This window comes from Hyperoodon ampullatus (genome assembly GCF_949752795.1).
Source record: "Hyperoodon ampullatus genome assembly, chromosome: 6".
Lineage (NCBI taxonomy): Eukaryota > Metazoa > Chordata > Mammalia > Artiodactyla > Ziphiidae > Hyperoodon > Hyperoodon ampullatus.
In genome coordinates this window covers 46,527,943-46,600,031 of record NC_136919.1, presented here as the reverse complement: position 1 = coordinate 46,600,031, position 72,089 = coordinate 46,527,943, and the positions used below count along the sequence as shown (strand labels likewise).

The 72,089-nt window shown below is 40.7% G+C and overlaps 3 protein-coding genes across 5 annotated transcripts in view; 1 reads left to right on the top strand and 2 right to left on the bottom strand.

The window, feature by feature from the left end:
• The window catches only part of APTX (aprataxin), a gene marked incomplete at its 5' end in the record, with an annotated part of 11,030 nt that extends 8,684 nt beyond the window's left edge, over nucleotides 1–2,346 (bottom strand). Inside the window, 3 exons of one of the 3 annotated variants that reach the window (XM_079705744.1) lie at nucleotides 326–628; nucleotides 862–908; nucleotides 2,210–2,346. In XM_079705744.1, coding sequence (XP_079561870.1) covers nucleotides 326–628; nucleotides 862–908; nucleotides 2,210–2,342 — 483 coding nt within the window. The remainder of the gene's footprint in view (nucleotides 1–325; nucleotides 629–861; nucleotides 909–2,209) is intronic. The other 2 variants (XM_079705746.1, XM_079705745.1) reach the window with 2 other exon arrangements.
• A 30,691-nt stretch (nucleotides 2,347–33,037) lies between these two features.
• On the top strand, nucleotides 33,038–44,106 carry DNAJA1 (DnaJ heat shock protein family (Hsp40) member A1). Its single transcript, XM_079707146.1, has 9 exons — nucleotides 33,038–33,133; nucleotides 34,233–34,374; nucleotides 34,527–34,704; nucleotides 36,878–36,982; nucleotides 38,019–38,246; nucleotides 40,920–41,034; nucleotides 42,340–42,455; nucleotides 42,758–42,858; nucleotides 43,601–44,106. Exons 2-9 carry the CDS (start codon nucleotides 34,243–34,245, stop codon nucleotides 43,817–43,819), a joined length of 1,194 nt encoding a protein of 397 aa, XP_079563272.1. The 5' UTR covers nucleotides 33,038–33,133; nucleotides 34,233–34,242; the 3' UTR covers nucleotides 43,820–44,106.
• A 5,199-nt stretch (nucleotides 44,107–49,305) lies between these two features.
• On the bottom strand, nucleotides 49,306–69,714 carry SMU1 (SMU1 DNA replication regulator and spliceosomal factor; the record flags this gene model as incomplete). Its single annotated transcript, XM_079706137.1, has 12 exons — nucleotides 49,306–49,818; nucleotides 51,328–51,480; nucleotides 53,156–53,323; nucleotides 55,652–55,778; nucleotides 56,583–56,710; nucleotides 57,333–57,449; nucleotides 58,806–58,925; nucleotides 60,555–60,683; nucleotides 63,759–63,869; nucleotides 64,901–65,053; nucleotides 66,409–66,619; nucleotides 69,689–69,714. 12 exons carry the CDS (start codon nucleotides 69,712–69,714, stop codon nucleotides 49,720–49,722), a joined length of 1,542 nt encoding a protein of 513 aa, XP_079562263.1. The 3' UTR covers nucleotides 49,306–49,719.
• Nucleotides 69,715–72,089: the final 2,375 nt, after the last annotated feature.

Below are 72,089 nucleotides of genomic sequence, written 5' to 3'. Positions count from 1 at the left end.
CACTTTGACATCAGGATGTGAATCGCATGATCTATGAAGAATGTTCCAATCTTAACCTTCTATAGATATACACTGACCCATTTTAGCAGCTCAGTGTTAAGCACACTGCCACTATCACCCTACCTTCAAGGGGCTTACCTCAGGAATTCAAGAGAAAAGTACATAAAGGGAATTCACCCAACTGACTGGTGACACAAACAAGTGACTCTTTCATCATGGTTAATAACCCCTTAGGCATGTCTGGGCTTTACTGCGTACAAAACAATTAAGTGGTCATTACACCTCATTTAATCTCCACATCATCTATCAAGCACACTACCCTCACCTTTTTGGTGGATGCATCTTTCTCCTTCTTTGGGGGCACAGAGCACTGGCTAGGATTGCTCCCAGGTTCTAATCTTGTACTGGGCTCAGCTTCCTGGGCAGCATCCCTTTCTACAGAATCACTGTTGCCTGACCTCTTTCTCTTCCTGTGTGTTTCCAAGCCAGGGTTCTTTGTCTCTTCCTCAAACTCTATGATATATGGATAAAGTTCATTCACCAGGTGGAGGACCTGGCCAGGCTGCAGCTTCACCTCTTGGTCTTTCCCAATTATGAGTGAGTCAATGCTGGTGGGATTGACCCCTACCTATGGAATAATCAGAAAATAATTATAATAATAGCAATAACACCATTAGCAATATAGCTACTCCTACGTTCACCACTATGTGCCAGGCACTGTGCTTAATATTCACTTCTGTTACTCTGCCACTTCCACACGTGAAAGAGAAGCCTTTATTGGCTGGCACAGACATTCTAAAGTCAACAGTGTAAGAAAATCATCAAGTATAACATGGAAATCCAAGTTATAAATAGACATACCTGCTTTACCTTGACATATCCTTTGTTACACTCTGCTTTCAACTGTACTGAAAGAGATTGAAAAAAGTTAAACCCAAATGCCATGAAGAACCAGGCACTTGCTCCTGTTCTCCCTACAAGACAATGAAGCCTCACTCCAGGAGGCAATGTGACAAGGGTTTCCTCAAAGGCCTAAGAGCAAAATCATCCATTATTCAGTTGGCTAGGGCTCCAGGTCCTTCCATAAAATGCCCAACAGTGTGCATACTCCTTTAGCTACTGCTAATATCTTTATAAGGCAGCTTCACTGAATCCCCACAAGTCTCCCTATTCCAGAGCCCTTAGCCCACTCAGGATCACAGACTCTGCAGTCAGGAAAGGGGACCCATTTCTCTCACAAGCTCTTATATCTCAGGATTAAATCAAGACTTCCACTATTGTATGAAACCAACAGATGCCTTCAACAGAGAAAAAGGTAAAAGATACGTTCCTGGAAAATTGAAGTTCAGCTGGCCTTGGGTAGGAGTAGAAAGAATAGTCTAGAAAAAGGACTGCAGGGACAGAACAGTCTGAGCATGTGTGGGAAGAAGTAACACTAAATACTTGTGTTCAGATACATGAACAAAAAGCTTCTGGACAGGGTGACATACACATCCCTACAGCTGCTGCTGTGACAAGGCAGACAGACAGCAAGAAGTAGTGTCTGTTTCTGTATGTTTGGCTTAGCCAGCTCAAGCATGGCTTTCTTCTTTTTCCCATTTAGATTAACTCTTGTGGGAAAAACCATAATCAGTGCTCCAAGCCTTAGGAAGCCCTACTATGGCAAACACACTGCAGGGGGAGGCCTGGTAGCAGTGAGCACGTCTGGAGTTTACAGGTAAAAAATGAGGTACATGGTAAACATTTTTCCTAAGGACTTTCATTTCATTAAATCCCACTAAAGACATTTCAAGAGCTAGATGTCATAGTCTTTTAAAGATACCACCCTCTGTGTGTGGCAAAATGTAAAGGATGAAACCAACCCATCACTTCTCAGACATGGTTCCAACCTGGAAATCCCAGAATTCAATTGTCTCACTGCCCAAAGAGGAATCTCCCTGGGCAAAGCAGAGTGCAGAACTCAGTTCCACCACCCCAGAGTACAGGACAGAACCTGCCTGCTCCCAACACTGAATATTAACCACTTTCAGAGGGTGCAGTCAGGAGTGCATGGGGCCCTAGCACTGGTCAGAAGAGCTCAGTTCCTGAGTTTTGTTTATGGCACACAAAAGGTTTTCCATCAGTAGCATCCAGGAAATGTACATCTTCGATTATATCACTATCTGAGGGAACCAAACATGGTAATCTCCACAATCCTATGACCAGTTACCTTGCTGTCGAGAACATTTCTTGTCAGTGATCTTGGTCTCGGGGCTGCGCCCAACCATGACTGCTTCCAAATGTGGAAGTTTGATTCGCTGGTGCCGATTGTCCTGTCTCACCAACCAGCACACCCGCATCATTACTCTGAGAGACAAAACACAAGAGAATCGCTGGAAAAACTAGCACAGGTCCTCCAGGGCCACACCCCAGCACCACCACACATGCCATTTACCAGCTGTTCATCTTGAGGCAAGTGACTTCACCTCCCTAGTCTCAATTTCCTCACCTGTAAAATGTGATAATGACAGGACTCATGAAGGTGTTGTGAGGATTAAATAAAACAATATGGGTAGGGCTTTCCTGGTGGCGCAGTGGTTGAGAGTCCGCCTGCCGATGCAGGGGACACGGGTTTGTGCCCCGGTCCGGGAAGATCCCACATGCTGCAGAACGGCTGGGCCCGTGAGCCATGGCCGTTGAGCCTGCGCGTCCAGAGCCTGTGCTCCGCAGCGGGAGAGGCCACAACAGTGAGAGGCCCGCGTGCCGCAAAAAAAAAAAAAAAAAAAAACAATATGGGTAAAGTATTCACTTCTCTGCCTCAGTCATGCTACGTAATCAAATATTTGTTATGTTTATTGATATACTCTATGTGCTGGACATTAAGCTACCTGCTGAGGATCAAAGAATGATGAAACATTGTCCCTAGCCTTCAGGGGCCTGGAGTGCGATGGGGCAGACTCATATACCAATTATTACAACATAATGTAATATCTACTATAAGAAGGGAGTAGCCAAATATGGCCTTAGCCCAGGGAAAGGAAAGACTAACTCTTGTAGGGAGCCTCAAAAAAGGCAGGGATATTCACGCTCAGTTTTAAAGGGTGAGAAGCTTGCCTGGCAGAGAACTAAGGACATAAGAACAGAGGATGTTCTCCATAGGCATCAAGGTTTCCATTCCTTAACTGTCAAAACATACTGATGTTAGGACAACACATTTCACTGCCATCTGCCAGAAGATAGTCATAATAAATATACAAACCTACAATTTCTAAAGTGTGAATGCAGCACCTTTGTGCAATACACAACCTGCACAACACTATTGGAGGGTCTGATATTCTCTTGTAAAACAACTTTTATGGTCATGTAGGATATCAGTAGAAGAGAAAGAGAAGAAATTCGGGAGAGGGATGAGGCCTGAACAAAGAGGATGGAGAGGAAAAAGAGCCAGGAGAAATTGCGAAGGTAGACTTATTGCTGACTGCATTTGGGGAATGACAAGGGAGTGAATGGAGACACCAACCAAGATTTCTAATTTGGAAATACTCATTACCCAAAATGAGGAATACACTGGAGACATAATTTAGGGATAAATGATAAGTGAAGAAGGGATGATTTCAGATTGAAACACAATTAGATTACGTTGCCTGCGGAAGATCCTTGAGTCACACTAGGATATACGGGTATGAAGCTCAAGGAGGGGAAGGGACTGTGTGTGTGTGTGTGTGTGTGTGTGTGCGCGCACGCACGTGTGTGTATTTTTTGAGACTATAAAGTGCTTTATTTGGAGTCTTGGGAATTGCAATTCAGGAGACACAGTTTCGAGTAAAACTGAAAGTGTTTCAGGGAAGAGAAAGAATCAGGGGTTTATAAAGGTAAATGCCACAAGGTTGTTAAAGTTGTAAGAATTATGACCAGCTCTGACACAAAAAGGAAGCATTTGTCCTTAACTGAATGTATATATAATGAGAGGCATCAACGTGTCACAGAAGTTAGGGTAAAAAGAGAGGATGAGATCACCTAGAGGCAGAACAGGGAACTGTGGGAGGGACAGACTAGATCTTTGGGACACCTCCCTAGACTCCAGAAGCCTACTAATGCTCAAGCCTCTAATACCCTCTCTTTGCAAAACACCCCTTGCAGGCAAGGCAACACTCAATCAGCCACTCTGCACAAGCTTTGTATCCAAAGGAGAGAGAAAAGAAACCAGATTTTTCAAAATCAGAGTTTCACTACCATCTGCAAAGACAGAATAACGCAAAGCAGAGTGAGCAAATGAGTGCTGAAGACGTGCAGTCACAGAAATAGGATCAGTCAGGAAAGGCTTTGGAAACTGCCCAGTAGAAAAAGCCAAGAGCCAAGAGGACCGATAAGAAAGAAAAGGAGTGGGAGTGGACATTCCACTTCAAAAAGCACAAGTGACGGTACAGATTTCAGCAATGACAAGCCATGGGTGAGGGGTGAGAAGCAGACCTTAGTTGGCCAACCCAGAGGAGCTGCCCCAGAGAGTCACCTAAAGAAAGCAAAGGTGCTGAAAGAACACTAGGCCAAAAAGTTGAGATTTAACAATCCATAGGAGACAACTGCCAGGGTCTGAGCTGCAGAGTGAGGTGAAATGATGCTGTGTATAGGCAGGCTGGAGTGGAGAAATCTAGAGTCAGAGATGAGTCATTTAATAAATTAAATGTGGGCCAGAGTTAGGTCTAAAAGGCAACTCCTTTGTGAGGGAGCTGATGCAAGAGCATGAAGAGTCAGCTGTAAATCTAAAATCCTAAACCCAGAGCCTCAAATGATGATGGTGCTACAGGCAAGTCCCACTTCTAAATGTTATGTGTTCAGAGGGGCATGTTTGCTCTTGCTGGAAACTGATGAATGAGCAGCTAATGGACTGAGAAATGAAGTATGTCTTCATTAAGCATTGGGAAATAAGTCCTCTGGTGACTGACTACTCACAGTAATAATAAAAGAAGCCTGAAGAGAGAACAGTTGGATAGCAGGGACAGGAGGGAATCCAGTGGACAGCTGAGAGCATGGCTGACTTTTGCAGAATAGGACCTACCCCTCCTGCCCCACACAAACATACATTCACATGCTTCATTCTCTCTAAAGTTCTGAAGTTATAATGTTTCTATTTACTACACCTTGAGAAACTGAAGCAGTGACTACAGGATGCTTATTTAACTAAACTTAAGCAATATCTTCGCCCATTTCAGCCTCCAATTCCAACTTCTAGGAATGAAGCATTTTAGAATATGGGGAGCACATAAGGATGGATATTCCTGAATCTTCAATATAACTCATCCAGTAAAACTCCATAAACTGCAAGCTCTATGACAGCAGAAGTCAAGGCCATTTTTCCTTCCACTATACCCCTAGCACTTAATACCTAGCATACAGCAAGAATATAATAAATATTTGCAAGTGAATGACCAGATAATAATCCTATCCAGGTTCTCCTCCCTTCCTTCTCTCTCCCCTCCTCTAGCTCCTCTTATGTGGGATGCTTTGCTACTCTCTCTGAGCAACCCCATCTCCACATCTATGTGGGTAAATCCTAATTCTCTATTTTTCAGCCCACTTTTCACTCCAGAGTTGTAGGGACTGGTCAGAAAGAAATTCTGATTATTTCTTAAGGGACCCAGGTGATCTGATGGGCCGCACAAGGCCAGAAATCTGGTAACCTGGAACACGCTGTCCAGAAGAATGTTCTGCAATGATAGAAGTGTTCTAAACACTAACGTAGCCACCACGCGACAATCAAGCAACTGAAATGTAGCTGGTGCAACAGAGGAACTAAATTTCTCACTTAGCTTTTTTTAAATTTACCTTAAAGTTACGATAGCTACACGTGGCTGAGGGCTACCATAATGTCCAGCACAGCCCTGATCAATCCCAAATCCCTCAGGCTTGAAGTTGAGACTCTCATACTTCAACCCCACAGAGGTTACTTATTTCACCTCCCACTTCTTTTCATAAAATTAGTCCCATTTACCCATCCTCTCTCTCCTCCCTTCCCCTCACATACATCCTTCAGGTATAACGTACTGCATCAGGTCTCCCAAGTAAGTCATTATGAATATGCTCTCCTGGTACTGAATTGTACTCTTCCCTTCCTCCTAAAAAAAAAAAAAAATTCTTCTCAGCCTCCGAGTCCCACCTCCTCCCTGAGGCCTTCACAGAGCCTTCTCTCCTCTACATCTCTTCTTCTCTTCTCTACATCTTGTTATTGGGTGTGGTCGGATTTACCTTCTCTGAAAATGAAATATGGATGTAATCCCACTGGCCAAATGAGATTATAATCTCCTTGTAAACAGACTGCATCCATTCAGGAAACTCGGAGGAAGGGTCTCTGGAGGTCACTGGCCTAGGCTAGGTCTGGTCTTGTACTTCGGGATCCGCTGGTCTTCAGTATACTTTTATCAAGTGCATACCATGTGCTAGGTACTTGCTAAATGTCTTACTTACATCATCTCATTTAATCTTCACAACTCTCATTCTAAGGAAAATTTAAGTCTTAGAGAAGAAAAGTAACACGTTCAAGTCACACAGCCAATGTGTGCCAGAGATAGGATTTGAATTATTCCAGAGAACGGGTTATTTTGTTGCTGTTGTTGTCTTGTTTTGGGTTTTGTTTTGTTTTGTTTTTTGGCCACGCTGCATGGCTTGCAGGATCTCACTACCCCGACCAGGGATTGAACCCAGGCCACGGCAGTGAAAGGCCAGAACCCTAATCACTAGACCACTAGGGAACTCCTGAAAATGGGTTCGTAATCACTACATCATATACTTTTTGTCTTCAGTCATTTGATCATTCAGTCAAAATTACTGCATGCCTACCACGTGCCTTATGCCACCCTGGTGCTGGGAATAAAGAGGTAACACATCTCACTTGTATGGCATGATGCAGGTATTATACATCATACCTGCCTTCAAAAGGCTCAGTCTTGTGGAGGAGAGAGACTCAAAAACAATTGTAACATATGTGGAAAGTATAATGATTGGTCTATGCAAAGGGTGTTGTGGGAGCACAAAGCTGGAGTATCCAACCTAGACTTGGAAAAAGGAGGTGTCAAGGAAGGTTTCCGATAAGAGGTGGGCCTAAAATGAGACCTATACATTAACTGGGTTAATTAGGTGAAAGTGGGCAGCCTAATTAGGTGAGGAGCAGGAAGTAGAGAAAGGAATCAGCGAGAAGATTCCAGTCAAAGGGAACAGCAAGGGCAGTGCACAAAGAAACAGCACAGTGCACATGAAGAAGCAGTTCAGGGCTGCTGCAACCTAAAGTATGAGGCAAAAAAAGAGGATGGAGATGCAGGCTGGTCCAGATGAAGCAGAGCCCTGGGCGACCAGTTGCAAAGCTCAAACGTTAGAAGCTCTAATGGATTTTGCAATTTAGTAAACAATAAATATTTGCTGAATAAATGAGAGAAAAGATTGGATGAATGGACGGATCCCCTTAAATATTATTAGCAGGACTTGGACTCAGTCAGATGTGTTTTCAAAGATCATTTGGGGGAGGAGTGTAGGTAGTGTGGAGAATAGATAACGTCGGATATAGGACTAGAGGGGGGGATACCAGTTAGAAGGCCATCTAATTTCAGATCAAAGAAGATAAGGTCCAAAGTAAGACAATAATAGAGATAGGAAAAAGAGCAGAGATTTGAGAAATATTTAGGGGGCAAAATCAACAAGATTTAGTGATGGATGTGCTAAGAGTAAGTTCAGAGAAGACAGAATTTGAACAGTCTGTGGGACTCGCAGGCAGAGCTGTCCAGCAGGGTAGTCAGAGGTGAGCACGAAACTCAGAGGAGATCTAAGCTGACACTTCGATTTGGGAGCATGCAGGAGGGAGTTAAAACCAAGCTAGTTGATGTGCTCACCTAGACAGTGTGTACAGAATGAAAAGAACAATGGGCCAAAGTCACAAGCCTTGTAAACACCCAACATTTTAGGAGAGGAGGAAGAAGACTATCCACAGGAGAAATGACTGGTAAGAGAGGTACATGGAAAAACAGCTAGAATGTAAGCTCTTTAAAGGAAGGAGGCACTCTGACTTGTTCATCTCTATATCACAGTACATGTTTGTTGAATAAATCAGCTGAGTGTATTGTCCTGAGAAGCAAAGGAGTAGGGAGTGAAAGGTATCATCAAGTTTCAAAAGCAGCAAAGGAATCCAGTAATGACTGAAGAATGTCTATCTGGTTTGATAATCAATCACTAGTGACTACAGGATAAAATTTCAGGGGAATGACAGATCTGAAAACTAGACTGCAGAAAGGAACGGGAGGTGAGGAGTTGGAGACAGAATTTAGAATACTCTTTTAAAAGTTTGGATGAGAGGGGAAGAGAGTTACTGGATGAGAGCCAAAGGAAGATGGATCACTAGGAACTTTTTCTTTCTTTCTGGCTTGGGAGTGGGGTGGGGGGGACACACACATGGATATGAGAAACCTGATCTTGTTTATACGTAACTGGGACATAGACAAGGGCACAAAAGACAAATGAAAACAAGGTCTCATAGGTGAAAATATAAAAGAAAGGTCAGAAGCAAAAATAAAGGAAATTGCTTTGATCAGGAGACAGCTCATCCTCTGATACTGAAGGAAAGGTAAAGATAGGTGTAATCTAGATGACTGTATGAAGGGAAGGCAGGGGCAGAAATTTGAGGGAGAGCACATCTGATGACCTCAATTTTCTCCCTAAAATAGTAGACAACAACAGAGTAAGGTGTTTGGGAGCTTGATAAACAGTTGAGGAAAATCAACATAAAATAGTGGATAACATCCAAGCCTCTAAAATCCAACTGCTCAAGTTCAAATCTTGCCTCCACCGCCTAAGGACTGTGCGACTTGTGGCCAGTTATTTAAGCTAAGTCTTTATTTCTTCAGCTGTAAAACGACATTAATTACTGCTCTACACCACAGCGTTGTCACAAGGGCTAAATTAAGAAGTAAAAAGTTCAGTACCTGGCAAAAAACAAGCATTCAACACTACTATCACTCTTGTTAATAGTGAAGGTAGGATGAAAGCAAGAGCTAAGGAAATGTAAAACGATCATCCGAGAGCACTGACTGTGCAACTAAGGTGAAAGGGCACAAATCTGTTGTGTCTTCCCACGTGAAGAGTCCTGTCTCAAGTGTTCTAATGACGCCCAATATAAATCAAATTCTCAAAAGGCTCCAAACCTGGACCACATTAATTCCACATGGAAATTATATCCTTGCTTTGTTGAACCGCTATCACTGGTCTGCATGAGAAAAGGCTTGCTTCTTCTGGCCTTCCTGTAAGGCCTGTTGAGGACGCTGTGAAGGGCCCTCAAGTTCCTCTCATGGAGGTTTCTGGAGAAAACAATGTCCCTCCTGACAGGCTGCGCCGCCTCCTTGGGTTAGACAATGCCCATTCTCTAATCTTTCCTCTGCTTGTGTTCCGACCAAGCTAGGTACAGGTGTCAGGGGCACAGGTGAACGAACGCGAAGTGGGACGGAGGCCAACGAGAGCGCCGCCAAAACACGGCAGGCGGGAAATGGAAAGCCCAGAGCCCTAGAGCCCGAGGATGCTGCAACACCTGCAGGGAAAGAAGCCGTGAGAGCGTTATTCAGGGCACATCACCTCAGAGGCAATAGCGGACCCGGCCTGAGGCTCACTGCCACGGCTCCCAACCCGGCAGGCAGAAGAGGCAGGCCGATAAGCGCCTTACCTAGAAACGGCGGAGGCTGACAAGCTCACGTTACTCCTCCACTTCCGGCGCTGTGGGATGACGTCGCGAGACAGACTGGAGAGCAACCAGTGATTACCTGCTGACAGGGTCTCGCCCGATGCCCGGATCGGGAAGTGCCCGCCCCACTTGGACCCGTATTGGGCCACGGTCCAAGTTTGGATCTTGGCAGTTATCCCAAAGAGGACGAGCTTTCTCAGCATCACTCTATGCGAGAGCTGCTACCCCGTCACCACCTCTTAGTTTCTGAAATGGGAGAGACTTCAGGCTGCTCTCCTCTCGGTGGCCGTTTCTAGGCAGTCGTCCAGCCTCTGACATTCCCTTCATAAGGAAAAGCTCACTACTTTTAAGGCCACCTTTTGCGCTGTAGACAGTAGCTGCTTGTGGCCGCCCCCTTTCAAAGCTACAATCTGCTTTCTCCTATTCTGGGGGAGAAAGGACTGGAGGGGAGAAACCTTAGCGGAGAAACCTGCTAAGATTTTTTAATGCTGTCTTCACTAAATGAACTGGCTGAGGGGCAGTCAGGGAGGAGAGAAGCAGGATGTTGGAATGAGATGTGTTTACCGATTTTTACGGCAATTCCAAGATGTTCCCTAAGAGTCATATATTGCGACTATTCGAACGCATTCTGGCAGATGGAAAAACTCCTCTCTCATTTGGAATATCGTTTCCTTCCAAAGGAAAGCAGAGACTCAATGGTATGATGGCGATATCAGAGCTATAAAAACAGAGTGGGAGGATCTTCCAGGAAACACGTAAGGGGACTTGCAGTTGTTAGCAGAGAAGATGCAGGTTTATATTAGGGTCACACCAGTAAGTGGAGGAGCACAGGAAGCTTCTCAGCGCCCACACAGGCCTCATGGCAGTGGAATGTGGTTCACATTGCTCGAGGTAAAGAGAGGCTATTCTGGTGACCTGACCAGTTATTTCCTCAGAATTAAGCTTCTCTTAGCCTCTACTTCAACCTACCTGCCTATGTTGTGTCTTGCATTCAAAACTGGATTGGATTATTCTAATTGGATTATTCAACATATACTGTGCAAAAATGCCCAGCCTATTATGTCTAGCCCTTTCTCTATAGCATACTACCGGCCCAAGAAGCAGGGTCACATGGCATAATGCACGGCTTCAGGGCATGGCAGGCACAAAATTTTCAAGGACTCCAAAACCAAAGATTTATCACAAACACATATATAGAGATTAATAGAGAATAAGCCTGTGGTATTATCTAATGCAGTAGCCCTCAAAGTATAATCCTTGAATCAGTAGCAGTAGCCTCAAAACACTTTGAACTTGTTAGAAATGCAAATTCTCAGTCCTCACCCCAGGCTTACTGATTCAGAAACTCTGGGGGGCGAGGCCCAGCAATATGTTTAACAAGCCCACCAGGTTATCCTAATATTGTACATGCTTAGATTTGAAATTCACTGATGGAAGGCAAAGGCTTCAAACCACACACTGTGATAAATGTGTTTTGTTAGTATACTCAGAGTTTTGGGGATTTTTTGTTCGGTTTGGTTTGTTCTTTTTTTCAAATAAAATTTTTTTTCAATTTTTAATTGTGGCAAAATACAAATAACATAAAACTTACCCTCTTAAGTGTTTTTAAGTGTACAGTTCAGTAGTGTTAAGAATATTCACACTGTAGTGAAACCTATCTCCAGAACTTTTTTTTTTTTTTTTTGATTGCGTTGGGTCTTCGTTGCTGCACGCGGGCTTTCTCTAGTTGCCGTGAGTGGGGGCTACTCTTCGTTGCAGTGCACGGGCTTCTTATTGCGGTGCCTTCCCTTTTTGTGGAGCACGGGCTCTAGGCACGCGGGCTCAGCAGTTGTGGCGCACGGGCTTAGTTGCTCCGCGGCATGTGGGATCTTCCCGGACCAGGGCTCGAACCCGTGTCCCCTGCACTGGCAGGCGGATCCTTAACCACTGCACCACCAGGGAAGCCTCCCAGAACTTTTTAAGCTTGAAAACCAAAACTCAAACAACTCCCCATTTCCTCCGCCCCCAACCCCTGGCAGCCACCATTCTACTTTAAGTTACAATGAGTTTGACCACTCCAGATACCTCATGTAAGTGAAATCATACAGTATTTGTCTTTTTGTGACTGGCGTATTTCACTTAGCATAATGTCCTCAAGGTTAATTCACTTGTAAGTGTCAAAACCTCTTTCCTTTTCAAGGTTAAAAAACATTCCATTGCACGTATACACCACACTATTCATCTGCTTCCACCTTTTGGCTATTATGAATAAGGCTGCTGTGAACATCGTTGTACAAGTATCTCTTTGAGATCCTGCCTTCAATTATTTTGTATATATACCCAAAATTGGGATTGCTGATTCATAATTCTGTTTTTAATATTTTAAGGGACCACCTACTGTTTTCCATAGCGGCTGCACCATTTTACATTCCCACCAGCAGTGCACAAGGGTTCCAATTTCTCTACATTCTTGCCAACACTTGTTATTTTCTGATTTGGGTTTTTTTTATTTTAATAGCAGTCATCCTAATGGGTGTAAGGTAAGGTGATATCTCATTGTGGCTTTGATGTGCATTTCTCTAACGATTAGTGAAGTTGAGCATCTTTCCATATGTTTTTTGGCCATTTGTATATCTTCTTTAGAGAAATATCTATTCAAGTCCTTTGCCCATTTTTTTTTTTTTTTTTTTTTTTTGCGGTATGCGGGCCCTGTTGTGGCCTCTCCCGTTGCGGAGCACAGGCTCCGGACGCGCAGGCTCAGCGGCCATGGCTCACGGGCCCAGCTGCTCCGCGGCATGTGGGATCTTCCCGGACCGGGGCACGAACCCATGTCCCCTGCATCGGCAGGCGGACTCTCAACCACTGCGCCACCAGGGAAGCCCTTTTGCCCATTTTTTAATCATGTTATTTTATTGTTGTTGCATTGTAGAAGTTCTTTTAATCTTCTGGATATTAACCCCTTATCAGATATATGACTTGCAAATATTTTTTCCCATTTCATAGGTTGCCTTTTCACCCTGTCAACTGTGCCCTGCACAGAAGTTTTTTATTTTATTTTTATTTTTTTATTTTTTGGGGGGGGGCTGCGTTGGGTCTTTGTTGTTGCGCGCGGGCTTTCTCTAGTTGCGGTGAGCGGGAGCTACTCTTCGTTGTGGTGCGCAGGCTTCTCACTGCAGTGGCTTCTCTTGCTGTGCAGCACGGGCTCTAGACGGCAAGCTCAGTAGTTCTGGTGCACAGGCTTAGTTGCTCTGCGGCATGTGGGATCTTCCCGGACCAGGGCTCAAACCCGTGTCCCCTGACTTGGCAGGCAGATTCTTAACCACTGCACCACCAGGGAAGCCCCAGAAGTTTTTAATTTTGATGTAGTCCAATTTATCTATTTTTACTCTTGCTGCCTATGCTTTTGGTACCATATCCAAGAAATCATTGGATGCTTTTCCCCTATGTGTTACAGTTTTAGGTCTCACATTTAGATCTTTGATCCATTTTGATTTTTTTTTTTTATGGTATAAAGTAAGCATCCAACATCATCCTTTTGCATGTGGATATCCAGTTTTCCCAACACAATTTGTTGAAAACACTGTCTTGCCTCCATTGAATGGTCTTGGAATACTTGCTGAAAATCATTTGACTACATATGCAAGGGTTTATTTCTGGGCTTTCTATTCTGTTCCATTGGCCCAGTACCACCCTGTTTTGATTACTGTAGCTTTGTAATAACTTTTTAAATCAGGAGGTGTGAGACCTCCAACTTTGTTGGGGTTTTTTTTCCTTTTTCCAAGATTGTTTTGGCTATTTTGCTCAGGGGGAGTAATTTTTTTAATTACAGCAGTTAGAAATTAGAAAATCTTGCATGAAAATCAGGATTCTTGGTCTCCTGGGAAAAAAATCAAGAAATCCAGCAAATTCTGGCAACAAATAGTTGGAATTGGAGTGGCTGCCAAGTGCTCTCTAGTTGCCATTGTCTCCACCCACTCATTTATGTAACCTGTCCCGTCCCTTAAAGACCCTTCTTTCTTTGATACTTTGAGACTCCTGGTCTAAGGGAAAGGCAGTTGGAACCAGAGGACCAACCTGGGGAGGCTGCAGTGGTCTGCTTCAGAGATTTTCTCAAAAGGAAAAATACAGAGTTCTGAGAGAAAATATAGCTAGGAAATTTTGTTTGTTTGTTTGTTTGTTGCAGGAGAGAGGGTAGAGTGGGAGGGGGTGGGGAGGGGTGTCAGGAAAGACCTATCTAAGGAAAGGACAATTAAACTGAGTCCAGAAAGATGAAAATGAAACAGACAAAACTTGGTAGAAGAATATTCTAGGTCTATAATCTAGACTGAGGAAAGGGCATGTACAAAAGCCCTACAGTAGGGCTTTTAGCATATTCTTTCAGGCATGACAGAAATTCAATGGAGCTCAAGAGTAGATTGTAAGAGGAAAACGGTGATATATGAGTGAGGGTCAGATAGTAAACCATTCAGGAACTGTATGTAAGCTCATCCTATAGTCAATGAAAAAACCCTAAAGAGTTAGCCAGGGAGCAACATTATTTGATTCTCATTTTATGAAGATTACTGTGGCTGCTGTGAAGAAGAACGGATTGGAGGGGAGGATGAGAACAGAAAGGCTGAGAGCAGTTAGGAGTTTACTGATGTAGCACAAAGGATGTTGGCAGCCTGGACAAGAATACAGAAGTGGACTGATTTAAGAGCTATTTTGGAGGCAGTAGCAACTGGATAAGACAAGACATATTCTTCTCTGTAGGCCAACCTAGGTCAGATGGCAAATAATAAAAGTCACTTAGTGGGGATAGGACCAAAACCTAGTGAGCTATACATGTAGTTGCATCTTTCACATATCCAAAAACTTCTCACTGCAAGTACCTACGACTCTGCCTGAAGGCTTCCTCTGGCCCCAAGAGCCTTCTCTGACTGCATACAGGCCAGAAGGGATGGGATTTACCCTCCTGGGAGTAGTGAAAATGATGTAAAGAAGTGAATGGGTAAACTTGTTTCCACACCCCTGGGGTGAAACAACTTTGAAGCATAAACTACTCTGTCTCCCAGAGGCTCTCCAGCCCCAGTTGTCTAGAGGGGTAACCTGTGCATTAACCCACCGGTACTGCTTCCCTCCCATCCCTGTCTCACTTCTCCACTCCCCTACTGATGCTTCCTGCTATCATCTCCTAAACAAACTAACTGCACTCAAATCCTTGCCTTGTGTATGCTTCTGGGGGAATACAACCTACACACTCCTGCTGAATATTTTATTTATTTATTTGTTTGTTTGTTTGTTTTTGGCCGCATTGGGTCTTCATTGCTGCGTGCGGGCTTTTCTCTAGTTGCAGCGAGCAGGGGCTACTCTTTGTTGTGGTGCGTGGGCTTCTCATTGCGGTGGCTTCTCTTGTTGCAGAGCACAGGCTCTAGGCGCGCGGGCTTCAGTAGTTGTGGCACACGGGCTCAGTAGTTGTGGCTCACAGGCTCTAGAGTGCAGGCTCAGTAGTTGTGGTGCACGGGCTTAGTTGCTCCGTGGCATGAGGAATCTTCCCAGACCAGGGCTCGAACCCGTGTCCCCTGCATTGGCAGGTGGATTCTTAACCACTGTGCCACCAGGGAAGTCCCTGAATATTTTCTAATGATATTTTATTTCTCTTTTTTTGGTAAGTTAGTAACTCCTACTGCTTCCCAACTTTTTGATGTCACAACGCAAAGATAAAATTATATATGCAGATCATACTGGGGTCACCTTAAGGTCTATGAGGAACTTGGTGAAAAAAAATCATTATATTTTCTTTATAATTATATGTGATAAAAATTTAAAATAGACCATTTGAGAAAATAACATTGATTCTGGCTAAATATCCAAATAAAATATTTTAAAATTTTTCATGAGAAACTTGACCGTGTTTCTGTGAATATTACCTTTTTGACATTAGGTTTCATGGTGAAATAGCTATGTCATTTCTGATTAAGTTTTTAATGATAATCTTTTTAAATTCTTAGAGTCACACCCATAATTGACGCACCAGTAGAGAAGTTGTTCTATACATCAGAGTAAACATGCTAATGTATCAATAAACTATACCCTGCAATTAACTTTAAAATTTTCCACCTATAATTTACACTTTGTTTTCAACTCCTACTTTCAATACTAGTTAACCTCTCCCACTATGTGTTGATTTCATAGCTTAACTCTCTCAAGAATCTAACTTTGCAAGAGTTTAGGGGATCATCACTGTAATCCCAAGGACTAACATTCATACTATTGATGGTTCCTGTTAGAACTTTCATTTCAATTCACCAATTCTTATTTGTGTAAATTGCAGATGTTGTGGTGGTCTCTTCTGAAATTTCTTATAAACATACTAATTCTAACTTATCCTGCTTACCTTCTACCATCTCTTCATTGCCAGCCTTGTACGAGCAATGCTAAACTTCTTACCCTTCCACCCCCTCCTCCTCAGTACTCTAGAGAGATAGATGAGCTATCCCTGCTAAGCCCTGGCACAGCTGTAATACTCTATTGCATTCCTTGATGTTCATGCTATTTCCTCTGGAATGTTCTTCCTTATTTTCTCCCTAATTCACTCCAGCCCCCTCCAATCCATTTACATGCAACTAGAGAAAATATTTCAAAATACAAATCTGACTAAACTCAGTAACTTTTAGTCTTACTTTTGAACGAGATGTTATCTATCTCTCATAATCCTATCTACCACTTTTTCCTTGCCTATCCACATACCCAACACAGGGAGTTTCTTTCAATTTTTTGAACCCGTTCAGTCAAGGTTCTCTGGTTGGAAGCTGGAAAAGTACTCTAGCTAACTTAAAGACTGATGCGGCTGCCCTTGGTACCATTCCCAAACCATATGAATCTTGTACTATCCAGGCCCTCAACCTCACAATTACACAGAGTTAACAGTAACTCCAGAACAGGAGGGCCTGGGCTCCTGGCATTGTCAAGATCAGTTCTTCCCTCTGGTCAAGTAGGAGGGACGTGGATTTAGGAGCCCACATGGACACTTGCATCCCATTAGAGGCCAAGATTCTCCAGGGTCTTGGCCTCTAGCCAGATGAAATCAGAGAAGCTCTAGCTTTCCATTGCTTGGTACATTTTTTCATTCATTCAACAAGTATTTTTGAGTAGCTTCTACATGTCAGGCATTGTTTTAGGTGCCAGGGCCTATACCACAGTGAAGAAAACAAAGCTCCTGCTTTCAAGGAGCTTACAATCTAGTGGGGAGAAGCAGACCATAAAAAAGAAATATATGGATAGGGACTTCCCTGGTAGCGCAGTAGTTAAGAATCCGTGTGCCAATGCAGGGGACATGGTTCAATCCCTGGTCCAGGAAGATCCCACATGCGCAGAGTAACTAAGCCCATGTGGCACAACTACTGAGCCTGCCCTCTAGAATCCATAAGCCACAACTACTGAGTCCATGTGCCACAACTACTGAAGCCCACGCACCTAGAGCCTGTGTTCCACAACAAGAGAAGCCACCGCAATGAGAAGCCCACGCACCGCAACGAAGAGTAGCCCCTGCTCGCCGCAACTAGAGAAAGCCCACGTGTAGCAACGAAGACCCAACGCTGTCAAAAATTAATAAATTAAATAAATTTTTTAAAAAAAGAAAAAATATATGGGTCATGTGGGGATAAATGTTATAAAGAAAAAGCAGGATAGAAAGTGATGAGGATATTTTGTTTATTGTGGAAGGCTTTTTTTTTGAGTACAGACCTAAAAGAACAAAGGAAGCCATGTAGATATCTAGGCGGGAAGGGAAGCCATCAAAGGATTTTAATCAGAGGAGTGACTTTTTGAGCCCCGCCACCTCCAACCACCACAGAGTGACATATTTTTTAAAGGGTACATATTTTTTAAAGAGTCATTCTAATTATTTTATGGCACCAGGATCTTAAAGAGAGGGAATGGTTTACAACCTGCAGTTTCTTCAAACCTTAATGTCTATATCCATTCAACAATCGCTTGGAGTGCGTCCTCTGTATTTGGCAGTGAGCTAGGTGTTGAGGACAGAGAAGGCAACAAGCCAGACCCAGCCCCTCCCTATAAGGAACTTTCAGTGCTGGGAGCTCAGTTCCAGCACATACCCAGCTTTCAAAGACTCACTTTTGAGCTCTTCTACTCTCCTGAACTTGTCCGTGTCCTTCAGATACTGACCTACCTGCGATTTCTCCCATTTGTCTTTCTCACTATACTTCAGACTGGATGCCCAGTGGCATTTTCCTGACCGTGGTTTGGCTCCTCTTGACAACAAATTTGTATGTCTATACTTTTACACTATTCAGACAACCCTGGGACCCTCCTACTTTGTCACTCTTTTCACTAGCAAAGATCCAGCTCTGCATATCAAAATAACACAGTTTAATTAAATTTACTCTTTCTTTCTTCACCATACTTTCAATGAGAGTAAAACATCTATTTAACATAGAATAATATTGGCCTAAATTATATGGCCTGTAACAGAAGTTTTTAACCACTCTCCAAAGGACTTTCGATACAGAAGAGACCTCACTTCCCACATATGTGACTTCTCCCTGATGTCTCAGAGATAGGGGATATGGCATACGTGATTAAGGAGAAAAAAGGACAAAAAAATTTGTTAGAAAATATAGATTTAGTCTTTCTCTCTATGGCAGTCTATTACTTTTCTAGACCCTATTGATTCTCCCCTCTCAGAATTCTTGCCCTTGTATAGTCCCCTCCCACACTGACTCTGGTCTTGGCCAAGGAACTGGCTTTGGCCAAAGGGACATTAAGAAGTAGGATGTGAGGGCTTCCCTGGTGGCGCAGTGGTTGAGAGTCCGCCTGCCAATGCAGGGGACACGGGTTCGTGCCCCGGTCTGGGAAGATCCCACATGCCGCGGAGCGGCTGGGCCCGTGAGCCATGGCCACTGAGCCTGCACGTCCGGAGCCTGTGCTCCACAATGGGAGAGGCCACAACAGTGAGAGGCCCACGTACTGCAAAAAAAAAAAAAAAAAAAAAGAAGAAGTAGGATGTGAGCAGAGCCTTGATAAGTGCTTGCACATTGTGGCCTATCTTTTCGGGGTGCTTCTCTTCAGAACCCAGCTGCCAGGCTGTGAGAAGCCCAACTTAGCCACATGAAGAGATCCTATGAAGGAGTACTGGGGTCCTGGTCAACAGCCCCAGATAAGCTCCCAGCCAACAGACAGTATGTGAGTGATCCAGCTTGGATGGACCCTCCAGCCCTAGTTGAGCAATCTCAGTAGTCACCACACAGAACAAACATGAGCTATCTCTGATAAACCTTGCTCTAATTGCAGAATTTTGAGCAAATAAATTACTGTTGTTATTTTAAGCCACCAATGTGGGGGGCATTTTGTCATACAGCATGAGATAACAAGACACTCTTTTTAAAAAAAAAAAAAAAGAGGTGCTGTTTCTACTGTATGTTGGAATTCTTAAGACTAAAATGCCTGAACCCTGGGTCAAGGTTCAACTTCCCTAATAAGAGAGATGCTGGTGTACAATTATACTGGTGTAATTGTTAGTTTAACGTCTGCGGCCCCATTCATCTGTAAGCTCCATGAGGGTTATGTCTATCATGGTCAACATTGTTTCAATGACCTAGAAAAGACCCTACCACATAGTAGGCACTCAATCAATATTTTAGTAAGTCAATATTATGTTGATTTACTAGCTATATTAGTTCTTCTGTTTGAATAGGACAGTAATACTTGTTATTTTATTATTATTATGAGCAAACATTATTATATAATGTTTACTACATGTAGACACTATTCTAAGCAATTTACATGTGTCATCAAATTTAGTCCTCACAATAACCCTATGAGCTTGGTTCCATTATTATCCTTTTTTACAGATGAGGAAACTGAGGCACAGAAAGAATAAGTAACTTGTTTGTCACGGGGCCAGGATTCAAACCCAGGGAGTCAGCTTCCAGAGTCTATATTCTTTGCCACTGCACTGCCCCTCCCAGTTTCCTGTCCTAGCCCTGGCAGTGTCATTGCTGTTGAAGCAAGAACAAGGAAAGGTTTCACACCAGAAGATGAAGAGTTCCCTCATCATGACGAAGACACCCCTGTGATTATGCAGGTGGAAAGCTGCACAGAGGGACCGCGTTCCTGCTCTAAAACACCTTTACAACGTCAATGACAACAAGAAGATGACAGACAGGAATGAGAGATGGTGACACACACCAGGAAGAAAAACCCTTATACCAGGGCCTAACTCAAGCCTCTAACTCTGCCAGGTAAAGTGACTGAACTCCAACTCGTGAGCTCAGCTCAACCCCAGTCACCCTACAGGACTATAAGGAGCCCTGAGTCAGGAGCTGCTAGCTCAGCGCTGAGTCTCTTTTAATGCCAGTGCCCCTGTGACTTGTTACTGGGTCTTCCTTATGCTCAACACACAGACCAATGACAAAGGCCCAATGTGGCACCATCACCAACTCTGCCTCTGCTCTGAAGAACAGCCTGGATGTGGGAGTCTGGATCTAAGCCAGTAGCACTGTGAAGGTCACTAGCAAACTGACCTCCCAGTTTGATGAGTACTTTCTTGATCCAAAACTACCACTACCACCACCAGCAAGTGTGTACACCCACACACAAATGGCCCAGCCTCACTCCCCTATTTGGAGAAGACATGATAAGTTTAATATTAAAACTGAAATGGCAATTTACCCCAACAGTAGAAGAAATATTTCATAACTGCATCACTTGATAGCTAAAAAGGGGTGCAGAGTTGGGGAGCAGGACGTTAGGTCTTGGTAATCAGAGGGGCCTTTTAGAGGGAGCCTTTGAACTATGTCTTCTCCATTTGACATTCACTCAACAAATACTTTTTGACACCTGCTATATGCCAATAACTGTACTAGGTGTGAGAAATAAAATGTTGTGAAGCCATGATCACTGAGAGTGCTCCACCTCAGAAACAGTGCTTTAACCCATGAATCCCTTTTTGGTGTGCTGCCATCAGGCTGTAAGAGGCATCCTTGTGAACTAGACACCCTGTCAGGGATGCTGTCAAGGACACTGCTCCTCATATAACATAATGTTCTCTTCATGAGCATCCCTGGGAGACAGTCCAATCTGATCTCAATTCTGGGAACAGTTTTACTTCTCCAGAGTAACAGGTTTGTTTTTTACCTAAGGACACCATGAATTGTAGGACCAATGAGGCTGTCAGCTTAGAGACAAATTCATGGCCCAGCTGTAGCAAAGGTGAAGGTCATTCCTATCGCATTTTTAGCTTTGTCCCTGGCTCTATTTTGTCTCTAGCCATGTTTTTATTTCTTCATTCTCTGCACTTTTAATTTATGGCATCGTGTGTGTGTGTGTGTGTGTGTGTGTGTGTGTGTGATTTTTTTGTTTCAGAGATTTTTCTTGTATCCTTGGAAATGTCTATGAACACTTTCTAAAAGAAGACATTGGCATCAATGTTTATAATACATTATATACATTTACATAAATGCTATGATAGAAGTGTATCTACAGGGTGATGTTAGCACACAAGAGGGCTTATAAATCAGTCAAAAGCATTAGAGGAGACCTTGCATAGGGGTCATTGCTTGAGCTGAATTCTTATTTTGTATTGTTCTTTGTTTTGTTGAGGATCTTGTAGAGTTTATTCACAATGCAACAATTGTTAAACAAAGTTAAGTTGCTACCTAGTGCAAGACGATAATAAAAATCTGGCAGAGTAAATTTTTTGCATCATATCATGGGTTCATGGGACACCACAGAAATTTTTTACAATAGATTGAGGCTACTTCCACAAGAGTTTCATTTCATCAATCTTTTCTGACAAAAAGATCATGAGCAAAAATAATTCATATTTACATCAGAATTTACATGCAGAGAAAGAAATTAAGGTGGAATATCAAATTTAAGTTAGAAGATATTTGATAGCAAAGTGAGGTGAAGAATTAAAATAGTTATTTAGAAGACATATATACACAAAATGTTATCAACTGGATTATTCAAATAAATGAGGACAAACAGGATTTGGGAGTTTAAATTATCAAGATCAATAGTCTCCATGTGGAAGGGATATTAAAAATCATTTAGTTCAGTTGCATACCTGTGCAGCAGTGTTATTCCTTAATTCTTTATTCCATCTTACAGGTAGGCCCCCCAGCCTTGGATGGTCCATGGATTGTGCGGTTGCCTGTATGAGAACAGAGTGAGAGAAAGAATAGCTGCTGACACATTGTTTTATGTGTGCTGGGTCAGCAGGTTATTTTTAAATACACTCAATTTGAGCTCTTTTTTCCCCTCTTTTCTTAAAAAAGAGTTCTAGCAATATAAAAACTCATATTGACCAACTGTATATAGAGGACCTGAAGAAATAGGTCAAGATCTCATGGATGAAGCATTTCACAATTTACAAAAAGACAGCAATAAACATGTTTACTGCACATCTTTTCATTTTCAATGGCATGAAAAATTATAACCATCTTTCTTCAGGTTAAAAAGAAAGAACGAAAAAGTAAACTAGCTATACTCCATGACCTCTTTCAACAATCTATAAGGCCCGGCGCTTTAAAGAGGATACTGTTCTGCCTTGCATTGGGGAAAATTGTTGACTTTTAACTTAGAATGACTAAAGAAAATGCATTGCTATTTTCCCCCCTCTTCCTTTCTATCAGAATTTTTTTTAAGACTTAAAAGCAAAATTATCTGAAAATTGCTCACTGCTGAGCAGAAAGGCTACTCTGAACTCAGCAATTAGTCACTGACATTTCCTGCAGGAGGGCAGCCCAAGCAGGCAGAAAAACCACTATAGTGCTAAGCTGGATGTTCCATGAGGGCAGGAACCATCTCTGCTTCTTCACAACTATCTACCTGGTGCCTGGCTTAAAGTCTGGCACGATGCATATTCATTCATTCACTGATTCCATAAACTTGTACTGAGTACCTACTCTGTACCAGGCAGTGTTCTATATGCCTGGGATACATCATAAAACAAAACAGACAAAGATCTCTATCTAAATGAAACTTTACTTCTATTGGGAAGAGGGTATAGCGGGAAGAGACAATAGGTAAGTAATTTGTTGTGTCATAAGTGTGAAGTTATATAAAAAAGTTACGAGGGATTGGGAGTGCTAAAGAGGAAGAGCAGATTGTGATTTTGAATAGGGTAGACACTGTAGGCTTCATTGAGAAGGTGATATTTAAACAAAGCCTCGAGGCGGGTGAGATGCTCAATACACACTTGTTGATTAATGAATGAGACCAAAGTTAAGGAAGCAGAAAAGTACAAACGATGTTCAGGAGGTGGTGAGAAAATGAGTTGAGAAGGTAGGCTGTTGGAGATGAAACTGGGAAGGAGATGGGAGGCTCACTAAGAAGGGTGCAGAGCTAAAGGGTAGGAATTTACAAAATTTAGAGTTTACAAAGAACTTTCACTTATAATCCTATTTAATTCTCACATTCCCAGTAAAGTTAGTTTTGTCTCTACTTTACCAATAAAGAAACTATACTCAGAGAAGCTTGGTAATTTTCCCAAGATCACACAGAGATACAAATTAAGAGTAAAATTTTATGTAAATTTTTTAAATTATACACCCTGTAGAACAACCAATAGGTTGTGAGTGCTCAACAAAAAAATTAAAGAATAGTAAACTAACAGCCTATTTTGAATGTGTATCAACAGAAAATATGCAGCTGCAAATCTATTTCTTTCATAAATGCCTCTCTTTTTACTTGTATAAACTTTTGCAAACTTTTGCTTTCAGATTCAATCCATTTCTCTTACAAACACAATACTTTGTGACTTGATTTTCATGAATAAAAATATTATTTCTCAGTTATACAAGAAATACACGAATACTTTCTTTAAAAGGTTAAAGTCCCCACCCAGTGGCCACCCTCCACCCTGGTCCTCAACATCAGAGATAAGTAAGTACTATCAGTTCTGATTGTATCCTCCTGCTCTTTTTCTATGAATACTTGTATATCCAAGTGTTGCCTGAATATCCACACTCGGTTGTTAATATGTTTAAAATTGAACTCATTATTTTCCCCTCAAAGCTAACCTGGTCCTCTGATTTCCTGTGTCAGTGAATAGTATTACCCCATCAGAAACTTTACATTCCATATTTTATCCACCCACTCACCTATCTCATCTAATCATCAATCAATCCCTGTAGGTATACCTCTTTAATATCTTGCATTATCACTCTTCTCCAATCCTACTCCCACAGCTTTAATATTGGCCCTCTTTGCCTACTGCTTCTACTGCAAGGCCAGATTCATGGCTGTGTGATGTGCAGTCACACAGGGTCTCATGCTTAGAAGAGCCCCATGCTAGGTTTAAGGCTCTGCTGTCACTGTCTTGAATTTCTCAATAATCTTTTTTTTGGCTGTGCTGCACGGCTTCCGGGATCTTAGTTCCCCAACCAGGGACTGAACCCGGGCCGTGGCAGTGAGAGCACCAAGACCTAATCACTGGACTGCCAGGGGATTCCCATCTCAAAAATTTTTGACAAGGGACCCTATGTTTTCATTTTGCACCGAGTCTTACAAATTATATAGCCAGTCCTGTACTACTGTAATAGCATCCTAACTGGTATCCATTTTCCCAGTATGGTTGCAACCCACCCTCCACAATTCTGTAGGGAATTAAAAAGAAGACATTCCATTGGAATTGGATCAAGCAATACAGGGCACAGACGTCTCCCCTTTTCGAGGCTAAGAAGTCTAAAGTACAACTTTAAATTGAAAAGATGAATTATAGAAGAATGAAAGTTCCATATAACCAAGGATCTAACCACATTATCTATAGACACTTTTGTATTACAAGTACTTAGGGAAGATGGCCAAAGTAAATACAAGTCTCTGTGAAGCCAGAATGGTAAAGCCCACAGGCTTTGCATTCAGAAAGACTGGGTTCAAATTCCAATTTGACCACTTAATGTGTGACTTTTGGGAAGTTACTCAAATTCACTAATTTTTATTTCATATTGATAAAACAGAGAAAATTATCTGTCAGGACTTTAGTGAGACTCACAAAATAACAGGGAACCAGTTAAGTTCAACAAACACTACTCTGTGCCAGACCATGCCTTCATGCTGACGATATCAAGATGAATATGACTTCCTTCTGAAGCGTACAGGATGGAAAAAGGTGGCGGGGGTGGGGGGAGAGTAACTTCACAATATGGAGAAATCTGGCAAATGCTACCTCAGCCAGGTGATCAAGGTCAACATCAACAGTGATGAGTCATGTTCACAGTATGTACCTTGGATACATGATGAAACTAGCAATTTACCTCTGTGGTCTTTCTCCCCAAAACCCATAAACCCAGCCTATCCATGAAAAACACATGAGACAAACTCATATTGAAGGACAGTCTACAAAACACCTGGCCAGTACTCCTTAAAACCGTCAAGGTTATCCAAAATAAAGAAAATCTGAGAAGCTGTCACAGTCAAGAAAAGCCTAAAGAGACATGATGACTAAAAGTAATGTGGTATTCTGGATGGGGTCCTGGAACAGAAAAGGGACTTTAAGTAAAAACTAAGGGAATCAGAATAAAGAATGGACTTTAAAAAGGAAAAAAAATTGTAACTTTGTATGGTGATGAATGGTAACTATACTTACTGTGGTGATCATTTTTCAGTGTATACAAATATCAAACCATTCTGTTGTACACCTGAAACTAATATAATATTATATGTCAACTATACTCAATTTTAAAAAAGTATGGGCTTTTGTTAATAATAATGTAACAATTTTAGTTCATTAGTTGTGACAACTGTACCATTTTTATTAAGAAGCTGACAACAGGGAAAACTGGGTGCCAGGTATACAGGAACTCTCTGTACTATCCTTGCAACATTTCTGTAAATGTAAAACTATTCTAAAATTAAAAGTTTATTTAAAACATAACAGGCGGGCTTCCCTAGTAGTGCAGTGGCTGAGAGTCCGCCTGCCGATGCAGGGCACACAGGTTCGTGCCCCGGTCCGGGAAGATCCCACATGCAGCAGAGCGACTGGGCCCGTGAGCCATGGCTGCTGAGCCTGTGCGTCCAGAGCCTGTGCTCTGCAACAGGAGAGGCCACAACAGTGAGAGGCCCGCGTACCGCAAAAAAAAAAATTAATTAATTAAAAAAATAAAATAAAATAAAAAATAACAGGGCTTCCCTGGTGGCACAGTGGTTAAGAATCCACCTGCCAATGCAAGGGACACAGGTTCAAGCCCTGGTCCAGGAAAATCCCACATGCCGCGTAGCAACTAAGCCTGTGCACCACAACTACTGACCCTGTGCTCCAGAGCCCACGAGCCACAACTACTGAGCCTACAAGCCACAACTACTGAAGCCCAGGGGCGCCTAGAGCTCATGCTCCGCAAGAAAAGAAGCCACCACAATGGGAAGACCACGCACCGCAACGAAGACCCAACGCAGCCAAAAATAAATAAATAAAATAAATAAATTTTAAAAAATAAAATAAAATAAAAAATAACAACTGGGGGTTGGGGGTTGAAAGGGAGAACAGTTCATAAAGAAGACTGAGACAATGTGTAGTCACAGAGATAAGAGGAGAACCAGAACAAATTGGTGACACTCAAAAAAATTCCAGCCCCACTAGGCCCCACAGTCAATTAAAAACTAAATGTTGCAAGAAATTTAAATTAATTCATACAAGCATTTAAACTAGAATTTTAGCTAGAATTTACTTTCCATTTTGTACTTTCTAATAAAATTTTTCTTTCCTTTTTAAAGAAAAAAAGTATAGCAGTAATTCTACACACCCCAAACTCAACTCATCTTTCTTCCCCTCCAACTCTCCCCCACCACAGCTTCCTCTTCCTCCTCTTTCAGGTCTCCCCATCTCAGGAAGGGCATCTCCAACCTCTTGCTCAGGCCATAAAGCTGGAAGTCAGCCATGACTCTTTCTCCATCAACTCTGCATCCAGTCAAAGCGACCTGCAGATGCTACCTCTATACTTATATTTCCCTCCCTCTCCATTTCTACTGTGTAGGCCTTACGAATTCTTTTTTTGTTTTGTTTTGGGTTTTTTTGTTTCTGTTTTTGTTTTTGTGTTTTTGGCCACACTGTGCGTCTTGCAGGATCCTAGTTCCCCAACCAGGGGTCAAACCTGTGCCCCCTGCAATGGAAGCATGGAACCCTAACCACTGGACCACCAGGGAAGTCCTGGCCTTACCAATTCTAATCTAATCTCTCATCATAAAAGCTTCCTATGAATCCATGCTCCACATTAGCACCCAAATGATTGTTCTAAAATGTAAATATGATCAAATCATCTGTAAAACAAGGCTGATATGATTAAAATATGACAACATTTATAGAGAGTGCCTGACAGGCACTCCCCCCAAAAAAGTCAGCTGTTAGAGGTTATATCACCCCATCCCTAAAATCTTCCAGGATCTCTCAAGAGTTTACAAGATAAAATTCAAGCTTCTAGCATAATTCTCAAGCCCTTAAGAAATTGGCTCCTACCATGCCTCCAGTCATCTCCAGCTATCTCCATGGATACTTGTGATCTGGCAAGAGTTACAAAGCACACCACTGAAATAAAATATAATGGTAAGAAAAGAGACCATTCGTGATAGAAACAAAAAGACAATGTCTAATAACATCTTTAAGAAGAAATGATCAGGACCTGGTTTAAAACAAAAAGCATACAGTAATCAAAACAGTTTGGTATTGGTACAAAAACACAGATATGGATCAATGGAACAGAATAGGGAGCCCAGAAATAAATCCACAGACCTACAGTCAACTAATCTTCAACAAAGGAGGCAAGAATATAAAGTGGGAAAAAGTCTCTTCAGCAAGTGGTGCTGGGAAAGTTGGACAGCTGCATGCAAACCAATGAAGTTAGAACACACCCTCACACCATGCACAAAAATAAACTCAAAATGGCTTAAAGACTTAAACATAAGACATGACACCATAAAACTCCTAGAAGAGAGCATAGATAAAACACCCTCTGACATAAATCTTACAAACGTTTTCTTAGGTCAGTCTCCCAAGGCAATAGAAATAAAAACAAAAATAAACAAATGGGACCTAATCAAACTTACTAGCTTTTGCACAGCAAAGGAAGCCATAAAAAAATTTAAAAAAAAAAGACGACCTACAGAATGGGAGAAACTATTTGTAAATGATGAGACAGACAAGGGCTTAGTCTCCAAAATATACAAACAGCTCATACAACTCAACAGCAAAAAAACAAACAACCCAATTGAAAAATGGGCAGAAAACCTTAATAGACATTTCTCCAAAGAAGACATACAGATGCCTCGTAGGCACATGAAAAGATGTTCAACATCGGTCAGAATGGCCATCATTAAAAAGTCTACAAATAACAAATGCTGGAGAGGGTGAGGAGAAAAGGGAACACTCTTACACTGCTGGTGGGAATGTAAGTTGGTGCAGCCACTATGGAAAACATTATGGAGGTTCCTTAGAAAACTCAAAATAGAATTACCATCTGATCCAGCAATCCCACTCCTGGGCATATACCCAGACAAAACTATAATTTAAAAAGATACATGCACCCCTATGTTCATAGCAGCACTATTCACAATAGCCAAAACATGGAAGCAACCTAAATGTCCATCAACACATGAATGAATAAAGAAGACGTGGTACATAATATACAACGGAATACTAATCAGCCTTAAAAGAACAAAATAATGCCATTTGCAGCAACATGGACACAACTAGAGCTTATCATACTAAGTGAAGTAAGTCAGAAAGAGAAAGACAAATAGCGTATGATATCACTTATATGTGGAATCTAAAATATGACACAAACTTATCTACAAAACAGAAACAGACTCACAGACATAGAGATCAGACTTGTGGTTGCCAAGAGTGGGGAGGGAGAGTGATGGATGGCGAATTTGGGTTGGTAAATGCAAAATATTACATGTAGAACGGATAAACAACAAGGTCCTGCTGTATAGCACAGGGGACTATATCCAATCTCCTGCAATAAACCGTAATAGAAAAGAAAATTATAAAAAGAATGTCTCTATGTATATAACTGAGGCACTTTGCTGTACAGCAGCAATTGGCACAGCATTGTAAATCAACCACACTTCAACTTAAAAAAAAGCATAAAACACAATAAAGAAAATGAGTATATAGTTATACGCACAATATAACTTGTTTACAGAGGAAGATTCAACATTATAAACATGCTGGTTCTTCCCAAACTGACTGATATATAAAAGCACTGTAATGACAATCAAAATCACGTTGGGATCTTGGGTAATCTGCCAGAAACATTCTTAAGCTCATCGGGAAGAAGAAAAATACTAGAAAATGCCAGGAAAATTGTAAAAAGAAGGAGAAAGAGGCCTACCAGACATTAAATTTAAGTAAATTTAGTACACAATAAAAGTGGCATCTCACATGAGTTAGGAGAAAGAGTATTAAAATATTTAGACAAACTAGCTCACCATCTGCAGAAAGATAAAGCTCAGTTAATTACAAATAACCCTCAGTCCTTTCACCAAAAGACCTTCTAGGTGGAATAAAGATTTAAATATGAAAAATGAAATGATGAAAGTGCTAGAAGAACACCTGGGAGAATATATAATGGTGGATTGGTGAAGTCTTTTAAACATAGCAAATGAAGGAGAAGTAGGAGGGGAAAAGAAGAGAGGAGAAGAAAAGAAATAAGAAGTCAAAAGAAAAAGTTGAAACTTATCTACATAAAAATTTTAAACTTTATATGGTCCAAATATATACACATATAGATATAGTCAAAAGCTACAAAACACTAGAGAAAATAACCGCAACACACGACACATTAACACCTACTATCACAGATAAAGGTGCTATTATATATTAAAACAGTGGAGGGACACCACAGAAAAATGGTCAAATGAGAGGAACAGACAGGGTGACAGAAGAAGAGTCAGTAAACATTTAAAAGATGCTAACCACACAATTCAAAAAAGTCAAATTAAAACAATAGATATCACTTTTTAACCTTTAAGGTTAGACAAGACAAAAAAAAAAAAAAAGACAGAACTCACATTGGCAAGGTCCACTCATACACTGCTGACAGGGGTACAAACTGATATGCAAAGTTATTTACTCAATTTTAAATTTGCATTCACATTGACACAGCAATTTCAGTTCCAGATGCCTGTCTTACAGAAATACTTTCATGAGTGCCCAAAGCTGTTATTTGAGAATATCTCAGCAACATTGTCCATGAAACAGTGGAAACTACCAAAATGCTCAATAGGGGAATGGTTAAATATAGTGCCTGCATGCTATACACTATAAACTCGTTAAAAATAATAAGCTAGACTATTTATCCTAACATGGTAAGATGACAATAAATTAAGCCAAAAGGGCAAATTGCAAACAGCATGTATATAATATGATCTTATTTCTGCACCAAAAAAGATCACATTCTAAATTACTGCTAATCTTTTTGTATTTTACGTAAATAATGCTTCTTAAAAGTGTTAACTTCTATTACTGAAAAACCAGGATATTTAGCAGCACATATTTTCAGCACCACTTACATACGCTTCTATGAAGGAAAAACCGTCAAACAGAACATACGTAATGATGTTTTTTAAGGCAACTAAAAATCACCTAACTTGCTTCTGGAGTGATGAGTTACTAGTTCAAAGCTTGAATTGGGAGGAGGGAATTTTATACATTTTTAAGTTTAATTTTTTAAATAAGTATTGCATTCAAATGGATTAAATATTCCAAAATTACAAACAGGTATATTGTGAAATTTCCTCCTCCCATCTGCCTCCCCCTAGCAGCTAGCTCTCTCCACAGGCAACCATATTACTAGTTTTGGGGTATCTTTCTGAAATATTCTACGCACATACAAGCAAATGAGTACATAGTTTTCTTTTTTAACCAAATTTTATGCCCTTTATTTTATTCTTAATAAAGAATTAACTTGTAATAATCTATACTCGAAAATAATCTGAAATATATATATAACTGGAAAAAAGGAATTAAGCTTAAAGAGCTTGCAGATTTTAAAAGTATTTTCAATATCATATTTCATAGTCTTAATGTTTCAGTCTCAAGACGGTATCTTCATGTTTGTATAATACTTTCATCTTTCTAAAACGTGTGGGAATTTCAGTTGGGTTCCTCAGGCAAAAAGAAACACTAAACATGGTAATACTTGAGAAACACTAGCCATGGTAATATTTATTGTGGAAACTCTCCGTTGAAGTGATTTGATATACACCATACTGATGCTTATTTCATATGCTTAACCAATGTTAGACTCACAAACGCACAGTTCACATTACACTAAAGTAGGGACTTGAGGACTTCAAAGCCTACATAACACATGGACGATATTTATTAGCTGTTTGTTTACTGTTCTCTTTTAATTGTTCATGTTTTCACAACTGTTGGTCTCTCCGCCTGGGATACTCATCTGGATGGTGCAAGTTTCCCACTACTTGGCACCCCAATACTCTTCTTTTGTCAACATTTATCCTTGAGGGCAGGGAAAACGACTTACGTGATTTTTATATTATCAAGCCCTAGCTCGCTGCCTGGCAGCATTGGAGTTTTAGTGACTGAAAATTAAGAAAACAAAACAAAATCCTTTATACCTGAGGTGATAATTGAGAAGGTAACATCTAAGATTAGAAACATTAGGTGTGGACTTCCCTAGTGGCACAGTGGTTAAGAATTCACCTGCCAACTCAGGAAACACAGTTTCGAGCCCCGAGTCCGGGAAGACCTCACATGCCACGGATCAACTAAGCCCGTGCACCACAACTACTGAGCCTGCGGTCTAGAGCCCACGAGCCACAACTACTGAAGCCTGCACGCCTAGAGCCCGGCCTCCGCAACAAACCACCGCAGTGAGCAGCCCCTGCTCGCCACAACTAAAGAACGCCTGCGTGCAGCAACGAAGACCCGACGCAGCAAAAATACATAAAATTTAAAAAAAAACAAAAAGAAACGTTAGGTGTTTCTCAGCCGTACCACAAGCACAAACAGGTGAAAAAGTGCATTTGGGAAAATGCAGAAAGCTACAATTTAAAGAGATAAGGCTGAACTGATAAGTATGGGATGCCTCCAGGGTAAAGTTCAAAATTCTTAGTTTAGTAACATACACCAACAGGTGTTTGCCAACTAGCTCTGAAGCCTCACCTTCCGTCACTCCAGCTCTCAGCTCTGGCTATATTCAAGTACCTGCAATTTCCTAAAAACATCATATTCTTTCACACCTTAATCATAGCCTTCCCTTGCACTTTGTCCTTGCTGGGAATACTCTTCTTTCTTCACAACTCAGCTCAACTGCCACTTTCCCAGAGAAGCTTTCCCTGTTCCATCAGATTAACAGGATTCCCCTACAGTTCTCTGAATTGCCTGTCTCCCTACTAAAGTCTGAGTGAACCAGGATTTTCCAGCGTTGCATCTCCATCTTCCTTGGTGCTAAGTCCTCCTGTGTTTGTTTTGTTATTGAATAAGGAAGACAGACCCCATCTTCCATTATGTCCCGAACTCAACATCTGAAAGCCTGAAGGACTCATTCTGCAGACTCTAGATCCAGATTCATAGACTAGTAGGACTTAAACGTTAGGTCAAATAATTAAAACTATTTGCCAGTTAGCCACTCCTGGTGTTACTGTGTCCCCCGCTAGCCAAACCCGGTGAACGCCTGGCCAGAGAGACTACAAGGCCCACGGTTTGCACCAAGGTAATGCAAACGCTTCCCCATTGAGCGCCGCCTGAGCCCGACGTATGGCAAGGCCCAAAGCAAATAACGTGTATATACGGGTCTGGACTTGAACTAAGAGCTCTTCCAACTTCGCAGTTTGGTGAATTACGAGGCCTTGGACTGCGTGGGTGATTGCTCTGGGGCCCAGGCCCGTCTTGCTCAGCATTTCGTGCTCGGCAGCTTCCCAGAATCTCAAGACTAAAAAACTAAGCCGGTTAGAGACGCCGAAAGAGGTGAACGAGGCGCTAGCGGGGAAGAGGTGCGGCAAAAGGCTTTGTTCTGAGAGGTTCCCGTTCAGCGCACAGCCCCTGTCCGGGGCCCAGTTCCCGAGTCTTCCGCGCTCCCGCAAGCGGCGGCGGCCCCACAGATTTTGGAATCCCTTGCTGACCCAAAATTGCAGCGCTCTTAGGTAATCCCCGTTCCCGCTCGAGACTTCTGCACTCTCTCACTCACTGGCTGGATGAAAGGGCTCCAGAAAGTTCCACAAACGCCAGAGACCCAAGCTTGCGCACAGCCCCTCCCAGCCCGAACGCCCCCGCGCCGTTGCCCAGGCAACCGCGGGGCGGTGGCAGCGGCGGGAAGGGCGGGACTTCCGGCGGGTGACGCGCCTCCGCTCGGCTATAAAAGACAACGGCTGCGGCGCTCCAGGCGGAACTTTCCAGAACGCTCGGGGAAACGGCTGAGGAGTGGCGGTTGCCCGAGCTGCGCACGGCAACGCGCTCCTTTCCGCTCCCCCACACCGGCATCGGCCCTCTCACCGGTGAGCTTCAGCCTTCGGGCTTCACCTCGTCCCAAGGCTGGCGCCGTTGGCTGCGCCGGGAAGCCGGATGGAGCCGCGGTCGGGAGGCGGTTGGCTCCTCGTGGGCGGGAGGGTTGTCGATTCCTGTACCCACGATTCTCCTTCTGGAGGGCTGGTGGGGGTACCCCGGCACCCCTCGCCGGCGTGCAGCGAGTGGGCCCGAGACCCTTCCTGGAGCTTTCTCCACGCCCTATCTATCTAGCCAGGGGTCTCCAAGGACCTTCCGCCTCCGTCTTTCCCTCCGCCCGCGCTCGCTGGCTGGCGGGCGGGCTGGGGTGGGGGGTGGGGGGGCGACCCTGTGCGCACGCGCAGAAGGAGCTAGGGGGCGAGGGGCTGCGGGAGGAGCCGGGCGGAGGCTGCGGCGTTCGCTTCTCGGGTCTCCTCCTTCGCTTTGTTGAGTGCTGGCCGCCTCCCACCCCTTTCATCCTGGGTGGGAGGGGAAAGGAAGGAACCCCTAACGGTCGGCATTGAGTGCAGGGGAAAACCTAACAACGTGTAAACTACGCTGGCTTGTGGGGGCGAAGGAGGTTCGGCGGTCGAAGCAGAGGAGCTGTACGTCCTGTGACTGAGAAACAGCCTCAGGATTGAGGGGGAGGGGAGCTTGCTTTCTGGAGCTGGTGTTCTTAGTTTCATAAAACACTGCCTCCCCGCCTTGTGCCTAGATGTCTTTTCTAGGAAGTGTATGATTTATCAGATTTACCAAGAATAATGACAGTGGATTGAACCTCTTAGTGCTCCTCTTCTTTACTGCCCTCTGTCGCTGGTTGGGAAGGGAAACAGGAAAAATCCAGACAATAGTCGCGTTATTATGGGAGCTTTCAGGTGGGAGAGTGGGAACCAGCTGCTATAGGAGGCTTTTGAATTATCCCCTGATAATTATTAACTTATAGTCTTAGAATTTATGGCTGAATTACCAAAGGAATTGTTACCTTCTCTGTGAAATTTAGGGAAGGTGGTGTTCTTACAATCAGGTTTCTCAGAGAACAGATTTCTATGCCTAAATTTTATTAATTAAAACTACCAGTTGAAAGTTGGCTAAAATTGAACTTTCTTATTTTAGGCTGTAGGAAATGGTGAAAGAAACCACTTATTATGATGTTTTGGGGGTCAAACCCAATGCCACCCAAGAAGAATTGAAAAAGGCTTACAGGAAACTGGCCTTGAAGTACCACCCTGATAAGAATCCAAATGAAGGAGAGAAGGCAAGTAGTACACTCATAACATAGCTGAATAGTTCTTGCCAGGTGTACGGTATTTCCATTACAACATGAAATTGAGTATGTGTAATGTAGTGGCTGTGCTTTGTAACAGTTGAGTTTTTTGAGTGAAATTTATCCCCCCTTTTCTGAAACAGTTTAAACAGATTTCTCAAGCTTACGAAGTGCTCTCTGATGCAAAGAAAAGGGAATTATATGACAAAGGAGGAGAGCAGGCAATTAAAGAAGGTGGAGCAGGTGGCGGTTTTGGCTCCCCCATGGACATCTTCGATATGTTTTTTGGAGGAGGAGGCAGGATGCAGAGAGAAAGGAGAGGTAAGAATGACAGTTCACATGTGGCAAATTAAAATTAGCCGTTGGTCAAAGTAAATTCTTAAGAATGCTTGTTTACTTGTTAGCATAATGTTGTAAACTGATTTATGCTAAGAGTTTTTAAGAATGAGATTTGATGAGACTAAAAATAGCTAAGCCAACCGAGTGCTAACAAGTGAGTGCTTCTAAAGCTCTTGGGATACATAGGATTTCTGTGATGTTATCAAGCATTAAAGGAATGAAGTATAGGAGCATAATTTTCAAAACCCTTTTCACAGATTTTATTTTATTCTCAATCCGCACACCCCCACCCCTCAGCCTCAATGGGAGGTACAGTGGCCTTACACAGTCGAAAGTGAATTACAGTTCAGAATGGTAAATTTTTGTCAAGGTCATATATAGCTATGCATCAGAGTCTTGATTGGAACACAGGTTCATTGCTTCCAAATAGCATGCTATCTGTTTAAGCTTGCTTCAGTTTTATTATATCAAAATATGTGCCATTAACATTTCATAGAAATGTGGTTTCTGGGCTGTGGAAATACTGCTTGTAGAAGTACAGTGTTCTGGTCAGAGTTAATCTTACTTTGTTCCCAGTGTAGTTCATACAAACAAGGACTAATGGGTAGAGCCCATTCTAGAAGGAATGAGCAAACCACTAAATTTTCTCTGAGCTTTTTTGGATTCAGAAGGACTGGAAATCATTTATTCAGATTTTCTTAAAAGGAGAGGGGTGTATTTTATTTATTTTTATGAAATTTAGCTTAAAACAATTTTCAGTCAAGGTCAGTTTGGCAAACTCTACTGTGTGGCTTAGATCAATGCAGGGTCATTTTTTTAGTGTGATATTGGAAAATATTTGCTTAAACTTAAGCTTTATTTCTTCCCTATACTGTAAACTCTATAAGGCTAAAGTAAGAAGGGCAGTTTTCAACGTGCCAGAACCAATTACATGGAACGGTATTTGTGATGCAGAACAGAAAAGTGGATCTAGGAACAGGTTATAGTTGATGGCACTTCACTCTTGATTGGTAACTAAAAATGTTCATTAGACATGTTCTGCAGATAGGAAGTTCAAGAGCTTTCACTTAAGCATAATAAGGCAGTATTTCATGGTAAATAAAGTCCTTCTGGGAGAATCACTAGCTAGGAACTTACTACGTATGGGCAGGTGACTACATTTCTGTAACCTCTGTTCTTAGATGATCTCCACCTTCTACTTCCCATTCCTAGATGAGATATGTCGCTCTTTTGTAGCCACTGGCCACATCAAATTTAGATCACTGCAAAGAAAAATAAAAATTTAGTTACTTAGTCTGCAGTAGCCATAATTATATGCTCGATAGCCATGTGTGACTGCTGGCTCTTGTGTTAGCTAGCACAAGATACAAAACATCTCCATCACTGCAGAAAGTTCTATTGGACAGCACTATGGTAAAGGATGAGAAATCTAGCCTTTTTTGGGGGGAGGCTGTGTTGGATTTGTTGCTGTGCACGCGGGCTTTCTCTAGTTGCAGTGAGCAGGGGCTACTCATCGTTCTGGTGTGCGGCCTTCTCATTGTGGTGGCTTCTCTTGTGGTGGTGTGCGGCCTCAGTAGTTGTGGCCCACGGGCTTAGTCGCTCCACGGCATGTGGGATCTTCCTGGGCCAGGGCTCGAACCTGTGTCCCCTGCATTAGTGGACGGATTCTTAACCACTGTGCCACCAGGGAAGCCCGAGAAATCTAGCCTTTAAACAGTTAGTGCTGAATAAATATGTCAGCTTCCGTGGGCAAACTTGATTAGTTTTTGGAATTTAGTGTGCTGAAGAATTTTTGGATGATGTAATTGGTCATGTTACTCAATATAATAAGTGAACAATTCAAAGAATATATTAGGACAGAAAAGCAGTTTGGGTTAATTTACTGTGAAATGTGTCTGTTTAAATAACGTGAGCTTTCTCAAGTGATTTTTGCAGTTAACATTTTTGATTGCCGTAAAATGTAGGATGGCCGTAACTACGTCCTTATACAAATTGCTTAATCTCACTGGATGTTTCTTATTTGAAATTACACCACAGTTAGAGGATTATGTGTGTACCCTTGTAGGGCTCATCTTTCATTACCCTTTACCGTTTTTATAGTACAGAACACAAGATTCAGCATCTTAGATTTTTAATGTGCAATGTTTTGTTCTAGGTAAAAATGTTGTGCATCAACTCACAGTAACCTTAGAAGATTTATATAATGGTGCAACAAGAAAACTAGCTCTGCAAAAGAATGTGATTTGTGACAAATGTGAAGGTATGTCTTAACATTCATAATATAATCGAAAATGGAACTGAAGCCATTCTGGATATATAAAACTGACATATTGCACTACCTAATTCTGAAGAGTGCCAGTACGAAAACCACCTGAATCCACCTCCTAGAGAAATATTAGCAAATTATCAGCACTTTTATATGTGTATTTTGAATGCAAGTGGGACTGATCTAATTTGGTGCCTGTTTTTCTCAACACTGTTCAGAGATGAGTCTTTCCTATCCTCTCTAGAACTTCAGAGGCATTCCAATGGCTTCATAATCTGTAATATGATTTGACAGTATCCTCTTTTGGGCTATCAGCTGTCAGATTATTGGCTATGAACCTCTAAGGTGTTTTTTTAATAAATACAAGTTATTTGTTGGAAATATGGTATTTTCTAAAGAGAATGAACTCCAAAATGTTCTCATCTCACAGTTAAAGTAGCCTTTTAAGAATTGTGCTTTGGGGGCTTCCCTGGTGGCACAGTGGTTAAGAATCCGCCTGCCAATGCAGGGGACACGGGTTCGAGCCCTGGTCCGGGAAGCTCCCACGTGCCACGGAGCAGCTAAGCCCGTGTACCACAACTACTGAGCCTGCGCTCTAGAGCCCGTGAGCCACAACTGCTGAGCCCACGAGCCGCAACTACTGAAGCCCACGCGCCTAGAGCCTGTGCTCCGCAACAAGAGAAGCCACCACAATGAGGAGCCCGCGCCCCGTGACGAAGACCCAACGCAGCCATGAATGAATGAGTGAATGAATGAATGAACGAACTGTGCTTTGGGAGCACATGTTTAAAATCCAGAATTCTGAAATGGCTCCTTGGGAAAATAGCAGTCAAGATGTTTATAGATAACTGAAGCTGATTGTGGCGATATTTTATCAAATAAAAAGGCTGAATTGTAGATTCTTACAGCGGCATTCCATCAGACCTTGAAAATATTAATGAAGTGGAGTGTTTAGGAACTGTCTCATTAAAAACATTCGTCACCATGTCCAGTACTAAATTCAAACATAATTTCTTTTTGAACTATTTAGGCCGAGGTGGTAAGAAAGGAGCAGTAGAGTGCTGTCCCAATTGCCGAGGTACTGGAATGCAAATAAGAATTCATCAGATAGGACCTGGAATGGTTCAGCAAATTCAGTCTGTCTGCATGGAGTGCCAGGGCCATGGGGAGCGGATCAGTCCTAAAGATAGATGTAAAAGCTGCAATGGAAGGAAGATAGTTCGAGAGAAGAAAATTCTAGAAGTTCATATTGACAAAGGTGAGTTCTGAGCCACTTTCTATTTTCAATTCTTGAGTGCTGTTGCAAATTATATTAACGTTACATTTTATAGTGGTTTAAAACTACTGTTGGAGTAAGGAATAGGTATATTTTGATTTATTAACTTATTTGTAAGAACTTAGACTATGAGACTGTGAATGTTACTTTCTAATGGTTTTTACAGATTATGTAAACATACTTCAGTTTCTGTCTCTTGGGTTATAACTTAAAATTTTCTTTAAATATTATTAGGATTTACTTTATTTTGCCAATTCCTTAATTTTGTCAGTTTATTTAAAAATGCTTTAAAATGTATTACAGCAGTACAAACTCATTGTAGAAATTTTAGAAATGTGTATAGCCCCAGAATAAATGGTGCTTCTTACTCTGAAATAATCAGTATGGCTGGCTCTTTCAGACTTTGCTCTTTTAAAATGAAACTATTATTAGAAAATATACATCTACATTAACTTAAGCTCCTGAAATAGTATTCACCCATGTGAATCATGGTACCTCCCCTCCCTCCATTTTTTCCCCTTAATTGGTCCCTGTTTAGTAGGGTTTGAATTTCTCTCTGGTAAGATTTCCCCCTTGCTACCAACAGTATGTACTCAGGAGGGCATTAGTAGTAAGTGAAGCCATTTATGAATGCTGCACTTGCCCGTTTTTTTGGCCACACTGCAGCCTATGGGATCTTAGTTCCCCAACCAGGGATTGAACCTGTGCCCCATGCAATGGAAGCGTGGTGCATTAACCACTGGACCTCCAGGGAAGTCCCTGCCCATACTCTTAACATTAATGGAACAACCAGCAAAACTTAGCTGAGTTTAATTGCTTCACTAGTGTAGTGAGACAGTTACTTTGCCTTGTGAATGATTAAAGACAGATTGTTGGGCTTCCCTGGTGGCACAGTGGTTAAGAATCAGCCTGCCAATGCAGGGGGCACAGGTTTGAGCCCTGGTCCTGGAAGATCCCACATGCCGCGGAGCAGCTAAGCCCGTGCGCCACAACTACTGAGACTGCGCTCTACAGCCTTCGAGCCACAACTACTGAAGCCCAATTGCCTTGAGCCCGTGCTCCGCAACAAGAGAAGCCACAGCAATGAGAGGCCCGTGCGCCACAACTAGAGAAAACCTGCGCACAGTAATGAAGACCCAATGCAGCCAAAAATAAATAAAATAAATAAATTTTTTTAAAATGTTTACTTTTGTCAGTGTGTAATACTGATATTTTGGTTTAAGTCCTTCTCTTTTTAGAGGTATATATTGAAGTATTTGGGTTAATTGGTATGTCTGGATTTTAATTGAAATATATGCAGGGAATGTGGATGGAGGTGTGTAATAACATGAAAATAGTAGTCATGAGCTGGTAATTACTGGATCTATATTGATGGATATATAGGGACTTCTTGTACTGTTGGCTACTTTATGTAAGTTTAATACTTTCCACAATAGAAAGTGAAACAAAGTTGCTTTTGTTGGGTGACCTCAGTGATCATTGGTTCAGGAAATCTGGCACTACTGCTGTAGAGAAATCATCTGCAAACACATGAGTTCTGTTTAAAGAGGTGTTAGTTGGCTTAAGTAATCCCTTACTGAACTAAGGTGCATGGGCCAGAGGGAAGAAATCTCAGTAAATGTGTTGGCCTTTAAGAAGCGTTTGCCTGTTGGATGGACTTCCCTGGTGGCGCAGTGGTTAAGAATCCGCCTGCCAATGCAGGGGACACGGATTCAAGCCCTGGTCCGGGAAGATCCCACATGCCGCGGAGTAACTAGGCCCATGTACCACAACTGCTGAGCCTGCACTCTAGAGCCCACGAGCCACAACTACTGAGCCTGCATGCTGCAACTACTGAAGCCCGCGCACCTAGAGCCCGTGCTCCGCAACAAGAGAAGCCTGCACACCGCAACAAAGAGTGGCCCCTGCTTATCACAGCTAGAGAAAGCCCGCGCAGCAACAAAGACCCAAAGCAGCCAAAAATAAAATTAATTTTTTTAAGCATTTGCCTATTGGGAAAACTTCTTTATTTTTGACACTAATAACCACGTGGTCTGAAAGTACCCAACCGTAATTATCCTCTTTTAAAAAAAAAAAAAAGGACTAAAATCATTCACTATAAATATTACATATTTTTTTAATTTTTAGATTTTATATTACTGCTAATACAATAGAAGGAAGAATGTCTGACTTATGCTTCTGTTAGATTTAATAGAAATGATTTGACTTAAGTTTTTTTAAAGTGATGAAATAGTTAAAAACATTTATGGTTATAATGTTTGGCAGTCACTGATTTGGTGCCAGCATAGACCTTTTTCTTTAGTCCTCACAAGAGCCCTGGTGGAGGACATAGGTCTCTGTGGGAAAGTTGATACTTAGGAAGGTTATGCAATTTGCCTCCCCAGGGTAATCTGGCCTAGTAGTAAATAGCAGCTCTGAGATTCGAAGCCTGACTTGTTTGCCTCTAGAATTTGTGTTCTCCACTATGATAGCTTTCTTCAGTAAGAAATTGGACTGATCTATTAAGCGTGTGGGCGTTTTTGGTAAATTCTGTAAAACTTCAGCATCCGCAAAGACTTGAACATTTTTTTCATGCACAAACGTGCATTTGTGTTTCAGTAGAGATTCTGACCTTACTTAGATGTTAAGAGTGTAAAATTAGCCTTTTGTTTTTAGGCATGAAAGATGGCCAGAAGATAACATTCCATGGTGAAGGAGACCAAGAACCAGGACTGGAGCCAGGAGATATTATCATCGTTTTAGATCAGAAGGACCATGCTGTTTTTACTCGGTAAAAACTTTTATCAAATACTCAAACCGACATCTTGCATATTTGGGTTTGTTTTTTTTTTCCTCAAATATAAATGAGCTTTTTCATTACTTTTGGAATACATTTCCTAGAAATAACCTAGAAAAGTTAGACTATATGTGTCTTTTATAAATGATTGTTAATCATTAATGTTTCAATCTTAGAAGAAGCTAAAGACAAAAATCTTTTTTTTTTTTTTTTTGGTCTAAATTTAGGTAAATTGTTGCCTAATTTGGATTTTGAAGGATATACTTCAGTTAGGAGATGTGTTGTATAAGTATAAATACAGTAGGGGAAACATCTCTAGATAAAACTTGGCCCCCAATTTTTTTTTATAAGCAGTTAGTTTTGAAATAAGTACCCTAAAGCTTTCACCAGTTTCTTCAATCCTGAGTTCATGGTAAATTGGGTTGCTTTTAATTTTAAATAAATGTCCAAAATCATCTGTGTAAGAAGCTGTAATATATTCATGTCTATTGTTAGGAAATAATTTTGTGTTTATGATAAATTTATAGTGATGCACAAGAAAGTTAACAGTGTTAAATAATGTATCAATGGCTAATTTTAAAACATTAGACTGGAGTAGGGTTCCAGTAAGTCTGTTGGGAATGACATCTGAAGGAACAGGTTTTAGATTAATAGTGTCTCAAGAATAATGGGAAATGCTATCGAGCTCAGAATTTTGATGCTATCATTTGAGGTGAATCCTCAACAGGAGTATTTCTGGAGAGTATTCTGCCTGATGAAAAGATTTCATTAATATGAATTGGAAAAGAAAGTAAGCATGAGGAGGAAGAAGTGGATTGTTATTAAATATAAAAAATAGTGTTCATACTGTGCAGGCACTATATTACTTAATTCATGTACATCAGTAAATTACTACCCCTTGAAATTGGCCATATACCTTTTATTTAATTTCATAGACCCTAACTTATCCAGGACCCAGCCTGAGGTTTGTTCCACTGCCTAGAGTGTGCGGAGGGATTCTGAAGCCTTGTCCAGGAAACTGCTGGCAGTTTCCATATGTTTGCTGTACCCAGTTCTCAGCTCTTAAGAATGCGGAAGAGGCCTTCCTCACCTTCTGAGATGGCCCACACTCTGTGGAGTACGTTTCTCTCTAAATAAATCCACTTCGTACCTGTCAAAAAGAAACAAAAAAGAATGGGGAAGAAAGGGCATCTTTTGAAAGATAGCATTTGTTTGTAAGAGAACAGAATTGCCTATCTTGGTAATTGTAATCATTGCTGGTTTGAAGATCTAAGTATATGCCGTATTTACATTGTACAGACGAGGAGAAGACCTTTTCATGTGTATGGACATACAGCTGGTTGAGGCATTGTGTGGCTTCCAAAAGCCAATATCTACTCTTGACAACCGAACCATAGTCATCACTTCTCATCCAGGTACAGTAACTAGATGAGCGTCTGTTTCTATTCTAGTGTTTTCATTGTCTGCTCGTAGCTAGTATAGCCACGGAGGAAAGTGGCATTTAAGTTGCTCGGTACATGTCTGTCCTTGAGCTGAGCTGAAATCGTGCATTGTTGGCTCTCTTGTAAGCCCCTAGAAAACCTATAAATGAAAGGTATCAGCATCGTTTCATATAAGTTTACCCCTATCAATGAGCTAGGACATTGCTCTGTTCTTTATTTTCCCTGCCTCGTAAAAGTGTGACTGTACTTAAGGAATTTGGCTTCAATGTTTTTAGGTCAGATTGTCAAGCATGGAGATATCAAGTGTGTGCTAAATGAAGGCATGCCAATTTACCGTAGACCATATGAAAAGGGGCGCCTAATCATTGAATTTAAGGTAAGCTATACAGTACTGTAGGAATGTTTGAGAATGATTAGTTTATTAAAATTCAGTAGCAGTTAGTTTCTGAATGGCCAGAAACCAAGTTTATATTCTCCCTTGTCTAGATCTAATGTTACTCTTGTTATGTTGAACATTTTTTGTTAACAAGTTGGTATTGGTTTGTTTGCATCATTATTGTCTATTTAAAGATGGGGGGGTGGCAAGTGGGTAATTTACTAATGAAAGGCTATAACTGGAATCTTAAAGTTCAACAGAAGCATGTTAGCTGGTGTGGATTTTTGGCAAAATACTGCAATGCTCTGGTTCTTAAAGTAACCCAACCATTTCCCTCAATCTTGAGTGGCCTCAGACCCACAAATTTAACATTTATTAAAAACATCTTTGGGTGGGACTATCTTTGAGTAACAATAGCTTTGTTTAAATTATCCATTAGAAGGAATGAGAATGTGTTTTAGGATGGGTTCTCCTATTAAAATGTATTTGCTGAATAGAAGTGATCATTACAGTGTAGTTTTATTAGGATCTTTTTTTTAAGGCCTTACCTTGAACTCTAGTTCAAAATAGTAGATGATATATGCCTTCTTAGAACATGTGTTCTAACCTGGGATTGGCAGATTTACCAAAAGATTGTGTGGTTTCATGTTTTTTTCCTGGGGAAAGTGGGTCAATGGTATTTGTCTAAGGAGCTAAGGATGACGTGTCATTTAAACTTAAAGTAGAAATTTCTTAATTATAGGTAAACTTTCCTGAGAATGGCTTTCTCTCCCCGGATAAACTCTCTTTGCTGGAAAAACTCCTACCTGAGAGGAAGGAAGTAGAAGAGACTGATGAAATGGACCAGGTAGAACTAGTGGACTTTGATCCAAATCAGGAAAGACGGCGCCATTACAATGGAGAAGCATATGAGGATGATGAACATCATCCTCGAGGTGGTGTTCAGTGTCAGACCTCCTAATGGGGCCAGTGAATAACACTCACTGCTGGCATTTTATTTGCAGTAGTGGGTGAGTGAAGGACTATAATCATAATATGCTCACTTCTTGCTATTGTTTGTTTTAATATTCAACTATAGCAGTGTTTTAAAAGTTAAATGAAGAATAAACTCGAATATAAAAGCTCTGACTTTGCCCTGTATGTATGATGACTTCAGTGTGCAAGATAAGTTTAATACTTGTAAAAACTACTTAAAAAAATTTCCCCTAGCATTTGTTAGGCCATACTTTGTAATTGATTTCAGCTATGTACATGGAATAGCTTAGACTGAAATGCCAGGTATATGTATTGGCTTCAGTGTATGACCCTTAATTGTTAAGCTATGAAGTTAAAACTGTATTTAACTGGCAGTCAGACAAAGAATTTGTAGAGAAGTGTTGGTCTGTATAGTGGTATTAAGTGGGATTCATTGTGATGCCTCTGCATTTATTCTATTGCCTCAACGGTTACTTGAAGATGGCATGCTATATAATTTAGCTTGTGGTATCAGTGATAGAAATGATACCTTTCTAAAGAAGGGGTTTATCATATAACATGCTGCTTCTTAAGGGCTTGCACTTGTAGAATTGCATTCCCTTCTGCTGTGCCATCTTTTTTTAATATATCTAGCTATTGGTCCTGGTTACTTTTTTTTTTCTTCCTTCTCTTTGGACCACAGTAAGCCTTAGAGTAGTCACTTCTGGAGCAGGGTAACTTAGAGGTTAGAGTGATGAGAAGTAATTTGCATGTATGAGTTAGGAAGGTGTTTTGCAGGTATGTTACAGACTTACTTTAAACCATTTAACTTATGCTCCAAAGTAACTGTAATTTAATGTTGGTAGAATAGCACATTATGAATAGCTTTAATTGTATGTTTAAAGTCATATGTTCACAAGCTTAAATCTGGATATCAGAATTTAAGCAATTCTTGAAATGTATGAATGTCTCCTTAATATACTGATTCAAAAGCATGTCCAATGTGTCACCACAGGCTTTTTTTTCCCAGGTTGAAGTATTGGCTTTTCACTAAGATACATAATTTTTCATTTAACTAAAGTGAGTAATACCAAAAAATACTATTTAACCATAGTTAAATGTTTAATATTAAACAAAGGTGGGGAATGAAAGTGGAGAGGTGAGTAATGAGCAAAAGAAGGGGGCTTTAAAATCTTTGCAAACGCTGAAGTGAGAATGTGAGAGCTTACTGTTGATTCTGCTCAGATTCTGTATCTCATTGTAATCAGGAGGCTTAAAACATTTCTAACCTGGAAGTAACCCACAGCTTAAGTTCCCCTCAGAACACTTGAGTTAGAAAGAAGAGACTGAAACTTGGTGTAAAGTGCATCATTTCCCAAACCTTCAGGTTTCTTGTCATAGTGACAGTTTTAATTGATAGCCTCTCCACATCATTCTTGGGTTCTTTTTTAATTTGTGGCCAGACAGCTACTCTCATTTGGATAGTGAAGCAGGTGTCCAGGAAAGGAAAACAAACCAAAATACTAAACATAATGGTTCAACACATTTTAGTTTTCACTGGATTTATATTGAGAGTCTAAATTCTACAATAAACTTATATTGTAACACATTTAAGAATACTTTCAGACATTTTAAAAATTAAAAAAATCCTTACTGAGGTTTTCAATATTATTAGTCATGAGGGAAATAAAATGAAAATCACAGTGAGATACAGAACTTCACACCTAGTAGTCCAAAATCTAATCCCAAATGGTGGAAACAAGTGAGAATATGGAGAAACTAGAACCGTGTACCTTGTTGGTGAAAATGTAGAACAGTGCAGTTTCTGTAAGCAGCTCCTCAAAAAGCCAAACGTGGAATTCACCGTATGACCCGGTACTTCCATTCCTTGACTCAGAAACATTGTGTGCCAATGTTTATCGTATCATTATTCACAATAGCAGAAGAGGAAACAAGCCATGTGTCTTAACAGATGGATAAACAAAATGTGTTATTTGTATGTATGACAGAAAAGGACTTCATTTATATGAAATATTTAGGCAAATTCATAGAGGCACAGATTACCAAGGGCTGGGAGGAAGAGGAACGGTAAGTTAGTGTGTGCTTAATTGTTCTTGTTTGGGGTGATGAAAGTTTTGAAAGTGATGGTTGCACAAGAGTTAATATAATTAATGCTACTGAATTGTATACTTAAATGGTTGAGAGTAAGCTTTACTTTTGTTTCACCACAGTAAAAAAAAAAAAAAAATCCTTAAGATAGAAGAAGAAAATAGTTACAACCTGGAGAGGCAGAAACTGACAAGTTTGTATTCTGTATTTTAAAAAAAAAAAATTCTTGTTAGAACTCTGGCCAAGGTCATCACAGAAATACAAGTGCATCCATGGAAGTGTGTAGTTCCATCGCCCCAGCACTAATGCTTTGTGATGCCTCCCCTGTCTGTTCATACTTGGAGGGAATAAAAATAGAAGCTGATTATGTCCCATGAGGGTCCTAGTGGAACACGGTGGCAGATTTTCCCTTGTGAAATTAGCATCACATTTTTTCTCCATATACTACTGCCTCTCAACCTTGGCTGTAATTGGAGTTACCTCGGAAGCTTTAAAACATGATTTGAGTCTCACCCTCTGGGTATTTTGGTGTAGTTGAACTGGGTGTAGCCTAAGCAAAAGGATGGTTACATATAGCCAAGGCTCTACACCAGCACCATGGGGACATAGTTATATTAATCACCAGAACAGTAATGCCATTCATTGTTAGAATTGCTGTGGAGGGTCAAACAATGGCAGCCCTTAACTACTGCAAGTTTGTTTCAGACCAAGGCTGCTTCCCATCTTAGACATACACTATGGTAATTTCCTCTCTTTTGAAGTACTGTGGGAAAATGAAGCATAGGCTCTAAAAGCACAGTGAATGAAAAATGCTAGCAAGTTATAGCAGTAAAGATGCTCTTTCAAGGGTTTCTGAAGTCTTGTACCTTTATCACTTAATTTGGTTATCGACGCAACCTTCTGAGACCAACAGAACAAGAATTGAAACACCTACCTTACAGTTGATGAAAATGACCTCTTCTACTTACTGGTTCTCAAATCTGAGCATGCTTGCTGAGCCCCACTGGACTTGGATTCTGTAGGCCTAGGGTAGGACCTGAGAGACTTGCCATTCAAACAAGTTACCAGGTGACTTGGCCCACGTAAAAGAAATGACAGCAAGACTGGAATCCAGATTCTTGTAATTCGGTGCTCTTTCTACTCATGTCTGCCTTTGTGGGGTTTCAGTAAGTCTTAACAGAATGTGGAAAAACTGACTTTCAAAGAGTAAAGAAATTGAGTTTTAGAATCCCACCTCAGTCAGCTGCACTCCAGGAGCAATGTATGGAATCTTGGAATCTGTTTCATGTGATAGGACTCAGAATAGGCTGGAGCTCATAAAGCAGTTCTGAGAATTAAATAACGCTGCTTACATAGTAAGGAAGGGCTCAATAAATGCTATTAATGGTAGTAATACAAGCCAAAAAATAACTAGTGGAGAACACACTGAGTTGTACCTGAGACTTGTATTTAAAAGAAAAAAAAATTTTTTTTGGTGTGGAATACCAGGTCATTCAGTGTTTTCCAGTCATTCAGCAGCTCAATGGGGGATGGGACAACTCACGGTAACTTTAATGCCATGTATTTTGAGTTTTAAGTGCTAGAGGAGTATCAGTTAAATACTTGCAGCCCACTTGCATGGGTGGGCTTCAGCAACAGAGCAGCTGTCTTAAGAACCAAGGGGGGCGGGGGGGCAAGGGCTCAGGATGCCTGCCGCGTTCCTCTGCTGCACAGCCACACCAAACCCGGCGCACCCCACCCCAGAGTTTGGGCAGCACACCCTCCACCACTTCTCCCAGAGTGGAAGTGTTGGGCAGTTGCCATGGTGTCCAGGAGCCAGACAGCCCTTCTCCCACCTCTGCCTCTTACCCCGGGGCTCCCGCCGCCTTTTGTACTGGAGATGGCCATGGGGGCTAAAAGGAAAAAAAACTAGGCGTGGAGTAAGGGAAGCTCATTTCCACTTTTAAACAAAACAACACTTCTTAGGTTTGTGCAAAATGAAGTTGTGGGCAGATACACAAACATGGGTGACCTGGGAAAAGCAGAAAATTCATTTTTTCCCCCATTTTTTGTTTACTTGTTACACCAATGCACTACTTCATTAAAAAAGAAAATATACTTAATTGGCTCTCAGTCCAGTCCTCTCCTCTTTGCCTGGCCTCCCCAGACCCTACCATATGTCTGGCACATGCTTGCAGCTATGGCACACTGCAGTGCTCCTAGGATCACCAAAGCCCTTTACCTTCAGCTCCTGTTGGTCCTTTTATGGTCAACTCCAGAAAGCCTTTCCTAACCCATTAGGTCCGGATCATCAGAAAAACAACTCCAGATTTTCAGTTATCCCACTATTTTAATTAACCCTGTTAACTTGTTTTTCTCCCCTATGCTGTGACAGAAACTAGTGTTTTTAACCATCCTGAGCACTAGGTGCAGGAGCAGAAGAGGGGTTTGTTTGCTAAAAATTCCTAGAAAGAATTAAGTGTACATGTGCTGAAAAGATTCTTGCTCTCCATGAGCCTTGGCACAAAGTGCATCTCACAACTGCCAGTTCACGAGGTCATGCGCTAAATCACAACTCCAGTTTCTTGAAGATTTTTCTAAGGAATTTTAGTATAAGCTCTTTGCACCTTAAACTTTTTTTACTTAAGTGAAAGCCTCTTCACTGGGAGGAATGGCAGCCTACATTCATATAGACTCACAGCTATTCAACTCTCGAATCGGCAGCAAATGACATTCTGTGAAAAAGCTGCAGGTTTTGTGGCAGAAAGACAGTTTTGGGAATATGACTGGGAAAGATGGATTTCATAGTGCTGCTAAGAATTATTCAGCCGATCGATATTAAGCATTTTTATGTGCTAGGCACAGCTAGCTGATCGCAAATACAGGATCAGGCTATATTTCAAGTGACAAAGGTTTATAAGACTATACAAAACTTTCCCCACTTGTTTGTACCTACTAATTGGGAAAATTAAAAGGGGGCATAAAAGGCCCACACAAGCAAACAAGCTCACTTTCTTGAAATGGTACCTAGCATAGTACCTTCACACGTCAACATAGGCATTCCATATACATCTTTGGTTGAAACAGAAAAGAGACACCCACATGCATTTCCAAATATGCCAAAACTGAATTCTCATATAATGTACCCTGCAACTAGCTCTATCCATAAAATGAAGACGATATTCCCTGGAAAAGGCACAGCTAAGAAAAATGAATGCCTGGGGGAGGGCAGTGAAATGAGATCCTATGTGACACCTGACTTTACATTCAGTCTGTCCTACCCAGGAATTGACTTCCGGCTGTAGTTAAGATTCAGGAATAATAATGTAGTGTCCCACCCTCTTCATCTGATTCTAAGTAAATGTTAACTAGATGAGCACTTACATTTAAAAACAAAGCCTCCAGAAAGGTGTAAAGTTTATTAACATCTTAAAAAAAAAAAAGATGGAACAGTAAACAGCTACTGAATTTGGGATAGTTCCTTATTTACAAGTTTTACTGCAGGAGGCCCGTTTTAATCAGCATTTCAAATAATCAAAGGAGTACAGTTTTTCCCTAGAAATATCGGTATTTCACTCTCCAGGTAAAAGACTATTGAAAACATTAAGTGACTGCCCCAGTTAGAAAGAGATACGCGAATACCTTGAAAATATATAAAAAAGAGTAACTGCTACTTAAAACATGAGTTTTCACAAAATTATTCTTGTGCCTAATTCAGACAATTTACTTAGAAAAGCTGGCCTAAAAAAAAAAAAAAAGCAACACATGAATAAGTCTTCATTTTAAGTACATGCTCTCAAGCTAGTTTAAAAAGTTGAATTAGGGTTTCCAGAGTTTTAGGAGTCCATCTTCACTGTAAGTAGCAATCAGGTTCTGATGAGGGTGATGTGCGATACCAATCACATCCTTCTCATGAACCTGGAATAGGTAAAGCACAGGATTAGGGTATATAGGTCTCTAACAAATCACTCTGAAGAAGCTTCCAGAGCTGAGTGGGAGGGAAGAACAGTGAAGCTCCTACTTCTCACCAAAGGAATCAAGCCCAAGGCAGCCTCAAAGAGTGCTAACCAAACACACAAACCAAAAACACAAACGAGGCTATCACATGGCTGATGACATTTTCTGTACTTTTCTTCATAATGTATAAATAACACTTTGGGCCAAACCACTCCTGCACTACAGCCGGTCCTAATCATCATCACCATTTTATAAATATTAAGCCAAGACGGTGGCTGAGACCAAACAATTCCTTCAACTCAGTGAACTTAGTATTTTCCTCAACTAGAGGACACCTTCCACCTCATCTTGTTTTGTTCACATCTTGGATCTATACTGGAGGCTTCACAAGGCAGGTGTACCAACAGTTCATTCAAGAACAGTTTGAGATGAGATTATTCTCTAACAGAGCTATGTGTATAATTTTTTATACATTCACCAGACCATTTCTTTTTCCTGGACTGCAGACGACTACATTTTCCCTGCCCAACCACCCCTCTGCATTTGGGCTGTGGGCAGCATGTGACTAATTCTAATCAAAAAAGAATGACGAACAAAGTAATATAAACAAACCACTTCCAGATGTGGGTCCTTAAAACATCCAGTATACCCCTTCAACTATCTTTTCTCCTTCTAAGATCTTAGGGGCCACATATTCCAAATGGCACAGCTAAAAGAGGACGATGCAATTTATATCACACTGTGACATAATAAGAAACTTTCATTGTATTAGGCCACTGAGATTTAAAGATTGTTACAGCAGCTAGCATTAATTATTCCTTGTTACTGATTGGGCCCTCTTACAACACAAAGCTGCTTAAAAACATAATCAGGGGCTTCCCTGGTGGCGCAGTGGTTGAGAGTCCGCCTGCCAATGCAAGGGACATGGGTTCGTGCCCCGGTCCGGGAAGATCCCACATGCCGCAGAGCGGCTGGGCCCGTGAGCCATGGCCGCTGAGCCTGCGCGTCCGGAGCCTGTGCTCCGCAACGGGAGAGGCCACAACAGTGAGAGGCCCACATACAGCAAAAAAAAAAAAAAATCAGTTTGATAAGATAATATACAAGTAACTTGCCTTTGAAAGGACACGGAGAGGACTAGCTATATCTGCCACTCTCCAATTGCCCTGGATAAGGTCTAACCAATCTAGCTGGCTAGACAGGCATGTTCCCTTCCTTCCTTCTCTGCTTTATGTACACCCATCCTATCCACTTGAAGCTGAAGGCTCACTATAAAGGATGACTTTTCCTGATACAGGAGTTAATTCCATACAATTACTTACGGCCCTTTTTTTTTCATTTAGTGATAACATTTTTACACTTTTTTATACCAAGGTTCACACAGATAGCAGTCTGGAAAAGGTTTACTTCAGAGTTCAAAAAGACATAAGCATTAACAATTTCTGTAGATGGCCGTAAGTCAGTAATACTTACTGTCAAAGTTCTCTCCAGTTTGCCAGTGACTGTGCTGAAACAGTAGAGCACAAAGTCCTCCCCTACACAGTAGATCCATTCACCACGGGGAGAGAGGGCACAGCAAACAAAGTCACCACCTTCTCTCTTACCAGAGCTGAAGCTTCTGACAATCTAGATCATTAACACAGCCCAAGGTAAAAATAAATCACCTGGATTAGCAACAGTTCTACTGCAGCAGTTTAAACTGACATCTTTATGTTATTTTGTACTTTGGTTTACTGTCATTTATAATTAGGTTACCAGTTCCATTCACCATGTCCTGAAATATTCAAAGGATAAGCTATCCTATGTCAGTGGCAGACAGCCATTTACAATTCACTTGTCCCAAGTCACCAAGTCTTTAGTCTACTGAGCCATTTTACCCAGAAGCAAATTTATTAGCATACATAATTTCCTAAATCAACATACTACTGGTTCTCAATGCTCTGTGGACCCATGCTCCCCAGTTTCCTATTTCTAACAGAATAAGATGCCCTCTCCATTCATGATGGAACTGTCTCCAAGACCTTGCTTGCTCTATTTTACATACCATTAAGATCACCATAAATCAATGGAGAGAAACCAATCTCAAAAGGTTAAAAGGCTACATATTGTATGATTCCATTTAATTACTATTCTCAAAATGAAAAACTGTAATAATGGAAAACAGATCAGTGGCTGCCAGGGGCTAGAGCTGTGGGGGAAGGGTTTAACTATAAAAGTGTAGCACAAGGGAGTTTCTTTGGGAGTGATGAAACAGTTCTGTATCTTAATTGTGGTGGTTACATAAATCAACATGAGATGAAATTTCACAGAACTATTCATGTCCCACCTCAAAATGAATGCACGTAAAGACATAAAATCTAAATAAGGTTTGTATGTGAGTTAACAGTGTTGTACTGATGTCAATTTCTTGGTTTTGATAACTGTACAATGTTTATGTAAGATGTTACCATTGGGGGATGCAGGTCAAGGGTGTACAAGAACTCTCTGACCTGTTTTTGTAACTTCTTTGTGAATCTAAAAAAAAAATTTTTTACGTTTTTAAAAAGCCAAGCAGAAAACTAGGAAGTGGGCAACTATGGCTATTATGCAGTGTCCCAACAGGTACTGCAGACCAGCCATCTCAACCATAGGTTCGTCACTACCAACTTATCATTTATAGGGACTCAAGCAATAGAGAGAGAGTTCCATACACCAGCCCCTGGGTCTTCTCCATGCTCAGCAGGATCCCCAAGTGCCCAGCCCAACATTTCAGTAGCATCACAACACATTCCCAGGGCTTGAGACCTCAACCTTGATACTCCTAATGTCCCTGGTGCTATAAAAGTGAGGTTCCTTGGGAACCAGCAGGTGATCTGATTACAAATACACATCATAAAAACACTGTTGCCCTTCTCCTATTGGAGTTCCACCTTAGATCACATGGTAGCTAGCAGATGTCCCAAGCTGGTAATCCACACACTGTATCTCCCTCACTCACACAGGGATTGTTACATCAAAATCTTCAGTGAGGTTCTGCAGGAGGCTTAAAGACAGATCGGGGTCTCATTTATCCAAAGGATGCAAAAGAAAGAGAACAGTATACAAACATCCTGGGGAAAGTAGATTAATTACTGAGATGCCAAAAAGATGTTTTGTAGACATAGAATTTAAAATTTTAAGTAAGTGTCTGAAAAACAAATACAGTGTATATGGTTTTCCAAGTGGTGAACCCACATTTGGTTACTGAAAGTGCCAGGACCAAGATACACTGATTTGGGAACGGCCCACAGGGCTTGAGCAAAGGCACTTTCTGAGCACTCACCTGTCCCTGCATGTTCATGATGACCACTGTGTTTGATCTGTTGCAAACCACAAAGTGCTCTGGGTTTTTAGGAAGCAGGATCACACAGTTGACAGTGATGTCTGTCCCTGCAGTGCTGCCCAAGGATTTAAAGGTATTTGAACATTCTGTGGTCTTCATGTTCCAGATCTACAACACAAAAATATAAGGCATAAACATTTGGGGGGCGGGGGAGGAAGGTTAACAATTTCTAATGTTTTGCAGTTGAAAATTGTATTACTAAAAAAGAAAAAAATTGACTCAGAAAAAAAAGCTTCTTACAGTCCAAATACCTAACATTGCCATATACGTAAGAACTCCCCATTTGCTGATTAACTGGTATAAACAAAATAAAAATCAGAAAGTGAAATAATAAAACCCTTTTAAAACTTATGATCTTTTCCTACAAAATTTTCCTTGGCTAACAAGCTACCTATCTTTAATATCAGCTATGTGTCAACACTGCTACTGTCATAAACAACCAGAAAGCCACCCTTCTCTGGACACCAAAATGAAATGAGGGTTATTTAGATTTATATGCTCAGGACCCTGAGATTCAGATTTGGTAGGTCTGGAGTGGGATGTAGGTTTGTGCAATTTTTTAAATCTTTTTTTTTAATTAATTAATTATTTGGCTGCATTGGTGTTATTATTTGGCTTCGTTGCTGTGCACGGGCTTTCTCTAGTTGTGGTGAGCAGGGGCTGCTCTTCATCGCGGTGTGAGGGCTTATTGCGGTGGCTTCTCTGGTTGCAGAGCACAGGCTCTAGGCACGCAGGCTTCAGGAGCTGCGCCAGGCGGACCCTAGTGCGCGCGGGCTTCAGTAGTTGTGGTGTGAGAGCTCAGTAGCTGTGGCTCGTGGACTCTAGAGCGAGCATGTGGGATCTTCCCGGACCAAGGATCGAACCCATGTCTCCCGCATTGTCAGGCGGATTCTTAACCACTGCACCACCAGGGAAGTCCCTGTGCATTTTTTAAAAGCTCCACAAATGATTCTCAGCTTGTACTGAGAACCACTGCAGAAGTCACAATGTAAACAGACACACACGAGGATCCATGAAGTGGAAGCTACTCTTGGCCACTTGTGTGACCTCTCCCAGTCCAACATTTCTTCTGCTAATAGTGCTCCACCCTAATGCTTTTCACCTGGCCCTTCTGAGCTAGTATGAACTGAAGTGGTTAAGTCAGACATCACAGTTACTGAAATCTGAAATGTGCTTAGAGAAGGGATGGACCAACTATTGCCTGGCATTGTCTGGACAGCACTCACTTCATGACGTATAAAAACTTCAAAGGCATGGACTATGTTGTGTTTCTTCTGTGCCTTCAATGGAACCCCGCACAAAACAGATGTTGAATGAATATCTATAAAGAGGAGGAAATAGTTGCCCCACTAGTTGTCCCAGTATTTATTTTCTTAATAAATACTGTATCATCTACCCCAATCTCCTCTCCAAAGCCCAGCAGCCTAGAAAAGAAATGAACATTTCAGGGATCAAGAGTTCTAAGACTTCTAGAGTTTTCTGTCCAAAAGGTCAGTGAGATGCTTTACCCCACTTATTGCAGAACTAAAGGAAAAGACCACAAAACAAAGAGACCTACACAAGCCACCTCCCAATGGTATTTTTACAAGTTGTGAGGCCCATATATTGATACATAGCACAAAGAGGGCAAACCGCATGACTAAAGCACTAAGAGCTCTGTGTACTTCCCCACCTATCCTGAGGAAGAGTACATCTCCTACCTTCAGGTTTCTGGTTCAATTCCCAAGCCAGAATAAGCCACTGCAGAAGGTGGTCTGACTGTTAGGGATTTGTGTTAGAATGTTTAGGTCTTCTGCCACGTAACACTCACTTACATAAGGCAATTTAAAAGCAGATCTAGAATGGAAATGGAGTGTCTCAAAGATCTCTAGTGATTTTCTATTTGGATTTCCCATCTTTTCTAGGAAATGTGGCCCTCTGTTGAAATAACTAAATCTCTTAAGGTACCGAAGAGCCACTACTTTCAGATGAGAGCTGAAGGCAATAAATAAGTATCTGAGGACTTGGTTCTACTCTAGGCCCCTCCTGCTCCCCTTTAAATGCTATTAGAAAGGCCCCAATGTGGAGGCTCGGGGTGGGATGAGGCTGACCTATTTATTTAGCCACTGAGCTCTTCGTGAACTTGTTGCAGTGGACCATACCTATGGCAAGACAGAATTTCACCACTGTAAATGGGGGTGGACTTAAGTTTAGAACTCCACACCTTTCCTCTTTTCCTACATATGATAGCGTCTGTAGGTCTGAGATTTGAGGTCCCTAGGCCAATAGGAATTACCACAGAATATTACTATTGTCACAGACTCACCTCAATTATGGCTAAAATACTTACTAAAGAGGTTTAACCACCACAATTATCACCATTATCACCACTGAAAACTCCTCAAAGGGCAAAAATGGAACAGACACCCCCAAACAAACCAGTAGCAAATACTTAACCTTTACAGTGCCATCAGAGGATGCACTAATAATATAATGCCCATCCTGTGTAAATGTTGCTTCATTAACGAAGGAGGAATGGCCACGAAATTCCTTCAGGGTTTTTCCAGATTTTAAACCATGAATTCTATCACAAATAAAAGCAAATGAAAAGAACAATTAATATTCTATATATTATGGTTGGGACCAACTGTTGAAAGCATTTTAGATGAATTATAGAAGCTCATGTTAAAATATTAAAATTTTAAATATTAAGTGAAGAATGAGGGCTATGCAATTATGTATGCAGTATTATTTTTATTATGTCAAACAATCAAACAAAACCACAACAAAAGCTTTGCACAGAGACTGGAAGAAAATATGCCAATAATACCACAAGCTTCTGTTCAGCAACAGACTTCTAGGTCTCTGCCGGGTCCCAGGAATCTGTATTTGTCACATGTCCTCTAAGGTGACTCTGATGCAGGTGGGTCCATAGACCACACTTTGAGAAATATGAAGTACTGCTATAATCCCTTTCTAATCTCTCTTCTAGGTAAAGACCCAAATGGACAACACAATAGCACTGTGTCAGCTGTACTTTGGGGAAATAAGGTCTCACATACCCTCACTCTCCATATAAAAGCATCCTGGTGAAAACTTAAGGAATCACTAGTACCTCCCTCTAAGGCTTCACCATATTAAACCCAAGTGAGGGCAGTTTGGAGATTCTTTTTTTTTTTTTGTGGTACGCGGGCCTCTCACTGTTGTGGCCCCTCCTGTTGCGGAGCACAGGCTCCAGACGCACAGGCTCAGCAATGGCTCACGGGCCCAGCCGCTCCGTGGCATGCGGGATCTTCCCGGACTGGGGCACGAACCCATGTGCCCTGCATCGGCAGGTGGACTCTCAACCACTGCACCACCAGGGAAGCCCCTGGGGATTCTTACTTACCTAATTGTCTGGTCAAATGAGGCACTAAGGATCTGACTGCTATCCTTAGAAAAGCTTAGACAGGTGACACCTTTACTGTGCGCTCTCTCAAATCTCCTTAAACACTGTCCACTCTGAATCTTCCATACCTTTATTAAAAAAAAAAAGAATAGTAAAAACCTGTAAATACTGTCCCACTCTACTCTGCAGAGCCAAGCAAGATGCAGTGCTCACTAATATGCTAAAAACAGCATTAAAAATGCATGCTAATAGCTGAATATGATACGTCTGGTTCACACAGTACAATAACTTGAATCCTTTGAAACTTAAGCCTCCTTCCTTTTAAATTATTAAAACAAAAATTCAGACTCTAAGTTCACTTAGCAGAGACCATTTCTGTATTTTATCTAGCCCAGGGGATTTTAACAGCAATTAAATACAAGCCACAGCTAATCAACTGCTAATCACCTGCAGACCACCCCATCCCCTAAGCACAACACACCATATAAGGTGAGCCACAGCAGAAAGGGCACAAGCAGATCTGGACTGAAGTCCCAGATCTGTCACTTACCAACTGTGTGACCTTAAATTACTGGACCTCCCTAGGCAGAGTTATTATTAGGATTAAACAAGAAAAACTAAAGTCACTGGCATAAAGCTGATGCTCCATAAAGAGTAGCTGTTATTAAGCAAAAAACCTATGTAGGACACTAACTCATTACAGAACTCTCAAAATGTCTACATACAAGAGTTCATGCCACTAATTCATACCTTGATTTTTCCATCTTGGGCACCAGTTGCTAACATTTCTGTATCTCTGCTGAAGCACATGCAGAGGACAGCATCATCCATCATCATAAAGTTATCCTGGGCCTGGTACTTAAGATCCTAAAGGAAACAATGATAAGCAGTTATCAAAATAACACAAAAACACCAGTTACCCCAGGTCTCTGCAAACTCACTAAAAGCAGGATAATGGACTATGCCGACTCTAAATCTCCAAAGCAAATAGTGTCATGCACACTATCCTGATGAACAACTGATAATACTGGGAATAACTTTTTTACACAATTCAAGTAACTATTATAAAAAATGCAAACATATTAGCCTACATCTCTTGCTTATGATCCTTTCTAAGCAAAATTTCCCTACAGTACATATTGTACATCTTTAATACATCTGAATTTATTTGTTTTTAGGGTATGACATGAGAAATTAATGTTTTGTCCATACTGTCAGCTACCTTTCCTAAAACCATGTATTGATTAATCTATTTATTTGTTATTTTTCTTTTATCATCCATTACTGTTCATATTGAAATATATTTTTTCTAAAGTACAGAAAGAGACTGCTTCATGAAAAAAAAGGTAAATTATAAAGAAATATACAATGTAGAAAGTGAAAGTCACTCATAAATCCACTAAGCATGGAGTGGAATTTAGTACTCTATGATCAAGATTACATTTTAAATCAGGGGTTAGTCAACAAGTAGCTATTTGGGAAAAAGTTAAGTTGGATCTACACCAATTTTATCACCCTAAACAAATGCCAGATGGATCAAAAATTAAACATAATAAGAAACATAATGAAGGAAGTCCAAAGGTACAAACTTCCAGTTGTAAAATAAGTGCCACGGGGATGTAATGTACAGCATGGTGACTACAGTTAGTAATACTGTATGTATATTTGAAAGTTGCTGAAAGAGTAGATCTTAAAAGTTCTCATCACAAGAAAAAAAAGCTTCTAACTATGTGTGATGATGGATGTTAACTAGACTTACTGTGGTGATCATTTTGCAATATACACAAATATTGAATCAGAAGCAATCCAAAAGAGAAATGGGCAAAGGATATAAAAAGACTTCACAGAATAGGAAATACTGGTTGCTTTTCACATATAAAAAGATATTCCACTTCATTCAGAATGAAACACAATTAGTCCTACAATAAGGTTAGATTGGAAACAATAAGCAACTGCTTACATATACACATAGAATATTCCAGAAAAGTTACATAAGAAACTGGTAACCCTGAGTGGACCAAGGAAGGGAACTGACTGGCTGAGGGACAAGAGGGGGGCACAAGCCTCTTTACTGAATAACCGTTCTATTTTATAAAATGTTTTATCAGATGTACATATTACCCATTCAAAAAGTAAATTTAAATTGCAAAAATAACAGATAATTTAAAAACAGTAACAGATAATTCTCCCACTAGAAAAATTAATGTATTTAAAATACTTTACCTTCCTGATTTTTCCAGTCGTAAAATTCCATACTTCAATGAATCCATCAACAGACCCAGTAACCAGATACTGACCATCTGGAGAAAATCGAGCACACTCCACATGTGATTTCTGACCAAACTGTTTCAAATGAAACAATGAAACAGATGCACTTTTATGTAGTGGCCTTAAAACAATTCCCATTTTAAACTTTTGAGAGCTCTGTCCTAGCATAAAGCCATAGCTAGCCTGTATCATGGATTTTGGGAGGGGTGTTTCTGTACCCAGACACCAAGAGATGCTAGATATATTTTCTCCAAACAGTTTAGCGTCTAGGCTCTCCACTGAAACTAGTTTTTGTTCATGTTTTTGTTGTTGGTTTTTTTTTTTAAATGAAGTTGGTATTTCCAAAGAAAAGCAAAAGAACTATTTTAGCAAGGGACTTAGAACAAATAATCCTGTTAACTCAAGCAATAAATTTTTACCAGAATCAGCCACTGTTGGCATGACTTTCACACTCAACTAAATATGGCATATGTTCCTATTTTTTTTTTCATCTGGGGGAAAAAATTCATTTTTCAAAATAAATGGCTATTTTCCTCCACTATTTTTTAAACAAATTTTCCATCACTGCTTCTTTTCATGACCTTCATTTAATCAAGTGATAATGTGTGGCTGACTAACTCTAGGAGAAATGATTAGAGCTGACAGATTGTTTGCCTGGGAAATGTATCCTGAGCATTTACCAGCAAAGATGCTTCCATTAACAGATAAAAACTACAGAACGTTAGACAGATGGGAACAGAGGAAAGCTCTATTATGAGTTTCATTTTAAATGCCAAAAAAAGGAAGTGTTTATAACAGAAAATCTTAGTCCAGCAGCATAATTATAATGGATTTCTATTTGTCGCAAGGTTTTAACCAGGGTAAATAAAAGTGCTGCCCCAAAATACCTTTACATGCAAATCAAAACATATAATCCAGAAAAGACAAATTCAAAACACTAAGCCAAAGTCAAAGATTTGAGGAATATGAATTATTTTTAAATCTATAAATTCAATCAGAGCACAAACCCAGAAAGAAACTAATAAAAAGGAGATGCTAAGGGCTTCCCTGGTGGTGCAGTGGTTGAGAGTCCGCCTGCCAATGCAGGGGACATGGGTTCATGCCCCAGTCCGGGAAGATCCCACATGCCGCGGAGCAGCTGGGCCCGTGAGCCATGGCCACTAAGCCTGCTCGTCAGGAGCCTGTGCTCCGCAACGGGAGAGGCCACAACAGTGAGAGGCCCGTGTAACCTCAAAAAAGAAAAGTCAAAAAACACCAAGAACCAGCCCTCAAGGTGATAAAATTATTTTCCTCAAACACCACTCAAGCCCACTTTACAATCCATGCCTGGTACTTTGCCTAACACGTAGCAAGCAAAAACACAAATGTTGAACAGGACAAATACATAGAAATTTCATGGTTCTTAGTCCCAGGCTTAACCAAAGAGCTAAGTAGTCTTCCAAATGCAGGATTCCTTGGAGGAAGTCCAAGGGCAGATGATGGGCCAGATGTCCAATGTATGTCCACTCGGTAATACAGTTGAGGTGTGCCACTGCCTGGCTGCAGGGAGACCTCAGTGATCACCAGCAGCAACCATGAATGTTGTCAGAGCTGGAGAATGAGTTCTGCTCCCCCTCAAGCTCCTGGCACAGGGCCTGGCTAAGCAAGCATACATTGAGTCCCCAACAAATGATTACCGACTGGCTGAGTGTCCAAGGATCCTACCTTAATATGCCTGCTCAGTTGTGTAGGAAACTTTTCTTCTTCCACATCTTTGACAGCTGCTTTGCCTCGGAACAAATCTATGGTCATACCAGGAGGAAGCAATCCCTGGTGCTGCTGCCACTTCAGTGCCTATGAGAAAAGAAATCCACTTGGGTGCTTTTAAGATCTGGTCCTGATTGCTCAGACAAAGCCTGAAAGGGTGAGGTTCACAGGAAACTGAGCCATCCAGACCCAACCATCTTTGGCCATCCAAACACAACATAAGCTTGGCTATTCTGTGTCCTAGGAACACAGGCTGATCTCAGGGTAGAAGGGGACTCTGAGAGCCAACAGGGCCATGTTTTTACACCTATTTTCTTATAGGTGTCTCTTATTATAAATAAAAATTGAAAAACAGAAATCTCCCATAGTTCCAACATCCAAACACAGCTACTGTTAGCATTTCATGTTACCTTGTAGTATTTTTCCCCAGACATATATGTTTAATTTATATAGCTATAATTATACCATATGTAAAATTTTATATTGTTTTCACCTATCATTAGATCATGCTATGATATGACTAACATTTCGATGGCTCTTCAATATATCCTATGTAGTGGATGTTTCACAGTTTAGTTAATATATTAATGGACATTTATACTGCTTCTAATTTTTGCACTCATCTAAATAATGCTGCAGTGAACACCTTTGGACATAAGGCTTTTTCTATTATGAGGATATTCCCCACTTGGAATAGATTCCTAGAAGAGGACTTACTGAATCAAGAAAAGAACACAAATGGTTAAGGCTCTTTATATACACTGCCAAAGTGTTTTCCCCAAAAGACACAACGTCAATAGCATTCACGACTGCATTATGGGGAGTGGAAAAACCATGGACTTTGAAGACAAATGGTCCTAGTTTGTCAACTATGCTATTCTGACTCCCAATTTCACCAACTAAATTCAGGGGAAAAGCCTAATTCCTAGAGCTGATGAAAGGATAAAATAAAATCATATGTGTAAAGTCTATATAACACAGGGACATGATCAATGTTGATTCCTTTTTCCCTTTACTATTATCAAGAAAACAATAATTTTGGATGTCATTTAAAAACTCTAATGAGTGGAAAGTTATGCCCTACTTTAGTCAATTCTCTGATTAGAGTTTGAGCTTTTCTGCATGTTTACTAACTACATATATTTCTTCTGTTAGCTGTTTATTCATGTTCTTCGCTCACTCATCTATTGTGGTCTTACTATTTTTCTTATCAATTTGTGAGCTTTTAATGTGATCAAGACATTGTATTTGTTGTTTATGTTTGCCAAAAAGAATTTTTTTCCCAATCTACCCATTTTTTTTATTATAGCTTTAAAGCTTTCTTTTTATCTTAAGTTAAACTCTCAAGTAATGAAATTTGTTGACCTTTACCTTGGTGTTTACTCCCTACTCACAGGAAGTCCTTCCCTATCAGGAGGTTTGATACATTATATCACCACCTAAGTTTTTCTATATTCTTAAAATACATAATTTTCACTCTATCTGAAATTATGCTTATAAGATATGAGAGAAGGCTCTGATCTGATCTGATATTTCTCCCCCATTCTAAAGTAGGTGCCCCAACACCATACACTTAATAATTCTTCCCTGTTCCTAGGTTCTGTGACATTCCCATTATCATCTATTGAATTCTTATAAATAACAGGATCAATTTCTCGCACTGTTGTCGCACTGGATGCCAAGTACCAAAATGATTCAGACTATAAACCTGTTAAAAGCTTCACTATTTCTAGGGCTAGTGTGCTCTCAACATTCTTCCTTTCCAAAATTTCTTTGATGAATATACTTCCAAGTTTATTTTTTCAAGTGAACACTAGAATTCTTCTGTGAAACAGTTCTAATCCTATTGTGATCTTTATTATAAACTGCCTTAAATCTAAGAAGAACTGGAATCAGTGTCAGTCTTATCCAGGAAAATCAATGTTTCACCATCTACTCAAATCTTCTTTTACTTCTCTTGAAAGCTTTGAAAGGCTTTTGCTTTTTTAAAAAATGGAAATAAATCATGTATTACCCACAAAAGTTAATGCTAGAATTCTTATACTGTATGCTGTTGCTATAAACAAAAGCTCTTTTTTTCACTGAATATTCGAACTGGCCAGTGCTGATATGTAGAAATGTAATCAACTTTTGTATATTTTATATCTCACAACTTTACCAAACTTTTAAATTAATTCTATGATTATAGTTGAAATATTTAATGTTTATAAACACTATTAATTTTATTTCTTTCCAAAATTCGTATGTTGCTTATTTTTCATATTTTACTTTAATGACTGGAAAACTTGACCTGTCTCCAATCAACAGGTACTCTCTACAGGCTCTTTACCCTTAGTCTACAGCAGCTTCAAATCACTCCCAACTTTAAAAGGAAAAAACAAAAACGAAAACCCCTCTCTACATCACCCCTATCTCCTTCCTTTAACAACCAAGAAAGGAACAACTGGAGAGATGAAAAGGGAAGCCAAGAAGAAAACGGTTAGAAAAACCAAGAGAGGAGTTTCATGAAGACGAGTGGTTATTATGGTTGAGAGCAACCAAGAGCATGGGGAAGATGAGGTCAGAAAGGAGTCTGTACTCTAGGTCGCATTAAAAATAATAATGACAATGCTAGTAATACTACTACTACTAAAAAAAAAAAAAAGAAAAGAAAAAGAAAAAAGAAACACCACCAGCAGCTACCAGTTACTGTGTGTTTACAAGGTGCCAGGCAAAATACAATTGTTTTAAGTACATTTTATCTCATTTAATCCTTACTACAACACCAAGATGAGTAACTGGGATCAAAAAAGTTAGGTAATATGCCCAAGACCGCATAGCTGGTAAGTGAGAGAGCTCAGATTCTAACTATGGTGAACATTTGTTCCAATTTGTTTCAGACAGTGTTCTGGCACGATGATCAACAATGCCCTCAAGATTGGATGATAAATTCTATTGTTACCCTAATTCTGTCTCTAGAGTGTATGCCCTTAACCACTAATCTATACTGCCACTCCCAGGAAAGATGAATGTGGCATGGCACAGCTGTTGGTACAAGCAGCTCTACAGGTATTTCCCAGTTCTTAGGATGTCCGATTTCTTTAGCTCATACATAGACTTTATATGCTACAGGAAACACTACCAGGAGTTCAGAGTCATTTCAGTTCCACAGACTTTAATTACCTGACCCAGCAATGCCATGAGACGAGATGGAGGCACGACGCTGACTTCCCCAGCTAAGGCCTGGGCAATCGCTGCTCTTCTCTTCTCTTTGCTACTTCCATCAGGGTATGCCTGAAAAAGGAGCGGCCGTAGCATCATTTCCAAGAAATGGCAAAAGACATAAACGTGCATATTTTTTAAAAAGTAACAGTAATCAAGCAGAAACATTCAAAAAGGAAAACATAAAAAGTTAAACAGAGGATTAATCAAACCATTTAGTTTTTAAAAACTTCTCAATTCTACCCACTTGCATTTCAAAAGTATGAGCTGAGAGAGAACTGAGGTCAGCCAATCCACACCATTATTTCTGAAAAGAGCCTAAGTAAACTATGTCAAAGCCAGAGCTGTTTTCCCAATTTTTGAAAAATCTGCAGAGCCAAGGATTCTTTATATTCTTTAATAATTTTGTTCAGTCAAATGACTCCCAGCCCAGAAGTTCTTCACCACCTCTAACTTAAATCCTGTCCTGGCAATCCAAACTCCTTCCTTTATCCTCACGGTTTCTGTGAGTTTACTCTAACAACTTCCCATTATCCAGTGCCTATTAAATTCTTCTTCCTCCTATTTAGACAAGCTTCTAGTAAAAGGCTGGGTGAAAAAGAATGAAACTATATATATATGGTTTTGGAAGAATAAAAGAATAACAATCATCATGCTCCAGTAAGCATAATCAGCTGAGAAGCAAAAACACAAGCTTTTAAGAACTAAAAGAACCAGGACTTCCCTGGTGGTCCAGTGGTTAAGACTCTGCACTTCCAAAGGGACACAAATGCACAGTGAACATACCAGCAGTACAGCAGCACTTCTGGGCCAGTTAAGTACTTGGGCTAATGTGGAAATGATACCAGAATAAACTGTCTACTTTTTTACTAATCAACACACAATCCTATATGATGAGGTGTGTGGGGGAGGGAAGGTCCTCAAATACTAAACTAGATTATTCTCTTTAACATATGCAAATTTCAACCAATGTAAATAAACCAAAAAGTATCATTTTCAAAAATTAAATCAAAAATACAAAAAGTATCCAATAAAATGGTTTTAAAAAGATCACATTATTGCTCAAAGTTAACAACAGTTTCTTTTCATTACCACAGTCATACCTCTCGAGGATCGAAGTAAGACCTGGCCAAGAGGTTTTCCAGATGAATATACCGTTCTGGCTGTGTTTGTTTTAACATAATCATGGGATCAGTCTGTCTCAGAAGAGATCTGGCAGCACCCAATTCACGGAGCTCTATTAATTCCAAAACAACCTGTATAATTGAAAGAAAATGGCTGTTTCAATGCATTCGCTTAATTTTTCTTTTTCAGTACTATTTCTGACGTAGAAATGGCCTACCAAAATGATTTCCAAATCACAAATCAGGAAATGCCCCTTCTCCTTTTCACAAGCAATTTCAGGCAGACAACTACAGTAATTATAAAGTAATAACTTCAGTCCTTCATTTTTATCTACCAATCTCTCCTCTCCTCTACCAATCTCCTCTCCTCTTAGGTCTCTTACTCAGAATGTAGATGCTAAAGAAAACTAAAGATGGAAATATCTCTATAGGCTCCAGAGAAACCTTTCTCCAATTACCAAAATTTTCTTTAGGGAATTAACTAAACTCACGTGGACTGTAAAGAAACAAACCCATTTCCCTATTTTTACTTCAAACCACACGACATTCTTATTTCCAGAAAATCCACTCTGTTCTGTTGTATAATAAGTAATTTTACGATCTATGTCCTGGTTTCCTGGCACACATCCTCTAAAAACCTTGGCATTTCCCCAGTGATAGGAATATCTTTGTTATTCATAAGCCCTCTGCATCACACCTGAGTTAGTGCTAAGGAGATGGCTCAGGACAGGGGCTGGCTATCAAAAGGACCAACCATATGATTAGAGGGTTGATGCTCTGAGCCAGCCCAACCCTGCAGAGGGTCAAGGAACTAGAATTTGAATGAAAAATCTCAATGGAGCTTCCTGGTTGGTGAATACTTTAATGTGCCAGGTAAGAGACAAACCCTAACTCCATGGGGGGAAGGCACTGGAAACTCTGGTTCAGTACCCTCCCAAACTTCACCCTATATGTCTCTTCATTCAGCTGGTACTGATCTGTCCCCTTGATAATAAAACTGCAATCATCAGTACGTCACTCTCCTGAGGTCTGTGTCATTCTAGTGAATTATCAATTCTGAGGGGGTCGTGGGGACCCTCAAATTTGTAGCCAGTTGGTCAGAAGTATAGGTGGCCCAAAACCCCAAAGTGTGGCTGGTGTGTGAAGTAAAGACAGTCTTGTAGAGGACCAAGCCCTTAACTAGTGGGGTCTGTACTAACTCTGGGTGGTTAGTGTCAGAACTAAATTGCAGCACACTATTTGGTGTCAGAACAGTTGGTGTTAGAATAGATCATTTAATGGTCACTTAAGAAAGAATTTCAATTTGGGAAAATCTTGGCTTTTCCAAGAAGAGAGATAAAAATACAGAGTAGCACTCAAGCTTTGACAGTGTAAATTTTAGGGCTGTTACAGCCCCATAATGCTTGAAGAAATGTTCACGGATGCTTTCCAGTCAGGGGGCCCACAATAAACCAACATACAGGGATCAGCATCACCCCCACTCTTACCTGTTCATAGAGGTCAATGAGGGTTTTGTCTGGCAATTTCAGAGACTGTATAGCCTGTAAAACAGTGTCCCAATGGCCGCTATTAATGTCAGCCACAAAACTCTCAATGCTGTCCACAGTATTCAGAGACACAGTAGTCTCTTCCTGCAAGGTGGCTAATGCCCGATGTAAACTGTTCTCCTTTAGGTACTGCATGATAAGACGGATCACACTGAAAGAAGAAAGCAAGTCATTCAGCTCATGGATCCTCACTCACCAAAGAGGTCACAAAATAAAGCCCACTCCAGTTTATTTTTCTACACAACCATCCTCCTTTCACTACTTACTTTCTGTTTCTTTATCATGTGAGTAAAACTTTCCCAAAAAATCACAGAACCTAAGTTACAAGATATCATCCAGTCCTACTTCCAACTCAGAAATAGGAGAACTGGGGTTCAGTGAAGGGAAGTAATTTGCCCAATGTCTCACAGTCAGCTAGAAAGCAAGTTAGTACCAAGAAGACTCTCTTACTTCCAAGGTCAGAGATCTTTTTATTATGCCAAGTTTCTTATTAGTTCATATGATTACACTGTTGCACACTATAGTAAAATACTTTAAACCAAGTCTAGTCACTGACACAAAATACTCTAAATGATTGGATGATTTGGTCCATTTTTCAAATGACAACAAAAAATATGAATTGAGACCTTCTTAAAGGGGATTTGTTGAACACAAATAAGTAGAGCTATACTGTATGTAAAAGCAAAACAAAGCTATGTGTCCTCACTTGCAAAAATAACACCTACCCACTGCCTTTATTACCAAATGTTCAGGACAAGTGAAATAAAAACATGTGGATTCAGTTTCCCAAGGAAAAGAGGACCCAGACAATCTCCAAATACTCAGAGAACAAGCAACAGTTTTCAGCATGTGACAAGTCATTTCGAGTTAAATATATATGATTAAAACTTCCTGATCTTCGGCTTAGTGTTAAGGAGTCTAGTGAAGAATGTTGTTCATATAGACAGTAAAAGTTCACTTTACAGGCTGTACTACACTGTTCTTCTCTTGCCTTAAAAGTAAATATGTGGCACACAAGGTATTTCTACTGGACAGCACTAGTATCGGGGGTCACACTGTCCTGGTTGGGAGGGATTTCAGACTGGAATTTAGTCAATTCTCTTTCCCAGGAGAGAAATAATAATCAAAAAATAATAACCAATGTTTACTATGTGTTCACTATATATCAGGTACTGTTCTAAGCATTTTGGATTCATTTACTCCTCAAAACAACCCTATGAGGATGGCATTACTCTTATGTCCATTTTACAGATGAGAATTTGACCAGGTAACAGAGATAAGTGGAAAAATGAAGATTTAAACTGGCAGTGTGGCACGTGAACATACACCCTGGACAGGAAAGCAAACACCCTCTTCTTAAAAAGGGTTCCCTTCCTGCAGAAGGGAACTGATTACTGCTACTCACAGTAGTCTTTTCTCTCATGGCCCCTTTAAGAGATACCTGCTGTTCCAGTATCACACTGTCTTCCATAGCACACTTCCATTTACACTCCCCAAATGAAACACCACACTTGCAAAGAACTCCTATTTGACATAGCTAAAATCAAATTCACATCCTTCAAACACAGTGTGATACATAAAGAGCTAAAAGCTTTGGAGATAGGCTGGGATTTGAATCAGAGTTCTGTCACTTACTAATTGTGACTTTGGACGAGTCAGTTAACATCTCTTTGCCTGTTTCCTCACCTGTTAAGAAAAATACCTACTCTGTAGGGGTTGGTCAAAGAGTTGACTACACTGCTTATAGTGTGACTAGCATGGAAAATACTTAGTAAAAAGCAGCAATTATTGATAATGAAAACATGCAGCTGGGAGTGGTCAGTTCCCACTTTGATTCAGGCTCAAAGCATGGAATCCTTTCCAACTCCTGCCCTGACTTAGGTGTCTTCATAGCCAGCACTCTCCATCACCCTTCTTTGCTTTACTTTTTCTCCAAAACACTTACCACCATTTGCTAAGCCTATTTTACTTACTGCTTTTGCCTGCTGTTTGCCTTCCTCAATAACAATGTATTTTCTATAAGGGCACGGATTTTTGTTTGCTTTGTTCACTACTATATTCCCAGGGTCTAAAACAAGTACACAGTAGACTTCAATATTTGTTGAATGGGGCTTCCCTGGTGGTTGAGAGTCCGCCTGCCGATGCAGGGGACACGGGTTCGTGCCCCGGTCCGGGAAGATCCCACATGCCGCGGAGCGGCTGGGCCCGTGAGCCATGGCCGCTGAGCCTGCGCGTCCGGAGCCTGTGCTCCGCAACGGGAGAGGCCACAACAGTGAGAGGCCCGCGTACCGCAAAAAAAAACAAATTTGTTGAATGAATAAACCTCCCTTCTTCCTATGGCAGATCTTGAGGACAAGTCCTCTCTCCCTTACAGTCAGGACACAAATGATACGTCTGCTGATTTAATTATTAAGTGTTGGCAAGAGCAAGGTAGACGATGGAATCCTGGAAGAGTTCACTAAAGACCTTCAGTCACTCATTAACCCCCCTCTCTCCCAAGTCTATCATTCTCCTGGCCCAATTTCCACATTCTGTCCCTCCTTTGGGCTACACAGAGCTCAAAGACCAACCAAAATTCAGCGCCACATGGCACTTCATAAAATAGCTAGTCGCTCATTCATTCCAAAGACAATCACTCATTCATTCCAAAGACAATCACTCATTCATTCCAAAGACAATCATTGAGCCTCGACGATGTGCTAGGAACTGGGACTGTAATGAAAAGGAGCCCCTAGACGCCTACACAGGCTAGTAGGGTGGGCAAACGGTGACAATACTGGATTAAGTGCTGGGCAGAAAAAAGCAGAGGGCCCTGTAAGCACAGGGGAGGAAACAAACCACACTGCTCAGTGGGGGCGGGAAGAGAAAGAAGGCTGCGAGTTCGGCCCCCTTGTGCAGATTAGACCGGAGTCCAGGTTGGATGGCTAATTTGCTCAGTCACAGAGCGCACCAGGAGTCGGCGAGGGCTAGAACTCAGGTCTTCCAGGCATGTCTTACCCCCAACCCCGCGCCGCCTCCCATCGGGCTTTGGGCTTCCCGTCCGCTACTTTCTCGTGGGCCCGCCTCCGAGGTAGCCAGATCCAAGAAGCTTCTTTGTGGGAAAGGAAATGCCCCTCCACTCCCCAGCCTCTCGAACGCCTCCCCCGAGCAGCTTCTACGACCTCACCCTTCGCCTCCCGGCCCCCGCAACCTCGCGAATATCCACCACCACAGGACTCACTCCGAGGACTCGATTTCGATCGACATAGCGCTATCTTCCCTGGCGCAGGTACCACTCCACTCTCAGGCCCAGTAGCGGAACGCAACACCTCCGGCGGCCCCCGTACGTCACTTCCGCTCGACGTTCGACGCCCGCTCTGGAGGCGGTCTGTACGGAAGAGGGGCGTGGAGTGCGTGAGGAGCGGGGTTTCGAGAGGCGGAGCTTCGAGGGGCTGTCAAAACTCGGAACCTGGGCGCCTGCTCCAGAGAGTTTTCCGTTCTCCTCCCTAGAGAAAGAGCTGCCTTTAAAGGACTGGTTTTTAAATTTTGCTTTTTAAATTTTTAATTAGTTGACTAGATTTAAAGGTAGGGTTGATTAATACATTGGAAACCAGTGGGCCACTAGGCAACATTTGCAGGAAAATTCCTTGAGTGTAAATAAATAAATGAAAGATTTTGAAGCCAAAACACAGTTTAATTAATCTAATTATGAAAAGTTAGGGACTCAGGATTTGCATACTCACTTCTTGGAACGAGCTAAATTACTTGTAATGTTTCCAACTAAGTATTTAGTTGAAAATGGTTTCACAGTAGTGGTACAATTACTGGAAAAACAACGAAACCAAATGCAAATGTGTAAAGGGCGATTTGAGACGTCCTTTAATAGACTTTAAACCATACATTATTAAATTAGTAGAGACAAATGTAAAGATATCAATGAATTTCATAAAGATTATTTTTTAAAAATATTTTATTGACATCCTATATAAATTTTTTTAAATATTTGCAGCACAATGACAAGAAATCTCTGCTGTGAAAATTACATATTGAAATGATTTATTTGGAGAGTTCCTATTGGCTTTCAATAGGAACTTATCTGATATTTTTTCCAAAGGTCTGCCACACAACTTCTCTGTAGACTCTCAAATACTGCTGCTTTTTTCAAATCTTTCTCAATTTCCCATCGACTCTCGAAGGACCATGGTCTCCAAGATCTCAAAGGTCTTAAAAGTCTAAATGTTTGCTCCAACATGTGGTGAGATATCTAGATGGGTGTATGATTTCTGACATATTCTTTCACTATCCCATCTCATGGAGCAGCATATAAAATTATTATAACATCTTCCTTGAAACAAGACTCTGCTCATTTTCAACAATAGCGTATGCCTTCATTTTCTCTACCTAGTACTTATCAGGTTATTCTTACTTCCATGAAGATTATTCCCCTATTTAGCTTATACAAATAAGTCCCCTCTATAATTACTTAATACCAGGTTTTATTCTAGTATCCATCACACCTCTGCTATCATTTTGAATGGAATGGCTTCTCTTCTTATAACTTCTATTAAATCCAGACTTGTTCATTATACATACAGCAAGCATCTCATTGCTTCATTTTGTCTTTAGTAGTAATGCCCAAGGATTTAAATATTGAAATACATATTACTATATTTTATAACAAATTAATTTCTTTTTATTTTCTACATATTAGGCATTATATTAATTTTTTCATTATCTATATGAGTAGATTATGTTATTTATGAATTTCAGGATACCAAAGAGAAAGTTACAGAATATTTGGAGGGCCTTAAGCCTAATACTACTGAGAACATGTTGGGAAGATCCCCATCAGAAATTATTCCAACATAATGACTCCAATCTCTTATTATTTTTCTTACTCTCATCTTTTAACCTTAGAAAGATATTTTAGAAAATAATATCTCTTGTGATAAAGAAATGTTTATGTGAAGTATGGCAATTCCTTTGGTTTCACTTCAGCTTCTATTTATTCAGTCAATTATGGATACAATTAAATTGATTACTTTTTCTCTAAAAAATAACATGTATTATATTATCCTATTTTATGAAAGCACACATCCATGATTCCTTACCTGTAATTCTGAAATTTAAAAAGCTGTGAAAATTAAATATATTTTATAAGTTGTTTAGCAGCAAAATCTGTCCTGAATTTAAGTGAGGCTATTTGCAGTCTTTTAAACATCTTATAGTGTGAATATTCATATACAGAAGTGTTAATATATTTAATTATGTACCACCTAGATGGGAGATATTGTAAGATATACAGTGTATATACCATATTATCTTACTAAAATATAAAAAACTCCAAACTCCAAAGCATGGCTAGTCTCAAGATTTTCAGAAAGAGTTTCATGAGCCTGTTCTATATGTCTATCTATCTACCTGGTCTGCTATTGTACGTATACATAAAGGTTCTTTGGTTGATATTCACCTAACATCATCTGGGTGACAGGATTTGTATTATTATTATATTGTCTTCATTTTTCTGCATCATTAAAATTCTTTTTCATAAGCATGTAAAAATAAAATCTTTTTTTTAATTTTCAAGAACAGCTATAGTACTTAAAGGCACAAATGTCGGTTATCAGAAAAATTAACTTATG

Bases quoted from the DNA above. Each gene is read 5' to 3' on its own strand.
- DNAJA1 (XM_079707146.1), top strand. From the start codon at position 34,243: ATGGTGAAAGAAACCACTTATTATGATGTTTTGGGGGTCAAACCCAAT. The intron at 34,375-34,526 runs GCAAGTAGTACA...TTTCTGAAACAG, and splicing joins ATCCAAATGAAGGAGAGAAG to TTTAAACAGATTTCTCAAGC. The intron at 36,983-38,018 runs GTATGTCTTAAC...TGAACTATTTAG, and splicing joins GATTTGTGACAAATGTGAAG to GCCGAGGTGGTAAGAAAGGA.